Source organism: Adiantum capillus-veneris, chromosome 13 (genome assembly GCF_014529385.1).
Source record: "Adiantum capillus-veneris isolate H3 chromosome 13, ASM1452938v2, whole genome shotgun sequence".
NCBI lineage: Eukaryota > Viridiplantae > Streptophyta > Polypodiopsida > Polypodiales > Pteridaceae > Adiantum > Adiantum capillus-veneris.
In genome coordinates, this window is record NC_140943.1 from 67,038,866 (window position 1) to 67,110,954 (window position 72,089).

General features: G+C 41.7%; 1 protein-coding gene across 2 annotated transcripts; it reads left to right on the forward strand.

Moving 5' to 3' along the window:
- The first annotated feature begins 25,644 nt into the window (after positions 1-25,644).
- On the forward strand, positions 25,645-58,811 carry LOC147444189 (coatomer subunit beta-1-like). Of its 2 annotated transcripts, XM_086526895.1 has the most exons (5): positions 25,645-25,802; positions 25,878-28,040; positions 28,606-29,115; positions 58,173-58,258; positions 58,338-58,811. In XM_086526895.1, the coding sequence occupies exons 2-5, from the start codon at positions 25,962-25,964 to the stop codon at positions 58,534-58,536; spliced, it is 2,874 nt and encodes a 957-aa protein (XP_086383021.1). In that variant the 5' UTR covers positions 25,645-25,802; positions 25,878-25,961; the 3' UTR covers positions 58,537-58,811. The 2 variants fall into 2 exon arrangements, with proteins under 2 accessions (XP_086383021.1, XP_086383022.1); XM_086526896.1 differs by lacking the exon at positions 25,645-25,802 and having other exon boundaries at positions 25,809-28,040.
- The last annotated feature ends 13,278 nt before the right edge of the window (positions 58,812-72,089 follow it).

The following is a 72,089-nucleotide window of genomic DNA, read 5'->3' on the forward strand; positions in this document are numbered from 1 at the left end:
GCATGTCGATCATAGATATCTATAACATGTTCCTGACATTTTCTTTCCACAAAGCTAGCTCATTTCTCGCTTTTGTTTGGCTAGGGGGACATAGAATATAAAGGATAGACTCTTCTCTTTGCTCCCCCTCTAACAAATTGTTATGGCTTTGTCTCCACTTACACACTTTGAAGAGACCTCAAGGATCTAGTATTGCCTATTTCTTGTATTACAACAAACTCTAAATACATGAAAAGAATCTTTGACTCTCAACCTTTGATACTTGGGTATATGCATCGATAGGTGGTACACTAGCTTCCAATTTTTGGGGCTAATAGAGCAAGGGGGTGAGATGTTTGGTAACTAGGTGAGTGAACATTACTTGAACATTTGACTCTCAACCTTTGATACTTAGGTATATGCATCAGTAGGTGGTACACTAGCTTCCAATTTTTGGGGCTACTAGAGCAAGGGGGTGAGATGTTTGGTAGCTAGGTGAGTGAACATTACTTGAATATTTTAAAAGAATTTATGCAAGAGCTTCACTCTTTTAAATTTGTAGTTTCACTATGTGTGTGAAAATAGTGGGTGCCAGCACCTTACCTCGCAATCATGAAGCCCACTCGTCGACGGTTGAGGGCAGGCAACGCTGGTGGCCAGGTGACACCTCTAGTTGAAGCAAAGGAAGGCAAGTCAACACGGAGGAGGAAGAAAACCCGCTCGTCATCTCCCTCTACTCCACCCTCAGACTTCCACACCATCGACATCCCCTGCCAGGAAGAGGACAAAGAAGGTCTTTACTACTCCTTCATGCAAGGCCTCCACTCCTTCAAAGATGGAAAATGTTGTCACTCCCAACACAGAGGTACTATTGTAAGCATTTATGTGTTTTACTAAGTTTCTTGGCCTTATATATTATTGAATTCACACAAAAGTTTCCCTCTAGCTTTAGATTTGGGAGATAGCTACCACCTTGCTAGTGGTGTCTGGGACACGAGTAGTAAGTCCACCATTTCATGCATATACCCACTTAATACACAAAACTTAATACTTGATGGATGATGCACTTGGTACGTGCCTACATGATTCTTGATGAAACCTTTGATACACGGAACACAATGCCCAAAACCCTTGATTCTCAAAACACACTTAATATAAAATAGGCCGCTAGCCCTTGGTTTTGTAGCTAAAAATCCATGCCAAATTTGTTAGATACTTCCTTAATTTAGTTAAGTTAGGTTGAAATTTCTTTTATTAATTGGCAGCAAGTGGGAAACCATCATGGGATGACGTGGTAGCTTGATGTTGATAGTGCACAAAAGGCCATGTTTTTTGTACCAAAGTTGGATGCCCTAGCCTTTCTAATGCTTTTCTTCTTCACTCACAAAGTCATCAAACTCCTGTTCTTGTCGATAGGAGCTCTAAGAGAATCCCACACCTTTTACTCTTCAGTGCATGAGTTTCTTGCTTTTGACTGTCATCACCTTGTTCACATTGCTTGTCTAATAGACCCCAATGGGTGGCCATTGTTTTTCAAGTCTATAATCCCTTAGGCACGTTCCTTTTTTTGGGCAACCTTTGATGCCTAAATGGGTGCCCAAAATATAGTCATGCTCAACCCCTTCTTAAAGCCAATGCTCGAAGTTCAAGCAATGTCCACCATCTTGAAATTGGGCATTCCCATTATGCCTTAGCTCAATCTAAACCTGTCACCTACAACAACTGAGTGGATGATTCACTTATCCAACCTATCTTGTGTCCACCATTGTCCAAAAGACCAAACCACAAACTATGCCACAAAATATTGATGCCTTGAAATCAAAAAGAACCTTTACTTTGAGCGCAAACAATTCCCTCTAAGCAATCCTCAAGTGAGATTTCCTTGCAACATCCAAGCATAAGTTTCCCTTTTCCAATCTCTCTCTTAAATTTCTAACCGGCTCAAGCTAAGCTAAGACACACTTTTCGAGCACGATATATCTCAATTTACCACAATCCGTAGGTCCACAACCCACTTGTAGTGCATACCCTGTGGATAAGTTGTGTGCAAGCTGTCTTGATATTGAACACTTGAATACAATTGACAAGTAGCACAAATTTCAACAAAATGCATCACATCTTTGTACATCCCTTTCCACTAGTATCAGCCTTTCATATTTGCATAAGTACCCCAAATTCCTTTGTGTCATGCCCATAAACTCTCATGGAACTCTTTTCTAATCTTCTACTCAATTTATTTGTTACAAAAAAATATTTGTAAAGCTCCTTTTCTGTGCTTTGGATGCTTTCCTAAACTATCTCTAAGGAAGTATATGTAGGCTTAAGAAGCCACTCCCCATCATACTCATCCTCAAAAAAATTTGCAAATACATAAATTGTCGTCTTGTCTCATCTGTATGAACTAGTGAACTTAATCCCACATCATCCTCTTTAGGAACCATCTCTCTTTCATCATCTCTTGCTCTTGATAACATATCTACAACCATAATATCACCTCTTGGAATTTGGAAAAACTCTGAATAACATGTCTTGCTCTTGATAACATGTCTCTTCCTACAATCTATCAAAATTATAGGTTAAACGATTCTATGAATGCAATCCATCTAAGCATATCAATGTCAGGTGTGGAACATCTTGCAATCATATCCAATAGTGTTGGACAATCTATCTCCATAATGACTACATAAAGTACCCATTGTTTTTCTTTAATGGTATAGCAACACCCTATAATCCTATCTTGGCATGTGGACAAGCCATTTGTCTACCACTTAAAACTTTAGCCCCAAACCTTACTACAAATGTGCACCCGTCTTCATTGTCTTGTCCAATCCCTATAAGACTAGTATCCACTGTCACAATCAAAGGTCTTTCACACTACATATGTGCACCCGTCTTCATCGTCTTGTCCAATCCCTATAGGATTAGTATCCACTGTCACAATCAAAGGTCTTTCACACTTCTAGTCAATTTTCCTCGATTTAAGAGCAGCAAGTGTCATATTCTTCAATTTTCTAGTAGCTGTGTATGCTTCTCTATCCACACAAACCTTTGCCCCTTTTGTAACGATTGGTACAATGACTTTGCAGCTTGAGCAAAGTGTGGGAACCAACTCAAGTGAAGCACATGTGCTTCTAGAAACTTGCAAACTTCTCTAGATGAAGTGCATATCTATTTCATCTTTTGGAGTGCTTCAACATTTCTTGGACTTGACCTTCATCCTTCAGGAATGCACATGTGTCCCACAATTAGGACCTCTCTTGCCCCAAAAGTAGATTTTTGCCTGAAAGATTTAGGTTTATTTTCTCAAGTCTGGATAAGATGGCATCACAGTCAGCAATATGGTTGGCAATAAACTTTTTGTACCCCCTCTAATCTAATGACTCCTATTTTTCACCCTCTTCACACCTCTTTGTCAACAAGACCTCAATAAAAGGCATAATGATATGAGGAATGAAATCCCTTGACACTTTGTTCATCCCATTCAGCATATAAGCAATTGTATTAGCTACACTCTGAGGTAAGGTACACATCCTTACTAACCCTAATGGAGTTCTCATCGTAGTAAGATTCCTATTTTCCATGTTAACTAAAATTGATCATACCCAGCTCGTAAAAATTGCCCTTCTTACAAAAGTTTTAGAAATTTATCCACAATTGGTAGTGTCCCCACATTTTGAATTATTCACCAACTGTAAGTCCCAAATAACCCTCAAAGCTCCATTCTTCTTAGGAACTACAAACCTTAAATTTGAATACGGAGTAGAAGATGACTCTAGAATTCCATCCAAATCTTTTCATTTAGCAAGTTAATGAGCTTTTGTAGATTTTCGTTAGGAAGTGAGATCAGCCTTATATTCCAAAATCACCATAGGGAGCCACAATATTTGGATCGAGTGAGATTGGAAAGAAAATGCTTTCCCATGCTTGGAAATCATCTACCAAAAACATCTAACCTCTTCTTCAAACAAAATCCCTCCGCCAATTTTTGGCTCATTCTAGGTTTCCTTTGTAAACTTGTGTCCTATCTCCTTTGGATACATGAGTGTTGGTTCTTTTGATGTCTCTTTCATCTTGTCACTTCCTTCTAGAAAAGAGGTGCAACCATTGGTTTCACGTTCTTTGCAATTGTCTTGTACTTGGTTTCAACTTGTGCTATCTCCTTTTGAAATTATAAAATCAACTTGTATATATCAATGGAATTTACCTTTACAACATCATTCCCATATTGTAGGTTGGATCCCATGATTTCTTCAAGATTTGAAATTGTATCACAAAAGAGGCTTAAGATCAAATCATCTAGTTTAATAACTTCTCATCCCTGAAACTCACTTTGCATGTTGCAAAGATATTATTTCTCTCACTCGCATAAGTCAATGAACTTCCTAAAGATATTAGACCCTCTTATGCCCAAAAATCCTAAAACCCTAAATAAAAAGTCTCTTGGCCATCAAAGATGGTGGGAGTTTCTTCTTCTATGTACCATAATATTCTTGCTTTATGATGGTACCCCTGAAAAATCATATATATTCTTGGATTCTTTAAACTCCTTGTGTGGTCTCAAAAATTGACATGGAAAGAGTTATGTGTTTTCTAGTGTGAGGGAATGCCCAGGCTAAACACGTTGTCATTGATTTTTTCAAGGATTCAAACGGTCCATAAAATCTAGAGGCCCAATTTGACTTTAGGATGTTTTTCTACTCTTTTTAATCTTTGGTTTTGTATCCTAAGCCAAACATTATCATTTTCTTGAACAATTTTGGTGTCTTTTCTTGTTAGTCTATGCTATGTACTATTTTTGTGCTTTTTAGTATAGTCTGTGGCTTCTTGTGAAATGTTGGTATGGTCTCTTGCTAAAGTTTCAACTATTGGGACATCATTGGTGATGGTAGAGACAGGGATAGAGAGTTTCTTGCCATAAACAATCTTAAAACATGATTGATTTGTGATGGAATGAGGTGTAATTCTATAGGCAAACTGAAGCATAGGAAGGTGTTGATCCTGATTTGCAATGGTTTTAGTCATGTATGATCTAAGGAAGTCCATAATAGTGCTATTGGATGCTTTTTCTAAACCATGGCAAAAGTGAAGTACATAGAATTTCTTTGCTAATGCAACCCAAAGATGATTGCAAAATAAACCATATTGGTCTAAAAGAATGGCTTTGGGGAAGCCATGATATGGAAAAGTGATCTTGAGAAAAAATAATGCAGCCTATGGAGTGGAAAAGGTCTTCTTACAAGGTACAAAATATGCTTGCTTGCTAAAATGGTCAACTGCATATCGTGTCATTTGAAGTGGAAGTAGTGGGGAGTTCTATGATGAAATCCATTGAGATTTTCTCTCAAGGACCAATAGGTCTAGGAGAAGGCATTAAAAGATCAAAAGACTTACCATACTGAGACTTAACTCTCGGACATATTAAACACTCCAAACCAAATTTAGTCACATGATGGTTCATGTCAAGTCAAAAGAAGTACTTTTTAAATGCAACAAGTGTAGATTGAATTCTTTGATGGCGCATGTGACATATTAAACATTCAAAACCAAGTTCAGTCACATCATGCTTCATGTCAAGCCAAAAGAAGTAATGTTTACATGCAACAAGTGTGGACTGAATTCCTTAATGGCCCATGTGTGGTGGTGCATGTATTTCATTCATTGCCACCCCCTAAATGGTGATGCGATACAAAAGAAATTGTTGAAAATAAAGAAATCCATTTGCCAATGTGTCCTCTTCAAAAGAAAAACCATCATTTTCATGTATTGCAAACCACGTACATGCAAAATGAGGATCTTCAACATATGTGTCAAGCATGGAATCAAAATGATTGCACTTCGCTGCTAAAATATGATTCAAGTAAATATGCTTTATTTTGTCAAATACACAAGAACGAGTAACAAAAATTTCATTCACATCAGGTTTTCTATTCAAGGCATTTGTATGTTTGCTTTTCTTGGTTGGTATTGAATCATTGGGTGAAAGTTTTGAATGAGCTTGGCCCATTTTATGTGACAATCTAAAATGCTAGGCTATGTCAATAAATGTTTAATTGCTTGCTGATTGATTCTCAATGAGACTTGAGATCCCATGAGATAATGTTTTCAACTATCAAGGGCATGTACTATTGCCAATATTTCTTTGTTATGAGTGTTTTATTTGGTTTTAGAGGGTTTCAATTTTATGCTTTCAAAATCAATAGGGTGGTCATTTTGCATTGAAACGACTCCTATTCATGTTGATGAGCAACCACAAAGAATGGTTGTGAGAAGTCAGCAAGCTGAAGGATAGGGGCATGGGTCCAAAGGTATTTGAGGGTGTCAACAGGTTTTTGCTCTTCATTTCCCCATTTGAATGGTATTTTCTTGCAAAGCAAGGTGGTCATGGGAAAGGCAATGCACAATTTTTTTTTACAAACTTACGATATAAGCTTGCTAAGCCTAAGAAGGATTTGATGTCATGAACATATTTTGGGATAGGCTAGGTTTAAATGATTTCAATATTTTTAGGGTTAATAGATACTCTAGTTTCAACAATGATATGACCTAGAGTATCAAATTTTGTTCAAAAAAGGCTACTCTTTTTCAGGGTTTACAAACAATGGGTTTGCACAAAGCAATTTAAAAACAACATGTAGATTATCTTAAATTTCTTGTTGAGTATGATTGAAAACTAAGATGTTGTTTAAACAAACAATCACAATGTCTTAATAATCAAGAAAAAATTTATTCATCATTCTTGCAAATGTGGCACGTGATTAGTGAGGCCAAAAGGTAAAATAATAAATTCATAGTGACCAGATTGTGTATGAAAAGTGGGTTTGAAAATGTCATTGGGGTGTATATGCATTTGGTGATAGCTTGATTTAAGGTCAATTTTCCTGAATATTTTGGCACCTCATAGCCAATCAAGGAGGTTGTCTACACGAAGAATGGGGTATATCGGCAAGAATGAGACCACTGTCTCTCAAGAGTCATCGTTGTAGACTCTAAACTGTCACACATGTCTGCAACCATAAGTCAATGTGAAGAAACTATGGCGAGAAAACCTGGGAGAAATCTGACAGAGTCTCTCCTGTACATTGAGTAAAATTTCAAGTGCAATCGATACCATATACCATGCCAAAATGGCAACAAAGTGGGAGATAACTCAACCACTACACAATCATGAAAACCATGACCAATAGCATCAAAACCGATGCTCGCATATGCATAAAACACCTCCACAATCTGCTATCTGCAAGTATAAACTGGGACAAATAGCTCAACCGAGCGTAAAACGCATAACCATATACGCAAGTAGAGAGCAAACTAACTCAAAACACAACCTACAAAAGAAACTGTCTGCAAAACCCTATGAAACATGTGGCTGTCTATCTGTAGCCACACAAGCATACGCTAACCTCACTCCTGCGAGAGTGGGTACAAGAACACCAAACTAGGTCCAAGTGTCAAAGTGAGAGTAAACACTCGATCACTGTCAAAGTGGGAATATATCAACCACTATACAAGATGGCATAACACTGCAAACTTTTATGGCGTGAAAAAACGAACAAAGTCTCCTTTGCAAAATGAGTCAAAACTCAACGCAAACCCAAGCCAGAAAACTGCAGATAATTGCCAGAGTGGGAGTAAACTCGACCACTAAACCATCAGAGAGCAAATTGTGGATACGCATAAACCATGGTGAGATTCTAGAAAAATTTGGCAGAGTTTCCCCTAAAAACTAAGAAAAATCTCAAAAAATCTCACCAAATCGCATAAAGATAGACATTGACTGTCTCAGTAAACAGATTGCCAAAAGCCTGGCAAAGCAACTCACTCCTAAATGAGTAGCTCTATGGATGTATACCTGTCCAAAAACACATGTATACCTGCGAACTTGCTACCTGCAAGCTCTGTTGAGCTCAAACTGTATCCACAAATGTGTACATGGACATGAAATTGCACAAGATCGTGCCAAAAGCTCTCTGGAATGCTCCACACAACCGTACATGAGCACTACATGTGCCGCATCAGTTGTGCTGCAAAGACTGTGGAACCTGTGATCAAAACCGTCAGGGAAACTAGCACACATTACCTCATCGATCGATAAACACGTCGATCGAAAACAACGTCCAAGAGCTGAGCGCGCTCGAGGGATCGATGCGGTGTGTGCGGGGAAGGGGAGAAGCATGAGAGTGTGGGTGGAGCAACCTTAGGAAGTGTATGAGTGAGGAGCAGCAAAAGGTGTAACGCCTTTACCCCAACAATGACATCATTGTAGACTAACTTGCCTTAAAGCACAAAGTTACTTTACAATGGTGGAGAAAGTATCCCATGAGAAAGGTAGAGAGCATATCAAGAAGATAAGACCGAACCTCTTCATCAAAATTGAGTCCTTATGATTCAATTGATTGAAAATAACATTGAGCCCATTCAAGTGTCCAGAGATGCTACTACCTTTTTTCATACGAAGCTCAAACATCTTCCTCATTAAGTAAACTTTATAATTTGCTCTCTTGCTATATCATATTTTTTGCATAAGTTGTCCATAAATCATGAGAAGCAACCAACAATAATGAAATACATTGATTCTACAAGATGTTAGCGAATAGTGGATCTAGCTTTAGCATCAAATGATTTCCAATGGGCATCTAAGTAAACGTCCCTCTTGGCATTCAAACAATGGCTCCAATTGACCTTTTTGGATCAAACAATTATGAGCTTGCTCTTTCCACATATTAAAATATGTGCCTTCAAACTTTCAAATGTTATAAATGTCCTTCTCAAAAGTAAAATCCATAATTGCCAAGTATTAATTTTATGGGAAATTTGTGAAAAAAATTTGTCATTGTCCCTAGTATAATGAGTAAAATCTCAAACTGAAATGAATAAATATGCTACCAAAAGAATAATCAAATACATAAAGAGTGTTGACTAATTATTGGTGCATCAAACACTAATCACAATTGACCCAAAGATTGCCAACACGACATCAAAAGCACCTATTCCTCTCTATACAAGTCCTATGGTGAGGCCTTGTACAAGGGCTGCTCCAACAACCTGTATCACTCAAAGGATCTCAACATTCGAGAGTCCCCTAGCTCAATAAAACCTCACCACGACCCTCCAAAGGCTTGGAAAAGACTCAAGACTATAGGCAAGCTCAACAATGACCATCTATTGATTAAGTCTCAAGAATGATCAAGACTCTCGTAAATGCCAATATGGCTCCATAATCAATGTACAAGGCAACATTCATAGCTCAATGTACATATAGCAGAGTAATCACTACTAGATGTAGTAGGATATGCACATATATAAGTGCCAATAAAGATGCAAATCCCTATAGGGATAAACTCCTCTCAAAAGAGCCAAACGCAAACAAAACTGCTCACGCATATAAATGCATAACCATACAGCGATCAAAAGCTCATACACATCCCATAGTGAATAAATATGTTGCAAAACTATGAAATTGCCAATATAAACCTATAACAACCTATCCTTATAAACCTATATCTAGCAGTACCTATCAAACCTGTAAAAACAATCATTGAAGAGCCAATCTATGGTTGTGCACAAATTGGAGACTCAGTTTCTCATATACTACATAAGCATACATCAAGCCAAAGAGTCATATGGTTGTAAGCCAATCTCTAACAATCCAAAGAAGAGTACAAATCAGCATAGGCAATTATGTAGCATGTGTGTATGTGTCAGTATGCCTATGTGTAGCCCCCCTTGTGAACTCATTCTCCTACCATGTGGATGCCAAAATCTTGTTTACGAATTCATATGTGAGTGGATTCAATCCTTTGATTGAAATCACTTGCCTGTGTCTCTACCTACTGCTTTGTCGAATCCGTCGTTTGTGTGTGCTCTCGACCATCTCCAACTATGTACAAGAATTAGTGGCCTAGGATGTGTGTGCACTTTGAGTTCTCCAAAACTCTCCTCATGTGTTATCTCCATCTTGTGCGATGGGTGTGTGGGCAAGTCTACAGGCAACCCCTTTGTGAGCTCGTTGGGCCTAAGTGCCATGTGTAGTTGTGCACTACCCTCTATTTGCTCAAGGTTACCCTCTATTGCCCAACACTATTAACTTGATTTTAGTGTTGCCTTACTAAGGTTTGCTCAATGTTGCAAATTTTTTATGTTTTTTGTCTTTTATTCTTGCATTGTTACTCCTAGTCCTACCTTTTTGTTGCTTCAATGCAAGTCTCTTAGTGTTGCAGCATGTTAAAGTTTTTAAAGCTATCCGAGATGCAAAAAATTGCTTTGTCGAGTGCTTCAATGCTCCAAAGCTACAAACTTTGAAGTTCATAGTGTAATGTTTATCGCACAAAGCTCCAGAACTCCAGTCGATCCCGGCTATGAGCCAAGCTCTCAAGCCTTAGCTTGCGCTGAGTCTACTGCATGCGAAGACGGTGAAATTGCGACTCCCCTTAGCTTTGATACTAGTTGAAGAGTGTGCGTAGGAGTAGAGAGGAAGAAGATATAACACAAAGAGTGAGGGGTGTTCGTTACAGAAATGTGCTATGCTCTCTTATTCTATTAGATAATATGAATAGGGGTTAGATGGGTTAGCGGGTTGTCCGACCGGCCGGTTGGAGAACCCGCTAAAGTAACAATCGGTTGACCGTTACTTTAACATGGTGGTGCCCTTTCAATTTTCCCCAATTTTTTAAAGTGATTTTATACAACTTATTGTTAGGTTTAATGGCCATGTGGCCGACTGCCCATCACTAACTGCCGCTAACCCTAAGTGTACAGCTATACACTTGTGTGAGCCACTAACACTAAGTACAATGTGTATTGTGCCTTAGTGCATAAGATAAGAGAAGAAAGAAAGGGGGCATACACTACGTTGGCTCTCCCCCTTCAACCTGTGTGTGGCTATGGTGGTGTGTGCGTGAGTGCGTGCGTATTCTTCTTCCGTTGTGCTCCCAGCTCCTCCCCATCATCTGGTATCAGAGCAGTTTTGTTCCTGGAATCGTTTCCATGCGCGGGCACTTTCAAGAGTGCAAACAGGATTCCAATTTCGCCATTGGCAAGTTCAGCTGCCCGAGAGCGTTTCCAGCAGGCGTCTTGCGGTTTTACCCCCCTTTCGGAGCCATTCGAGCCATCAGAAACCCCATTCGAGCTACGGTTCACGAGTTGAATTTTTCAACCCTCTTGTGGTAGTTTGTGCTGCAGTGCTTCCATAGCCAGTTACAGGTACCTTTGTTGCAGTCTCTTCCATCTACGAGAGCCCACGGCTCATTCGGGAGTGTGTAGCCTCTTTCGGAGTGGCCTCATACACACACATAGAGTGGGAGCTTGACATCATTGTCTTCTTTGACTACAGGTACAGGTACAGTCTACAGGTTTCAGTGCTTGCAATATTATGGTTCCAGTGGGAGCAGTTGTTTATGCGTACATGCATATGTTGACACTTTTGACAGTGTTTGAGCTCTTTAGAGAGCAAATTGACTCCCCGCAGGGATGTTTAGTTGCAGGCACATGCTTTTGACGCCTGTTTGAGCGTCTTGACAGACTTGTACGTCTTTGTGGATACTGCCATTGTACGCTTTCGTGGAGCCATCTTTTGGCTAGTACGGCAGTCCCGACCATTTCTGAGACTTGGTCCGGAAGATAGCCATTTATGAAACTTGGCTATACGTTTTTTGCTGCATAACCTACGTTGTTGAGGGTCGATAGCATGAGGTTTTCATTGAGCTGGGGTATTCTCAAATGTGGAGATACCTTCGATGATACAGGTAGCTGGAGCATCCCTTACGAGGCCTCGCCATAGGATACATATAGAGTGGTATAGGTGCTTTTGACGCCGAGTTGGCAGTCTATGGTCAATTTGACTGTTTATGCGCTTTAGTTGGTCTCTATACAGTGTGCCTTTGAGATCCATTGCTCTCTTCTATGCTTTGTGAGTGACATACTTGGTCATTTTGTCTCGTATTTTGGTTGACATAGTCCCAAATACAAAGGAGACTCTGTCGAAATTTTCCCAGAATCTTTTGGTAGTTCTGTCACCATGTCTACTAGCAAAGACCATGACATTTATGACAGAAAGAAGTTTGATGGCACTAATTTTCAGCTTTGGAAGAATCAGATGCAAGATGTGCTTGTCCAAAAGAAACAGAACTTGCCTATTATTTATGCGACACGGACTGAAGAGATGAATTTGACTCAGTTTCAGTGGGAGGAGCTTGATGAGCTATGCAGATCTACTATTAGATTGCACCTTTCTGAGTCAATATACTTTTCAGTGCTAGAATGTGAATCTGCCTATGCTTTATGTTACGAGACTCCTGTTGTAGTGGTTAACTGCAATTGGGATAGCTGGGCGTAATGGTTAATTATGTGCTGTCTATTTATTTTACTAATTGAGTTGATGATGATTTTGTAGAGTGGAATGCGGGGAGTTGATGAAGAGGTGACGGCAATTACTCTTGGCCATTTTATATTTGCACAGTATCTTAGAACATCATTTCAATAAGCCACTATGGCTCTGTAAATAGTTGTAGTGGGAACTCCCCTTATGGGTCATGCAAGAACTAATGAGCTTCACTCATTTGCAAAAGTAAAGTGGTTGTAAAAGAGGGGCCTCAATTTTTGGCACCTCAAACTCAAAAATAATATATTAAATACCAACTCCACAAGAGAGGTGCTGTGGAGTTTGGGGCTAGATTTTAAGCCTTTCTCTTGCAGATTCTCTTCTCTACTCTCTTAAGCTATGGTTATTTTGCTGTGTACTCTCTAATCTAGTCTCCATCTCTTACACATCTCTTACACCTCCTTACAAGCTTGTCTATATCAATTCTCTGTTTACTGTGTGTGTGTGTGTCATAGTCTAGGTGAGTGTGTGTGCTTCGAAATTGGAAGAAGAGGTGGACAGTTTGATGGTGATGGCTTGAAAGCTTATGTTGAGTACTTTAAGCGGTCGATCTCCCCCTCCTTCTCCCAACAGTGGTATTAGAGCAACAGGTTCGAGGATTAATCGGCACCAGATTTCAGTTTTAAGAAGGAGTTTTCTCTAATCGACAAAACCCCAATTGCAATTCATCGACTTTGCAATTCAAGGATTCAAGGGTTCGTGGAAATTCGAAGTATAATTGATCGAGTTCGCAGAAGAAAAACTCGATTGTTAATTGGTGGCTAATCGGCAACTGATTTTCAATCTCGGCTTCATGATGGTCAAAAGACGGTATGTCGAGAATTCACTTTCAATTCTAATGCTTAATCCTTGTGGACTGTGAAGGCAAGAAGAAAGCACAACCTTGGAGAGTCGGGAAATTCTTGATTTCGAAAAGCTAGTGTACTCGAGCAATTACATTGTCATATGGACGACGTCAGAAAATTTAGTTAAGGAAGAAAGAGAGACGGACTGAAGGAGCGAGAAGGAAAGAAAAACTTGTCACAGGAAATCGAAGGTTGGGGTAAACAAAGAAGACGCGGGCCAAGAAGGGAGCAAGTCTAGCTCCAACAATTCATTGGTTCTCAATATCACTGTCGAGTCTCTATGGGAATCGACTCCAACAACCAAAAAAACCTTCTCTGACGAGTTGCGTGAAAACAGCCAGGACCTGGCCTCAAACTGGTCGCCCAGGGGGCGTGTACAACTGTCCCTTCTTCCTCGCGGGCCGAGAAGCTCGCCATAAGCCGTAGCAAGCCCTGCAGTCCAGCGCGCTGTCGGCAGCCTGACTGCACGCCACATGCAAGTGTTGTACACACTTTAATCAAAAAGTGTGGCATAAAAGCCTCCAAGCCAAGTGACTTTTGGCCGGCCGCCCACAACATTTTTTTTTAAAAAAAAACTTACCCTCCAAGGCTTGCTCAAAATCCTCAAAGCAATTCCCTTTCTAATTTGGCCATCCATTGTTCTACTCGGCCGGCCACCGCCAAAAGCCCCCAAGTTTTTAAGTAAAAAAAATTTTTTACAAAAAAAAATTCCCGACATTCTTGAAGGGCACCCATACATCATCATTACTCGGCCATTGCACAGTCAAAGTTGGCGATTTGACCAGAGCCAAGAGCCAAATTGAATCACTCGCATCTCAAGTTCGAGACAGGAGGCGATCAATGGCCGGGTGTAATTAAACGACCATCCGCCACGGCACAGGGCACAAATCAGGAAGTGACCATAACGAAAAATTGTCAGTGTATTATTATTTTGGGGGTAAGGGAGACCGGATGCTACAAATTCAACTGGCTCGGTGACGCACCGTCGGACTGTCTATTCTTTGGCAATTTCCTAGCGCATCGCCATTCTAGACTGGACGCCACCGCTCTTTTTCAGCTAAGTACATTACATTTCTGTTATTTATTTTATTTTATTCCGCATATTGCATCTGTGAATATCACCAAATAGCCTTTTTAAGCATTACCATTTAATTATTTATTTTTTTTTAAGAAAAAAGAAAGAAAAAAAAAGAGAAAAAAAAAATTTAAAAGAAAAAAGAAAAAGAAAAGCACGCAATCATGGCACATCTTCCTCATGCACCCACGATTGCAGAGCAACTTCAAAATTTGCAGCAATCACTCACATATGAACGCATGCGAAGGCAAGAACTTGAAGATAAATTATTACATTCTGCACGCACCGAATCTGCACCGACACCCAAGAAAAACAAAATTAGCAGAAAAGCCTTCACTTTCAAAGATTTTGATGGCACTAAAGATGCTAGCACGGTTCTAGCATGGGTTAGTCAGTTAGATGACTACTTTCATGATGAAGACTTTCCCGAGCGTGAAACGGTAAAGTGTGCATCCAATCATCTCACTAGCAGTGTTGCATTGTGGTGGAACGCCACCAAACAACATGGAAGAAGACCACGCACCTGGAATGCATTCAAAAAAGTGTTTTTACCCCAATTTTTGCCAACACAGTACAAAGCTAAAGCACGACGTCAATGGGATTTAATTCGACAGGGTAGAAATGAAGATGTACAGGGTTACACTGACCGTTTTTGGAATTGTCTAATTCAATTGCAAGCTATTGAACATGTTAGTCGCAGGAAATTGAAGCGAAAGTACATATCAGGCTTGGCACTACAAATTAGTGCTGAGGTAGATATGTTCGAACCAGATTCTCTGTCAAAGGCCATTAACTTGGCTCTCAACGCAGAAAAGAAGAAAGGTGGACATTCCTCTCACACTGATCAACCTGCTAACACTAACCGCAACAAGAGACCTCCTTTCTCTCCTAACTCTGACAGAAGCAAACACCAAAGCCGTACCTTTTTCAAAAGACGAAGATTTGACAATCCTCCTGCCACTGCTCAACCTCATACGAGCAACAACCACAATAACACTCAGCAACGAGGCGACCCACATCCTTTCAACCAGCGTTTTCCTCCAAATTCTAATGGTAACAAAAAGGTGAAGTGTTTTAAATGCTTTCAGTATGGTCACTATGCAGATAAGTGCCCAAATGGTCACGCTAAGGGCAATGGTCAATCCAATGGCCATTCAAATGGAGTCAACAGGAATTCAAGTCAAAAACCCTTCAACAACAACCGCCCCAAACAGAGCTACTCTTAACCTCATCGAAGATGCTACACCCGACGACAATGAAGTGGAAGTTAACTACGGTGAGGGATATGATCCTAATTATGATAACGATGACAACCCATCCTCAGGTACTCCTATATCTCCTCACACTTTGTTTAAAGTGCAAGGCACTGTTAAGGGTGAAAATGTCACCATTCTGCTAGATGATGGTAGTAGCCATGATTTCATTTCCACACGATTGGCACAACAACTATCACTCTCTGAAATTTCATCACCTCATAAGGTCAAAACTATTTTTAATAATCAACGTTTTAATTGTAAAACTCAAGTCACTGTTGAAGTTTGCATTGGTGAATTCACACAAGCACGTACATTTTTGGTAGCACCATTGCATGGACTCGATATGATTTTGGGAATGCCATTTCGTCATGAATTTGACCCATTGATTAATTATAAAACACGTACAATGTCTCTCACTCATAATAATAAAAAATTCTCCATCCAAGCAACACTGGCACATCAAAAATTTCCACTCCTCTCTCACACTCAAGCCAAACGAGCAATTCGAAAACAGGGGAAAACATATCTAGTAATGGTAAATCAAATTTCTGTTGAAACTGAAACTTCACATAACTCCATACACGATGAATTTCTCTCACAATTTAAAGATTGTTTCATGCATGATCTCCCACCTGGAATTCCACCATCACGCCCAGAAGACCACAAAATTGACATCATACCGGGTAGTGAACCTCCTTGTAGAGCACCTTATCGTGTAAATCCTACCGCACACAGGGAAATACAAACTCAAATCACCGATTTACTTGACCGAGGCCTAATCCGACCTAGTAGTTCACCATACGGAGCTCCAGTACTTCTTGTCAAGAAGAAAAATGGAACCTTTCGTATGTGTATCGACTACAGGGCTTTAAACAAGATCACCATTAAGAATAGGTTTCCTATTCCTAGAGTGGATGATCTACTAGACAAACTGAAAGGGGCAAACATCTTTAGCAAAATTGACCTTAAATCAGGATATCACCGAGTCAAAATGTTTGAACATGATGTCTACAAAACTGCTTTCAGAACACAAACTGGGCACTATGAATTTCTTGTCATGCCATTTGGTTTGACAAATGCACCAGCTACATTCACACGCATGATGAATCGAATTTTCATTGACCATCAAGATTTTGTGATTGTATTTTTTGATGACATTTTGGTATTCAGTAAATCTTAAGAAGACCATAAGCAACATTTAACACGTGTATTTGATCTGCTTGCACAAAATCACTTGTATTTGAATCCTGAAAAGAGTTCATTTTTCCAATCTGAAATTGAATATTTGGGACATAATGTATCGGGTAAAGGAATTCATGTCGATCCAAAGAAAATTGAAGCCATTCAATCCTGGCCTACACCCAAAAACTTGCATGAGCTACGATCTTTTCTTGGTCTTTGCAGCTGTTACAGGAAATTTGTTCGTAATTTTGCTTACAAAGCACATTATTTGACTCTCTTGTTGAAGAAAAACACGCCTTATGAATGGACTGATTTGCAAGAAAGCTCATTTAATGCACTTAAACATGCTTTGACTAATGCACCTGTATTGCAATTGCCTGATTTTGAACGACCATTCTTTGTGGTAGTCACTAATGCTAGTGGTAAAGGTATCGTTGCAGTCCTTATGCAAGATAACCATCCCATTGCTTTCGAAAGTCGTAAATTCAAACCGTCTGAAATAAAGTTCAGTACTTATGATAAAGAATTGACTGCTGTGGTACATGCATTGAAAATCTGGAAACACTATGTAATGGGTACTGACTTGATCATTAAAACTGATCAACAAAGTATCAAATATTTACTTTCTCAGCCTTTAATAGATGATAGACATATTAAGTGGGCCTCTTTTATTCAAAGTTTTCAGCCCAACATTCAATACCAACCTGGTAAAGAAAACGTTGTAGCCGATGCTTTGAGTAGACGATCCTCACTTAATCATCTATCAACCATTACGAGAACTTCATTTGACACTATGCCTGACACTTATGCACATGATGATGACTTCAAAACGACATGGTTGCACATGCTTGATAATTCTGTACACACATTTCTCGAATACACTATTCAAGAAAACTTCCTTTATTTCAAACAAAAATTGTGTGTGACTAAATCTTTTCGTACATTAATTATTGAAGAATTGCACAAACCACCTTATGCTGGACATAGAGGATTTGCTGCAACTTTTCAAAATTTATGTCGTGATTTCTATTGGCCTACTATGAGAATGGATGTTAAACAGTATGTGTCAACTTGTTTGATTTGTCAAAAAATCAAAGCAGCTACAAGTAAGAAATTGGGACTTTTACACCCTCTCCCCATTCCTGAAAGACCTTGGGAACATATTTCAATGGATTTTGTTACTGGTTTCCCACTCACAATGCACAAACATGACATGATATGGACTATTATTGATCGTTTCTCTAAACAAGCGTATTTTGTTCCGTGTAAAAAAACACTCACAGCACATCAAGCTGCACTTTTGTTTCTGAAGACAGTTTTTCCACATCATGGTTTGCCTAAAGTGATTATTTCCGATCGAGACTCAAAATTTTGTAGTGCTTTTTGGACTACTATATTTGAAAATCTTGGCACTACACTTGACTTTACTTCTGCATTTCATCCTGAATCTAATGGTCAAACCGAAGTCACCAACCGCACTATTATTGACTTGTTGAAGGCTTATGTTTCCTCTCAACCTAAGAAATGGGATGACTACCTACATATTTTGCAATTTGCATACAACAACACCACTCACACTGCCACGGGTAAATCTCCCTTTGAAATTGTATACGGTCACTCACTTCCTACTCCTGCTTCACGTCTTTCTAATGTTGTGCCTGCCGCTGATGATTTCAGTACTGACTTTCATGCTATTTATGCAAGTGTGCATTCTGCCATTAAACACTCACAAGAACTTTACACCAAGCATGCTAACAAGCACCGCAAGGCACACCAATTCAAAGAAGGTGATCATGTTTTACTTCGCATCGAAAAACGAAGGATCAAAAGTGTTGATACTAATGTCTTTGTTAAGCTTGCTCCTCGTTTTTATGGACCTTTCAAAATTTCAGCTGTCATTAATGATGTTTCTTTTCGTTTAGAATTACCTGCACATTGGCACATTCACAATGCATTTCACATTAGTCTTTTACGACCATTCAGAGGACCCCTACCTACACACCACATTTACGAAGACCCACCTTCACTTGTAGACCAAGAAGAGCAACTCATCCCTGACAAAATAGTTGACCATGAGACCACCACTACACGCACTGAAATGGTTTATAACCGTTACCTTTTGACTTTCAAGGGCCACCCTAGAGAGGATGCCAAATGGATGCCTGAAAAGTTTTTTCACAACTTTCCCAACCTTCTCCACACTTTCCATCACTCACGGTCCAGTTGATTTCTCTATTGAGCAACTGAGGACAGTTGCTATCCCTGGTGGGAGGGATGTTACGAGACTGGGCACCCTCCTGTTGTAGTGGTTAACTGCAATTGGGATAGCTGAGCATAATGGTTAATTATGTGCTATCTATTTATTTTACTAATTGAGTTGATGATGATTTTGTAGAGTGGAATGCGGGGAGTTGATGAAGAGGCGACGGCAATTACTCTTGGCCATTTTATATTTGCATAGTATCTTAGAACATCATTTCAATAAGCCACTATGGCTCTGTAAATAGTTGTAGTGGGAACTCCCCTTATGGGTCATGCAAGAACTAATGAGCTTCACTCATTTGCAAAAGTAAAGTGGTTGTAAAAGAGGGGCCTCAATTTTTGGCACCTCAAACTCAAAAATAATATATTAAATACCAACTCCACAAGAGAGGTGCCGTGGAGTTTGGGGCTAGATTTTAGGCCTTTCTCTTGCAGATTCTCTTCTCTACTCTCTTAAGCTATGGTTATTTTGCTGTGTACTCTCTAATCTAGTCTCCATCTCTTACACATCTCTTACACCTCCTTACAAGCTTGTCTATATCAATTCTCTGTTTACTGTGTGTGTGTGTCATAGTCTAGGTGAGTGTGTGTGCTTGGAAATTGGAAGAAGAGGTGGACAGTTTGATGGTGATGGCTTGAAAGCTTATGTTGAGTACTTTAAGCGGTCGATCCCCCCCTCCTTCTCCCAACAGTGGTATTAGAGCAGCAGGTTCGAGGATTAATCGGCACCAGATCTCAAAAAGTCTCACATCCGCCAGAACGGTTTGTTCCAGGCGTGGACTTTGTGTTGCTGACAGATAGTGGTGAGCCTTCTTGTTACAAAGAGGCTATGCTAGCCGATGATAAGGTTTAGTGGGAACATGCTATGAAGAAGGAGCTATCCAGTATTGCAAAGAACAAAACATGGGAACTTGTTCCATTGCCAACAGGTAGGAAAGCTTTGCCTTGTAAATGGGTTTACAAGAAGAAGATTGCATCCAATGTTGAGAATTACAAAGCTCGTTTAGTGGCTAAAGGTTTCAAGCAAGAATATGGTGTAGATTTCCAGGAAATCTTTTCTCTAGTGGTCAAGATGACGACACTAAGAATGTTGCTTGCTTTGGTTGCCACTAAAGATATGAGCTTGATCAAATGGATGTCATTACAACTTTCTTACATGGTGATCTCGAGGAAGATTTATATGCAGCAACCTGAAGGGTTTGTGCTAAAGGGCAAGGAACATTTGGTCTGTAAGCTTTTGAAAAGTCTCTATGGCTTGAAGCAATCATCCAGAAAATGGATCAAAAGTTTGATGCATTTATGCGTTCCCTAGGCTATAAGTGCAGTAATGAGGATCCATGTCTTTACGTGAAAAGACAACCCAATGGACAACTTATTATGCTTATCCTTTATGTAGATTACATGCTTATTGCTGGCCATTCTAAGAAGGACATTGCTGACTTGAAAAACAACCTGAAAAGTCAATTCGACATGAAAGATTTGGGTGAAGCCAATCACATTTTGGGTATGCGCATTACTCGTGATCGTAAGAAGAGGTTGTTGTACCTTTCTCAAAAAGAGTATGTGCACAAGGTTCTTGATCGTTTCAACATGCAGAAGGGGAAGGCCTTGAGTACTCCATTGCCTGCATATTTGAAACTTAGCAAGAACGATTGTCCCAAATCTGCTGAGGAAAAGCTGCGATGGCTAAAATTCCTTATGCTTCAGCTTGTGGTAGTCTCATGTATGCCATGGTGGCTGTAACATTTAATGGCCTATAATCTTATGTGTAGCGGAAATTAGCATGAACATAGTGGGCATTTCATTAGAATAGATTCCTAATGAGAATTACAAGAGTGCTTGGGTGGAGAGAGCAACAAAAAGCATAACACCTAGTTAGATAGCATCGACAATACTTTCAAAAGAGAGAGAAATTAAGCTATTGACAACAGTTGAGGACCGGATTTGCATGGAGCCGGTCCCCCCTCCAAAAGGCTTTGTATTATGGTTTCTCCCATCAAGAGAGACATTGTACAATACAATTCTTTGTGTTCCTTCAAGACTAGCTAGTGCTATGAAGATGGAAGCTTCATACACCAAGCAAAACACTTAATCAAACACAACTTGAATTATCCCCGTTCTCAGACCCAAGACCTCACACACCTTCGAAGATGGTGAGAGCTAGCAGGGTATGAGAGTAGATTGAGAAGAAAAAGAAGTATCTTACGAGAAAGACGTACATCTCCTCACATAATCACTCATATTAGCATAGCTTAGCTTAGTAATTAGCTTGGTAGAGAAGATGAGCATGCATTGAAGCTTGGCTCTTGGTTGGATTTGCATCCACATGCCAAGAGAGTGTTGATGTAGGCTTCTATCTCACAAGCTTGGAGTAGGTGATGAGCTCTCCATTAAAGCTTGGGAGGAGATAGAGTATTTTTCCTTCACACATGGTCAAGTGTGAGAGTGTGTGTGTCAATGCCAAGCAAAAATCAGCCCCCCCTCTCTCTTGGGCGAGCCCTAGTTGCTAATTAGGTCTGGCTTTTGCCTCATTGGACCTCCCCAGGTCAAGCCAATAGGAATTAAGCAGCATAAGTGATAGCCTTCTGACATGTGTCCCCCTTTCCCCTTTTGTGAGAGCTTTAGGTAATTAAATAATTAAACTAAACTCTCATTGGACCCCTTTGCCTCCTGGCCAATAGGAATCAGGCAAGCCATGGGGCTCCTAAATGCTCATTGGACCCCTTGGGAGACTGCCCAATAGTCTTCTAGGAGACTTATTTCTCATTGGTTTCTTTTATTAAATGTTTTTAACTTAATTAAACTACATTTACTCTAGCTTAATTCTCATTGGTCCACTTCAAGGGTCTTCCAATAGGAATTGGGCACACCTTGTGGGCATCTGGCCTAGGGAGCTGACATGTGTCCCTCATTCCCTTTGTGTAAAGGGAGCCTGTGTGTGTGTGTGTGTGGCTTTCTCTCTCATCCCCTAGCTTTGGGGCTCGCCCCCTCCCATGTAGGGATGTGCAAAGACTTTTAGGGCACACACAAAGCATCCAATTTTCCCTAGGGTTGACCTTTGGACACAACCTTTGAATTTTGGAACCTTAGCATTTTGGAAGTCTTAATGGGCTGAACCTTAGGGTCTTTTTGGCCCATTGTTTCACATGGCTCTTTTGCAGATGGCCCCCCCTTTGGATCCCTATTTTCCCTCCTTTGGATCCCTACTGTGGCCGGTCTGCTAGCTTAACCAATATTCTAGCTTTTTCTCCCTTGGCACTTCCCCACATTAAATGATCAGTTTAATATGAGAAAATCATTTAGGAGAATTAGATATTGATTATTATGACAGTGGCTACAAGACTTGACATTGCACATGCATTGGGAGTTGTCAGCAGATTTATGTCTAACCCTGGCAAAAAGCATTGGGATGTTGTCGAGTCGATTCTCAGATACTTGAGTGGCACTGCAGATAGACAGTTATGCTATGGTTGTGGAGAGTTATCCATTCGGGGATTTGTAGACAGTGATTATGCAGGCTGTGTTGACAGTCGTAAATCAACAACAGGTTGGATTTACACATTTGCTATTTCTTGGAGATCCGTTCTTCAAGATTGTACATCCATTTCTACCACAGAGGCAGAGTATGTTGCATTGAGTGAGGCATGCAAAGAAGCTATTTGGCTTGCTCGCCTAGTGAAAGATCTTGGATTGGAGCAGTGTATACCAGTTCTTCATTGTGACAGTCAGAGTGCTATTGCCTTGGCTAACAATCCAGTGTTTCATTCCAGAATGAAACACATTGATGTGCGTTATCACTTCAGTCGTGAATGCCTGGCAAACAAGAGCCTTGATTTAGTGAAGATTCCTACATCAGAGAACGCAGCGGATGCACTCACTAAGAGTCTCTCCAGCCATCAGTTTCAACACTGTCGTAAGTTGATGGGCATTGGGTGAAGAGTGGTGCTCTTCCATTTTTATAGTCTCCCACATTGGCCATCAAGTGGGAGAATGTTAGGTTTAATGGCCATGTGGCCGACCGCCCATCACTAACTGTCGCTAACCCTAAGTGTACAACTATATACTTGTGTAGCCACTAACACTAAGTACAATGTGTATTGTGCCTTAGTGCATAAGATAAGAGAAGAAAGAAAGGGGGGATACAATACGTTGGCTCTCCCCCTTCAACCTATGTGTGGCTATGGTGGTGTGTGCGTGAGTGCGTGAGTATTCTTCTTCCGTTGTGCTCCCAGCTCCTCCCCATCACTTGTATGGTATGCTATGATCGTAGTATGATATGTGCTTCAAGTTCAACTTGTTTATCATCTTTAAGTTCTAATTGAAAGGAATATCCATGCATGTCCTTCCATGTAGGCTCTCACGCTGACCTTTACTAGATGGTATAATGTGATTGATAAGAGTAATTCCTTAGTTAGGGTCTAGGTGCATTCTCATTGCATCATGACCCTATGAGTATGTTGTTTGAGTTTTCCATGGTCATATGTAAGACTACGGAAGTAGGTTTAGCTATCGTGAATTGTTTCGAGGGAAAAGATCCTGTCTAACATATTGAGATTTCCTTTTCTAACTTCAACCAAACAAAGAGTTTATATTGAAATGCATGCCATGAATAATTGAGTAGAGTGTAACATCCATAAGCATGTGGAGTAAGAAGTTTTTTGGAATCTTCTGCACCAATTAATATATGAAAGAAGGTTGAGTCAAAGAGATAAGACAATAATGGAAACACACATTTGGATAGTTCAATATTGTTTATGTGGAATTGGATTTATTGACAGATGCAATGAGGAGGAAGAGCTCTATTATGATCACATGGTATGGTGTTGTTGGTCAATAGATCAATGAGTGGCTAGGTGATGGATGCGTTAGCAATGGCTTCAAGTAGGAATGTAAAGGCGTGCAACAATTATTATACTAACAATTCTATTTTCAATGTAAATAGACTAATGACATTTTGTATATTTACCCAAATGATTGTACCTATTTTGAGCTAGAATTTTCATTTATAAAAGAATTATGTGTAGAAGGAAGAAGTTCACTTCTGCAAGGGGAGATTGTACCAATGCTTTGTGCCATTATTTTTCTCTCTCCTCTACCTCGCACATCCTTTCTCGCGTACATGCATAGCACTCTCATCTTGGAGGTGTGCATGGCTGCTCACTCTCGATTATTTCTCTCGTTCTTTGCCTCATGTTTCACCATGGATGCTATGTTGGATTCTCCATGCATGCGCAATTGGTATTTGTATATGCTTTTGTGTGTTTTTGTAGGGACGTTGCACCTTCGGTTGTTGAGGAGACACCAATGAGGATTGTAGGCCTGTCAAAATCTTGTTGCTCTTTATACCCCAACCATTACTAGTGAGGGCTAAAATTTCTCTTTGCATAGTGCAAAACAACAAGTACTCAAGTTCAATAACTTCCCTAAACAAATAATAGAGGCTTATGGACATTTGTACACATGAAAACACGCAGAGTATCCACGTTGGCCAAAAGCCAACCAAAACAAGCACAAAGTGGTATATAGAGCTTAATATTGTACTAAATCTACAAACAAATGATGGAGAGAGTAAATTTACCAAAATTTGTGCAGAAGGATTATCAAAGAAGGGGTTAAAAGGGCCCATTTAGAGGTGTCTAAAACTTAGAAGTGAAGGGCTAAAGCGAGGGTGCTACACTTGGATACTCTGCTACCACGTCATAGTGCACAATGACCTAGAGAGAGAGAGAGAGAGAGAGAGAGAGAGAGAGAGAGAGAGAGAGAGGAGAAGGAAGAAGATGTAGAGAGAGATATAACCAAAATCAATGCTAAGAATGAAAGAGAAAAAAGAGGATAGCACAAAGGCTCGATACAATGGGGAGGGTAGGAAAGCGAGATGGGTGCATAAGTCCATAGCTAACTTGGAGTACTCATAAGAGAGAGAGTAGACATGCTAAATGTCCACATGCAATCTCCATATACACGATAAAGGTGTTGCTCAAAAGACCGCGAAAAAGCATCCAAGAAACAACAAATGGCCAATGACTTATGAAAATGAAAAAAAAACTTCATAATTCAAAACTAAACAAAGTGGACAAGGTAGAGGTCAGTAAGGCAATCATAGGTGGTGAGTTGCACGCGTGCGTGCACGATAAAACAACTGATAAAGGAGCATGCATGCTATAAAAAAGAGAATGTAAACAAAAGCGAAAGCATTTGAAGGGAGCCTCTTACACATTGTAGCAATAATGTACACATACTCAATGGTAACCAACACATCGACGAACAAGCATGCTAAGGTTGGAGAAGTTGAACTCATAGTTTAAGGCTAGGCTACGATGGTCTTCAAAGAAGGGTTATGAAAATACTATATCGTTCAGAAGTAGGCCAAGCTTTCTAGATAACCCTTCTAAGTTTTGCTTAAATATAGCTGAATGAAGGGAAGGCTAAAATTCACCCAGGCCAAGCTTTCCCGATAACCCTTCTAAGTTTTGCTTAAATATAGCTTAACCAAGGGAAGGCTAAAATTCACCCTATGAGTGGGATCGTCTTTCGTGTGAAAGCTCATAGGCAACCATGACAATAGATGACACTAGAGGGTGATAGTGAATCTGAGCAAAATTGGGCTCGAGGGGGCTTGTACTCACGACCTTCCAATCCCAAGGCCCTTCATGGAGTAGGGGTGTCATTTTAGTTCCTAGGGTAAAAGAGTGTGGTTTATTTCTACCAATCCCATGCACAAAGGAGAAGTCGTGTGGAAATTGCCAGTGAATTTCATTATAATGGTTGGCGAACTTGGAGCCTGAGATGCAGAAGTAGATCTGCTTCTGCAGCAGAAGCGAGAGAGGGTAAGCCTCGATGCGCCATCTTTGCTTCTGTATGTTGTATGTAGATCTAATCCTTGTTGAGTACATTGCTGACAGCAAAACGCAGATCTTCGCACCTTAGAACCCTATTCTCGCTCGCATCCTGTTTCAAACTCTTGGTGCAGCAAATTTACCATCGCCATGGCAATGGAGAAGTCGTGTAGCCTTTTAATTCACTTTGACAAGGGTACCCCGGCTATGGCTAACGAGATCAAGGAGGCCCTTGAAGGTAATGATGTTTCCCGCAAGATCGATGCCATGAAGAAAGCCATCATGCTTTTGCTGAATGGTGAAAACGTGCCACAACTCTTTATCTCAATTGTGAGGTATGTGCTCCCGTCTGAAGATCACACCATCCAGAAGCTACTCCTTTTGTACCTAGAGATCATTGACAAGACAGATTCTTCTGGTAAAATCTTACCTGAGATGATACTCATCTGCAACAACCTCAGAAACAACTTGCAACATCCTAATGAGTACATACGCGGGGTTACTCTCCGCTTTCTGTCCCGATTGAATGAAGCTGAGCTTATTGAGCCTCTGATACCATCTGTTCTTGCGAATCTTGAGCATCGGCATGTCTTTGTGAGGCGAAACGCCATCCTTGCTATCATGTCCATATGTAAGCTTCCCCAAGGAGAGCAGTTACTGGGTGATGCACCGGAGCTTATTGAAAAAACTCTAGCCAGTGAACAGGATCTCTCAGCTCGCAGGAATGCTTTCTTGATGCTGTTCACATGTGCGCAAGAAAGAGCTGTAAACTTTTTATTGAACCACTTAGATAATGTGCCAAATTGGGGTGATTTACTCCAAATGGTGGTGCTTGATCTCATTAGGAAAGTTTGCAGAACTAAACCTGCTGAGAAGGGGAAATATATCAAGATCATTATTTCCCTTCTAAATTCTTCTTCTACTGCAGTGATGTATGAGTGTGCTGCCACTTTGGTTTCCTTGTCATCTGCACCCACAGCAATCAGGGCTGCTGCGAACACTTACTGTCAGCTTTTGCTCTCTCAGAGTGATAATAACGTGAAGTTAATAATTTTGGACAGGCTTCAAGAGCTAAAAGCTTCACACAGGGAGGTGATGGTAGAAATGATTATGGATGTTCTTAGGGCCCTGTCAAGCCCAAATCTTGACATCAAGAGAAAGACCTTGGATATTGCTCTTGAGTTGATCACACCTAGGAACATTGATGAGGTTGTCATGACCCTCAAGAAAGAGGTTGTTAAGACTCAAAACAAGGAACTGGAGAAGAATGGAGAGTATCGCCAAATGCTGGTGCAGGCAATACACTCATGTGCATTGAAATTTCCTGAGGTTGCTAGCACTGTCGCTCATTTACTGATGGATTTCCTTGGGGACACCAATGTGGCTTCTGCAATGGATGTGGTTTATTTTGTCAGAGAAATTATTGAGACAAATCCTAAACTGAGGGAATCTATTATCTCCAAGCTCCTGGACATTTTTTATCAGATTCGATCATCTAGGGTCTGTTCATGTGCTCTCTGGATCATTGGAGAATATTGCCTTTCTTTACATGAAGTTGAAAGTGGTATTTCTACCATCAAGCAGTCTCTTGGGGAGTTGCCCTTTTACACGGTAACTGAAGATGGTGAAGTGGTGGATCCAACTGCTTCTAAATCACAAGGGCAAGTTAATAGGGCATCAGTGTTTGCAGCTGCAACTGCATCATCTAAGAGACCGGCCGTGTTAGCAGATGGAACATACGCAACTCAAAGTGCCACGTCTGAGATTGCAATGACAACTCCTGCATTAGCGATGGGAGCTGCAGGCACAAATGCAAACCTCAGAGCAATTCTTTTGACTGGTGATTTTTTCCTTGGTGCAGTGGTCGCTTGTACACTCACAAAATTAGTTCTTCGATTGGAGCACATTGAGAGTTCCACTGTATCTGTTAACAAAGCAATTGCTGACGCTCTTCTAATTATGACTTCTATGCTCAGCCTTGGTCAGTCCAATGTTCTTCCACACCCTATTGATGATGATTCTTATGATCGCGTCAGTCTTTGTATCAGATTACTCTCAAGTCCAACAGATATGATGCGAACTGTCTGGCTGCGAAGCTGCCGTGAGAGCTTTGTCAAGATGATTGTAGATAAGCAACACCGGGAGACAGAGGAGACGAAGGCTAATGCACAAATTACACATGCACAGCCAGATGACCTGATCGATTTTTACCATTTGAAAAGCAGAAAGGTAATTCTTTTGCATTTATCTTCTTGTCGAAGATTTAAGATTTATAGTTTCTAGGATAGTTGGATGCTTGTAGAGTATCTTTGTTGAATAAGGCTTCACCCACCAATGATGCTAGCGGATATTATCTAGCAAGTATAATGCTTGATGATCATATTTTGTGGATGACTTTGATAAGTTAAAACTTGCACTTTCCTTTAAAGGTGGATATAGGTTTAAACTTTACCTCGATTCCTCTAGGTAAAGGCTTTCCTTGCTCACGTGAAGATCGGGATGTTGGGTTCTGCTTGTCTTTTACTATGCTTGGTTAGATCCTAGCAATGACTGTCCTTGCTATAGACACACCATAAAGTTAGAAGAAGAGAGGTTCCAACTTGAATTTTTCTATGCCATAAATAATTGTGGAAAGTCGTAAATATCTCCAATTCAGACTATAATTCATATGTTTGTTTTCGCAAAATCATGAATTGCTGGTTGAATGTAGGTGGAGCCATGTCAATCTGTAGTGTTCGGAGCTTGTCTTTTTGTATATTAGTAAAAGAATGTCTTATTTTTGATTTGCTTGCAGGGCATGAGCCAACTGGAACTGGAAGATGAAGTTCAGGATGATCTCAAGCGTGCAACTGGCGAATTTACGAAAGATGGAGATAATATTCGAAAGCTAAACAGGATATTGCAGCTTACTGGATTCAGTGATCCTGTGTATGCTGAAGCTTATGTTACGGTTCATCAGTATGACATAGTGCTTGATGTTACTGTCATCAACAGAACAAATGAAACGCTTCAGAATCTCTGCCTTGAGCTGGCCACTATGGGAGATTTGAAGCTTGTGGAACGCCCTCAAAATTACACCCTAGCTCCAGAAGCAAGCAAGCAAATTAAAGCAAATATCAAAGTGTCTTCAACTGAAACGGGAGTAATTTTTGGAAACATTGTGTATGAGACGACGAGCGTCCTTGACAGAAATGTTGTCGTTCTAAACGACATACACATTGATATCATGGACTACATTTCTCCAGCAACATGTGCAGATGTTGCTTTCCGAAACATGTGGGCTGAGTTTGAATGGGAGAATAAGGTAAATGTTTTATCTACTGTCATGTTACTCTTAATTTAAAGGATATTCTATATGCCTGCATCTGGAATTGCCCACCAGTTTCTCCTTAAGAACTTACAAAACCAGAGGTAGGCTTCTGAATCGTTCCTGCTAGGCTTAGATATGCTTGGCATTGCTTCTGGCTTGGCACTTATTTATCCTAGCTGCTAACCTTTCCTCATTTGCATTTAGTGGGAGGCTGTAAAGTAAGCCCACAAGTTGGCATCTTATATTCCTACCTCAAATTTGGTGGGACAAGTTTTACAAAATTGATTGTTATCTAGGCAAAGAATGCCTTAGGAAGTCTAAATAGATACTAGGATTATAAGCTCCATTGTATCTTGGGTTTGTATTTGAAGTTAACAAGCAGTTATTAGTTTGGTGGCTTGTGACTGACTAGGTGCTAACATATGGTTTCCTAGATCTTGTTTAAGTGCTGTGGGTTGCAGGTGTCCACTATTTTGGCTTGGGCTTCATTAGAGGAACCCTAAAGTGGCACTGTATCAACAGATAGTTCAAATGAAATTGTTACAACTGACGTCTCGACTCTCAACAATGGATATCTGTTGGGTTGTGATTAGCATCTCCAAAGGGAAAGAGTCGTCCTATCAAGGCTATTTTTCTGTGCCCTCCATCGTGTACGTAGGACATGGCATAAACCATGATCACACATAGAACACACAAAAAGAATGAACATGAATCTGAACTCTCGGTAGCCATGTAGCCAATAATGGTGCACCTCCCACGGATCCACTGTCAAACCTGGGAGCTAGTAGCACACAGGAAAGCTACTGCCAGAAGGGTTGATGTCCCAGCGCATTCCTCTATGGATGTCCTCTCTACCTGCATTGGAGGGTATCCCTGCCTGTGCAGTGTGTGGTTATGCTTTCCCCTAGCCGGTTGTGCACAGAGTTCATCCCCTCTGCTTGCTATGGGAAAATCTTTTGACAACGCAGCTGTTGAAGTGCGAAAGCAGTCAGTGACGCTCGAGGTTGGTATGCTGTGGAGTGGATTGCTTGGAATCTTTTAAGTGCTTGGCTCAACTTAGAAAATTAAGCATATGAGTCTTATCAGGAAGCTAGATAAATTATAATTGCTCTCATGGGCTCAATGCAAGTCTTTAACTGGGTCGAACACCTGTGTGGTAATGCAGCCAGAACGCCTTGAAAAAAGAAACATCTTGTAAAAAAAACCGTACCCAATAGCCTATCTAGCTTCTTGGCTGGAATGTGGCTAGGGTAAAGGCCCCAAATTATGGGACAGCCTCTAAAACAAGGCCAAATCTGAGGCCATTATAACAATCTGCAGCTGCTTTGAAAGTCGGATAGTACGTGCTTACCTGTGTGACAGCGGTTCGTGTCAAAAGCTGCCAGCGCAAAAGCAGGAATCCGTACAGCTCTGCCACGTCAGCAGCCAGCGTGAAACGCGGAAATCCGTACAATCTCACGTCAGCAGGCCAGCGCAGAATGCAGAATTCGGTACAATCTGCCATGTCAGCAGGCCAGCGCAGAATACAGAAATTCGTACAACAGCTGCCTCGTCATCAAGCTACTCGCAAATTAGCCTCTGTGTGTGTGCGCGCGCGCTGGGTCCAGCTTTATTTTAATGCCTTTGTCACTTGGGCCCCATCGGACGGGGTCCCATAAGTTGGTGGGAACCTCTTCCACTTCTTCTTCTTCTACTGCTTCTGCTTCTTAGGGTTTAGGCCCCTCGGCCGGGATTTGAAGGTTGGCTCTGTTCTTCAGTGACTTGACACGTCAGCAGTTTGTGACATCCTCACTCTGCGGAGCATCTGTCACAAACTACTTACGTGTCAAAGCCTAAAGAATGAGCCAACTTACAGATGTTGGCAGAGGGGCCTAAACCCTAAGAAGAACAAGTAAGAGAAGAAGTCCTCCCAACTAATGGGGACCCCGTCCAATGGGGCCCCAAGTGACGTAAAGAATTAAAATAAAGCAGGCCCCGTACACACACACAAAAACTGATGACGTGGCAGATTTTCGAAAATTGCGCTTGCATGATGACGTGGTAGGTTGTACAGATTTTCGCGTTTTGCACTGGCTGATGACGTGGCAGTTGTACGGATTTCCGTGATTTACGTTGGCAGCTTTTTGGCTTTGCTTTTGGACTAGATGCTTTTGAGTTTGAAGGCTTTTCACTAAAAACTGCTTTTGGGGCCTAGGGCCTCTAAATATGAGGTTAGGGCTCATTCTCTGGCATGCTTCCTGAAGAAGGTGCAAAGTCTGGAGTGTCCGGCTTGTACTGTGTTGATGCAATATAAAGAAATACCGAAAGGGGCGCCAAGGTTTGGGGCCAATGCTCTCTGGGGTGGAATTCCGTCACTCCGTGTCGCGCGTGGTCTCTTTCTTTTTCAATTCAATTGTTATTGAAGTGTTAAAAGTTTGCCAAGTCTGTTCTTTTCTATTGGCACGTGGTGCCCGTCTTGTGACAGTGGTATCAAAGCATCAGGCATGTGCTTTTTTGAAAGCATACCAGTCCTATAAAAGAGCAGACAAAGCTTTATTTGAGGTATCTTCGCCCTCCAACCCGGACTTATTAGCCACTTCCACCCTTACTTCATGGCGCATCGGCCGCTCCCGTCTTCACAGTTGTGTCTTACAGGGCATAAGCCATTAAGATCACTTGCAAGAGAAGGATCCAAGATTTGTTTCGAGCTGTTGTTTTTCTCAGAGACAGTACCATGCAAATGTCTATAGCTACCAAGCCGCACACTTCCAAGGACTTGGCAAGCTTTCAAGAAAAAAAAAAAAGATTTGCCCGAAGTTATATGGTTTCTGACATCTTCTCGGAGTGCAACTTCTGGCAGAGGGGGGTATCCTGAAATGCTTGCCATGGAAACCCTAGCAGATTATAACTTGAAGTTTCTTGACATCTTCCAGTAGATGTCTCTTCACGATCAGATGACCTTGGAGGTCCAGTGCAATTGCTATCTTGGGACTACCATTGCCGCCAAAGAAACACTGTTTGTCCAAGAGCTGATGGACCATGTTGTGCTCGGCTACGACCTTACGGAATGAACCTAACCCTAATTTTTGATGTAGGTTCTAGGATGGAAAGTCGGTCGACTTTTCGAGCTCCATTGATATCGAGATTGTTTTTTTAGTTTGAAATCTGTTTGAGAACTTGTTTGGTGATCCTGTTTGGAATTTGTTTGAAATGGATGGTATCTGTTTTGAACCTGTCTTGGTGCCAATTTGAAATGTTTGACTCTGGTTTTAGTACTGGTTTCAATAATTGGTGATTTTACTTCCGGGTGGAGTAGTGAGAAATGATGTTTGAGAATGCTTGCTCATACTCATGGCCCGAACCCTTGTGGTTATTTGCGGGGGAGTATTGAATGATTGAAAAGTGCTGTCTTTACTCATGGCCCGGATCCTTGTGGTTATTTACGAGGGGAGTATTGTTGTTGTTACTCATGGCCTGGACCCGTGTGGTTATTTACGGGGGGAGTATTAAGAAGTCTGAGTAGTGGTTACTCTCAGCATCTCCAAATGACGCAGGCTGCGGTCTAGGGAGCGTTTGGTTGTAAAAGGCCTCTATATCTCATGGCCTGGACCTTTTTAGGTTATTTGCAGGAGGAGTGATGAGGGAGTCGTTGAACAGCTCATGGCCCGGACCTGGATGGTTATTTGCGGGGGGAGTGTTCATCGGCGGCTTTATGTTTCTATGTCTTGTAACATGCATATGTGAGCATTTGTGTTGCATTGTGATGTGTTAATTACTGAATATTCCTAATTGGATGAGATTGCCTGGGTATGTAATTTTAGTGCATCAAGACACCTGTGGAAGATTAGTACGGTCTGTGTGTGATGGCTAATTTCTCTACGCCGGAATATCAAGAGTTTCGATCTGGACGAAAGGAGAAGCTAACTCCTTGATCAAAAGAGCAGAAAGGAGAAGCTAACTCCTTGATCAAAAGAGCAGAAAGGAGAAGCTAACTCCTTAATAAAAAGAGCAAACTGATTGTCCCTCCGAAATTATGAGCTAACTTGAGTTATTTTGCAGATATGCTGTAATCGCGGACGATTACTCTCTTTCACGAAGGGGAGATGTCACAAACTGCTGACGTGTCAAAGCCTAAAGAATGGAGCCAACTTACAAATGCTGGCCGAGGGGCCTAAACCCGAAGAAGAACAAGTAATAGAAGAAGTCCTCCCAACTTATGGGGACCCCGTTTGATGGGGCCCCAAGTGACAAAGAATTAAAATAAAGCAGGTGCTGGCATGATGACGTGGCAAGTTGTATGGGTTTTCGTGTTTTGCACTGGTTGATGACATAGCAGCTGTACGGATTTCTATGATTTACGTTGGCAGCTTTTTGGCTTTGCTTTTGGACCAGATGCTTTTGGGTTTGAAGGCTTTTCATTGTAAACTGCTTTTGGGGCCTAGGGCCTTTAAATACGAGGTTAGGGTTCATTCTCTGGCATGCTTTTTGGAGAAGGTGTAGAGTCTGGAGTATCGGCTTGTACTGTGTTGATGCAATATAAAGAAATATCGAAAGGGGCGCCAAGGTTTGGGGCCAATACTCTCTGGGGCGGAGTTCCTCCACTCCGTGTCGCGTGTCGTCTCTTTCTTTCACTTCAGTTGTTATTGAAGTGTTAAAAGTCTGCCAAGTCTGTTCTTTTCTATTGGCACGTGGTGCCCGCCTTGTGATAGCATTTGGACGCAGAGTCTAAGAGGAGAGGTACTTTGCTCAAGCATTAATGTAAAAATAAATACCGAAAGGGGCGCTAGCTTTTGGGGCGAGTACCTCTAGGCACGAAACTACGCCCGGCCGTGTGGACTCAAATTTTAAAGTTGTGAAGTATTAAGTGATTCTCTCGTGTGTCGTGTCAGATACTCGACTTGGGGTGTCCAAGTCTGTAATAGTGGTATTAGAGCACGATCGATTTCTCTTCTACTGGGAAATCCGATCCTCTTACCGCGACACACATGAATTCAAGCGACGAATCCTGCAAGAATCAGATGACCCTCCTGACACTTCTGGAACGATAAGCAGCACGGGAAATTCGAATGGATCAACATATCAAAGAGTATGGGCCACCTCGGCCTACGGAGTATCAATTGATGGAGATGCAGCGTCAACAACAGGTTGATGATTGTGCAAAGCAGATGCTTCAGTTCCCCAATATACTAAATTTTGACCCGGCACCCGATCGATGAGGTGCATTCTATTCGCAGAAAGCCATCGATTCCCCAATAAAGTCAGCCCTCAAGAAACCTCTTGCCCCATGGATGTTTACTGAAGATGAACTTGAGGACGTTGATGAGTCAGCCAAGTTTTGGGGGCAAAGAAGAAGCAAGTGAAGAAACGCAACAAGGAAACTGACTACCTTGGTTATTTGGGCCGAAAATCCTCTTTCGCGAATGCAAGAAAACAGAAGAAGCATGTATGCTTCGAAGGATTGTCCAGTTCGTCCTCTTCTTCTGACAGCTCGGACAACTCATCCTCTTCTGACTCGAGTTGTTAGAAATTGCTCACGTGTGAAGCCACTGAAGAATGGAGCCAACCCGCAGATCTCGGCCGAGGGGCCTAAACCCCAAGATGAAGCAAAAGAAGAAGAAGTCCTACCAACTTATGGGACCCCGTTTGATGGGGCCGAGGGGACTGGCACTAAAATTAAAGCGGGGCCAACACACACAAAGCGTAGAAGGCGATGACGTGGCTGTTGTACGAAACTCTTGCAAAACGCGTTGACATGCTCACATGGCAGATTGTACGGACAGTCCCGCAATTCACGTTGACAGTGCAACGTGGCAGATGTACGGATTTTCGCAAAACGCGCTAACAGCTAATGGCCACCCGCTTTTGGACGAGATGTTTTTGAGTATATAGCTTTTCATAGGTCGAGGGCCGAGGGCCTTTAAATATGAGCGAAGGGCTCATTCTCTGGCATGCTCCGCGTGAGGTGCAAAGGATGGAGTACCGACGATGTATTGAGTTCAAGCAATATAAATAATGAAGAAATATCGAAAGGGGCGCCAAGGTTTGGGGCTGGTGCTCTCTGGGGTGGAATTCGGCCACTCTCCGTCTTGTTTGTCGTCTATCTCTTTCAGTTCAGTTGTTATTGAAGTGTTAAAAGTTGTTCAATTTGTTCTTTTCTGTTGGCACGTGGTGCCCGTGGTATCAAAGCTTCAAGCGTGTGCTTTTTTGAAAGCATACCGGTCCTACCAAAGAGTAGACAGAGCAAACCGGCGCTTCCAAGGTCTATTGGAAATTGTATTGAAGAATCTTAATGTCGCGACCTCGGACTTATCAACCACTCCCACCCTTACTTTATTGCGCATCGGACGTGCTCTTGTCTTCATCGCTCTGTCTTAAAGCATAAGCCATAAAGATCACTTGCAAAGAAGGATCAAGGATTCTTTGCAAGCCACTGTTTTTCTTAGAGGCAGTGCCATGTAGTGGTGGATGTTTATAGCTACTAGGCCGTACACTCCAAGGACTTGGCAAGCTTTCAAGAAAATTTTTGCCCAAAGTTATATGCCTTTAGACATCTTCCTTCGGATTGTAGCTTTTGACAGAGTGGTATATCTTGAAATGCTTGCGACAGAAACCCTAGCAGATTAAAACTTGAAATTTCTTGACATCTCTCAATAGGTCTCTTCTCGAGCTGATAACCTTGGAGGTCCAGTGTGATTGCTATGTCTTGAGACTACCATCACTGCCACAGGAACACTGTCTGTCCAAGAGCTTATGGACCATGGTGCGGTCGGCTACAACCTTATGGAAGAAATCTAACCCTAATCTAGGATGGAAAGCCAATCGTCTATTTGATCTCGACTGCTGTGAAGATTGCTTTTGAGATTTGAGTTCTGTTTGAGAACTTGTTTGGTGATTTTGTTTGGAATTTGTTTGAAATGGATGGTATTTGTTTTGAACTTGTCTTGGTGCCGATTTGAATTGTTTGACTCTGGTTTTAATACCGGTTTCAATGATTGGTGATTTTACTCCCGACTGGAGTAGTGAGAAATGATGTTTGAGAATCCTTGTTCAAACTTCACACTCATGGCCCGGACCCTTGTGGTTATTTACCCGGGGGGGGGGGGGGGGGGAGGGGGAGTTATTGAAGTGCTAAAATTTGTTCAATCTGTTCTTTTCCGTTGGCACGTGGTGCCCGTCTCGTGACACGAGTGATGAGGACGGAAAGGGCAAGAAGCGACGAAAGAACCAGAGATTGAGAAAGAACAAGAAGAAGGCCAAGAAAAGCGCATCCTGACACTTTTCTGGCAGTTCTAATGAGGATTCATCCTCTTCTGAGAGTTCAGACTCCGATGACCATATGTTTCACTCAAAAAGGAAGCACTTTTACAGAGCCAACCGATATGATTTTCTTGAAGACAAGGGTAAAAAGACCAAGGAATTCAAAGAGGGTGGACAAGCAGTAAAGTTTGAAACCTTTTCATTGTTTCGAGATGCTCCTAAGGCTTTAGCTTTATGCAACAGTTTGACATAGCATTTTCTTGAGGTCTCTATATAGAGCACTCCAAGATTAGACGGGCAACATCCTTTTTGAAAGGCAATACACGGACATGGTGGTCCACTGTTCTGTTAAGAAAAGAAGCACCGACAAAGTGGCTGAAGTTTAAGAGACTTAATTTCTTCGTGGCTCACTCAAGAATACGAACGAGACGTTGATTACTAACTGGAATCATCTTCGGATGGTGAATGCAGAAACTTTGGATACTTACTTTGGGAGATTTTCTACCTGCTTCATCCTTTAAGAAGATCAGTTTTAAGCAGCAAATCGAGCGATTCTTCTGTGGATTGTCCAAAGAGATACGAGACTACTCCTTGTTACAGAAATCTGAGTCCATCCAACAGTTGATGGGACATGCTAAGCAAGACTTTGCTATGCATTCGGGTAACTTGACTTATCCATCAGATGAACCTTCATGTTTTCAACAAGTCATAACAGAAGCAGACGATTGAAAGTTACACACCGAGTTACACGACCTCGGCTAACAAATGAACAGAAAGACGAATATTTCAAAACGGGAAAGTGTTTTGAATGCGGGACAAGACAATATATGTGCACGGATGCCCCAAAAAGGCACAAGAGTGAGGATGACTGACAGATTGAAAATAGAATTGAGCGAGGAGATACTCGTTCCAGAATAGATACTAGATAGAAAATTACGGATTATGAATTTATGAATGAATAACTTTGAAGCAGGACTTTTTGAAGATGACTTTGACTTACATATGAAACTAATGTTTTATGGAAGATCTTGCTATTTGTGAACAGATAAATCGAGAATGAGATGATGATGAATTTGGAGCAATGATAGCTCCAGATTGAACCTGATAACGATAAGAATCATGAATTTGAATCATGATGAATGATTGAATGGAACCATCGTGAGCGCATCAAGAGTTCCCGAGGGATAGAGCTGAATGATCGAAACATTTTGTGTAGCATGAACTCAGTGTCTGATTGATGGATTGGAATTTCTAGAAATGATTACTCACACATGATTGTGTTTGAGTGCAGAAGGAATGATTGACGAAATGATTGCAATATTTCGGTCTCGAGAAATCTATGGACATGATCGCAATATAGGATTAGCTAATTCGACATCACTAAGGTCCAGTGCGGATCTAGTTGCCAAGAATCATGGTCCTAGATCAATATGAATTCTATGTGATGATTTAAAATTTAAATGTGATGTGAATGTGATGTGACTATGGTCTGTGTACCAGTGTTGGATTTGTGTTGTCTGGTGCATTGGTACTTAGAGTCAGTGTCTATTGAATTGGTTTATGGCTTATGTTTGATTCTGCAGGTGTAATCAAGGGTGATTACAATTCTTTCAAGAGGGGGGTGTCACAAAGTGTTGACGTGGCATGACCACCCGCTCGTGATGTTGACATAACAGTATGGATTTTCTCGGAATTTGTGTTGGTATGCGGACGTGGCAGGTTGTACGATACACCCGCGATTTGCGTTGACAGGTGCCACATGGCCAACAGTACGCAAATTGTGCTGATTACTTTTGGGGACAAATTTTAGACTAGATGCCTTTTGGGATTGACTGCTTTTGAGTTTAATTGCTTTTGGGGCTCTGCTTTTGGGCATCCCTTGTAAGAATAAATAGACCCTTAGGGGCCTCACTTTGCAGAGCATCTGGACGTAGAGTCTGAGAGCAGAGGTCCCGCTGGTGTTGTACTTTGCTTAAGCATTAATATTAAAACAAATACATAAAGGGACGCTAGCTTTTGGGGTCATTACCTCTGGGCATGGAACTACGTCGGGCCCTATCGACTCAAATTTTAAAGTTGTGAAGTATTTTAAGTGATTCTCTGGTGTGTCGTGTCAGCTTTTCGACTTGGGGTGTCCAAGTCTGTAACATTATCTTTTTAGGGTTTTAGGCCACTCGGACAGTGCACCATAAGTTGGTCCGGTTAGGTTTTTAAAACCTTTAACCCCTTTAGGCCTCTCGGCCATATTTTCAAGTTCTTTGTGGGTTAGAGTTAAAAGTTAAAACCCTAACCCTTTGTCCTCTCGGTCATTTCGTAAGGTTGGGCATGGCACGTCACCAACTTGTGACATTCCTCTTCTTGAAAGAATTGTACTTGTCCTCGATTACACGTGCAAACCATAGTTGCCAAGAAACGCGTTTCTTCAATCAAGGCGTTTCTTGATTGAAGAAGCGTTTCTTGATTGAAGAAACGTACAAAACGTTTCTGAAACGTTTCTGACTAATTTTGAACGTTTCAAAGGTAAGAGTAAGGCCCGTAAGTTTTCGTAAGGCTGTAGCGCTGATTTTTTATCATTTAAAAAAGTACTGTGTACATGGCTGCTCCTAACGTTTCTCATTTGGTCAGGTTTTTAAATATTTTCACACTTGGTAATTTAAGTCATAAAGCGTAGGTATTTTATGTTGCTGGGTTCTCTTGCGCACACAGAAAACTCTCTTACACATACAACGTAAGTTACTTCTCTCTCTCTCTCTCTCTATAACACACACAGCCACGTCAACCAATTCGTGTTTTAAAACGATGCTCTCTCTCTCTCTCTCTCTCTCTCTCTCTCTCTCTCACAGACACGCACGTGTTACTTTTCACTTTTCTTTCTATTCTTTCACAATCGACTTCTTTTTTACCCTTCTTAATACTCAATCTTACTTTGCAGCTATATGATATTATATATTAAAAAATACCTGGCACCTGCACGAAAGAAAACAGAAAAACAGAAAACACTTTTAACTTAAAAAGAACAAACTTCATATAATCATGATTGATTCATTACTTCGTAAAATATTGTTAAAATGTGCCTGCACAAAGGAAAACATAAAACGTGAACATAACAGGCTAACAACAAATAGTATAACCGAAAAACAATCTATAAAATACATTATAGCTTCATACACATGACAATTAGCAACGTTCAAATACCACAAATGAAAGTCTCTATAAAAACCAATAGATTGGAATACAAAGCAAGTACACAAATGCACTACAATCTATCCAGTATCATGTGATGACTCTCTAGAGTCTCCATTCTCATCTATACATTCCTCTCTTTTGTCCCGTTAGCATTCTTTGTCTCTACTCACAGTATGCCTCATGCGAATGTTTTATGGCTGCATACCACCAAAAATTCAGCCTATGGTGGGTTAGGTGCAAACAAATGGACCTGTAAATTTTGCCACGAGGACTATGCAAGTGTGCTCAGTCGAGTGAGAGCGCACTTTTCACATACATCTGGGTATGGTATTGGTGCATGCAAAGACGTACCAAAGCTGATTTTTGATGAGCTGAAGACATGTAAGTCGAGGGTGACAGGTATCCCTCTTGTTGAACTTCCTGATTGGGAAAGTATTCATGATGCTTGTATGCATTCAAGCAGCAAGAGATCCTGCAATCAAGTTGATAGTGTCATTGATGATCCTATCCCAAATGTCGTTGAGGCTTCTAGCGTCCCCCCGGAGAAGAAAACCAATGTGGATCTTTTCAAGAAGGGGCATGTACAAGCAAGGATGCAGAAAGCTGCCATGAAGACAGCAACAAGTGAGATCACGAAGTTGTTTATTCAATGTGGCCTCTCCTTCAACATTTTACGAACACCTCAATGGAAGAAGACTATGCGTGCCATTTCTCGCATCGGTTGCGAGTGGGAGGGCCCCGCATATGAGACCATGCGCACGAAGGGTCTTCGAAAGGAGAAGGAAAATATGGAAAGGCAGCTAGTCACCTTAACACCTACTTGGGAGAAGTATGGCTGCACTATCTTATGTGATGGCTGTTTGGATGTGCGAAAGAGGCAAGTTTACAACATCTTAGTATCCTCATGCAAAGGAACTAAGTTTCTTCGTATGAAGGTATATAAGTTTCTTCGTGCCATTGATGCATCTACGCCTGGTCTTGTCATTTTCCCATAGTCTTGATCTTTTGATTGAAGATATTGGGAAGCTTGATTGGATCAACCAAACCTTTTCAGTTGCCAATAGCATGGTGAATTTTGTCACGAAGCAGCCGAAGATACTCAGCATATTCAGGGCACAAAGCGACTATGAGCTCATGTTAGATGTAAACCTTGAAGCCTCTTGTTCTTTGTGTCTGTCATGAAATCGTCAATGTCATGAATGTAGCTTCTGTCTTGGTTCTAATGATGAAAGTTAGTCCTATTCTCCCTCTTTCTCATGTCTAATTACACGAAACTTCTGTTTTGGCGTTTCTTTCTTGGACGAAACCGTTTTGAAACTCGTTTCGAACGAAACGTTTCGAAACTCCGTGGCAACTATGGTGCAAACAATGAAAGAACATGAACTTTCTTCTGACTCTGTGTACCCATGCAATAGACTCCACAATTCTTGCTAGTCTCCCCTGTCCACTAGCACCTCAATTTTAATGGTTGGAATTCTCTGATGAATTATGAGATGATTCCCTTGCTTCTTTGGAACTCTGATGAATTTTCAGCGGATTCCCTTGCTTCTTTGAAATTCTCTGATAAACTATTACCTGATTCCCTTGGTTCTTTCTTTTCCTTGGAGGACTCTTACCCCGTTGAGGTGGACATTGGCTTGTCCGTAGGATTGGTCAATGAGCCGGTATGCATACCACAACCTTCCTTGGCATGTCCCATAAGTGTGTGAATGGTGTCAGACTTCTTTTGCAGACAATATTTGTAAGGTGCAGCGGAAGTGAATCTTGAACTTTGCTCAAGATGAGTGCTCCGAACTGTGCTCAAGGTTCCTTTTACTTACGAAAGGGAGAGCCTTCCGTTCCTTTAGTGAGAGAGTGCAAGTGATCACAAACAAAGTGGATAAACACCGTGAATGAAGGTGCTCAGACTGAGAGATAGAGAGAGAAGAATACGACACCAGACAAGTTGTCAAACCCTCCTCCAAGGGCCCCTCTCTCGATGGCGAGAGAAGTCTATGCTATTGATTGCACAAATCTGGTACAAGATGCTGATGCAAGTTCGTGAGGCTATGATGCAACGGGTATCTAGGTTGGAGATGACGGCGACGACGACGACGACGATGGCTAGCTGAATTTGCTATCTTCGGGCTTTGCTTTATCTGCTGAAAACGCTGGATCTACTACTGAATATGCTGCTGAAAAACGCTGAATCTGGCTGTCCAAAAACGCCAGGGCAAGGCTGTCAAATGCTGATCTGCTGGTTGTCAAAAGCTCTGGTTTGCTGGCTGTCAGAAACGCTGGGTTGCTGGTGATTGTCAAGGCTGAAAAACGCCAGCAAGCAGGGCTGAGAAACGCTGTCCACGGCTGAAAAACGTTGTCAAGCCAGGGCTGATCTGTTGCGGAAATGGCTGCTGAAAACGCTGGCTTTACTTGATGGAAAACGCAAGGGCTTTGCAAGGGTTCTTGCTTGAGAAGTCTCCTAGAGGTGCCTGTTGCAAGTGATTGCCTGTGCACTTCCTTCTTCTTTTGCCAGAATGCACTAGCGCTAGGTTTCTTATATACAAGCTTCGTTGAATTGCCCTACCCAGTTTCCCAACAAAAGCAGATGTTTGGAAATGATGTTTGAGAATCCTTGTTCAAACTTCACACTCATGGCCCGGACCCTTGTGGTTATTTAACGGGGGGGGGGGGAGTATTGTTGTTGTGTTATTGAAGTGCTAAAATTTGTTCAATCTATTCTTTTCCGTTGGCATGTTGTGCCCGTATCGTGACACGAGTGATGACGAAAGAACCAGAGATTGGGAAAGAACAAGAAGAAGGCCAAGAAAAGCGCATCCTGACACTTTTCTGGCAGTTCTAATGAGGATTCATCCTCTTCTGAGAGTTCGGACTCCAATGACCATATGTTACACTGAAAAAGGAAGTACTTTTACAGAGCCAACCGATATGATTTTCTTGAAGACAAGGGTAAAAAGACCAAGGAATTGAAAGAGGGTGGACAAGCAGTAAAGTTTGAAACCTTTTCATTGTTTCGAGATGCTCCTAAGGCTTTAGCTTTATTCAACAGTTTGACATAGCATTTTCTGGAGGTCGCTATACAGAGCACTCCAAGATTAGACGGGGAACATCCTTTTTGAAAGGCAATACACGGATGTGGTGGTCCACTGTTCTGTTAAGAAAAGAAGCACCGACAAAGTGGCTGAAGTTTAAGAGACTTATTTCTTCGTGGCTCACTCAAGAATACGAACGAGACGTTGATTACTAACTGGAATCATCTTCGGATGGTGAAGGCAAAAACTTTGGATACTTATTGTGGGAGATTTTGGGATGTTTTTCTACTTGCTTCATCCTTTAAGAAGAGCAGTTTCAAGCAGCAAATCGAGCGATTGTACTGTGGACTGTCCAAAGAGATACGAGACTACTCCTTGTTACAGAAATCTGAGTCCATCCAGCAGTTGATGGGGCTTGCTAAGCAAGGCTTTGCTATGCATTCGGGTAACTTGACTTATCCAGCAGATGAACCTTCAACAAGTCAGTGTCTGATTGATGGATTTGAATTTCCGGAAATGATTACTCACACATGATTGTGTTTGAGTGTAGATGGAATGATTGACGAAATGATTGCAGCATTTTGGTCTCGAGAAATCTATGGACATGATCGCAATATAGGATTAGCTAATTCGACATCACTAAGGTCCGGTGAGGATCTAGATGCGATTGCTAAATACGTTGCCAAGAATCATGGTCCTAGATCAGCATGAATTCTATGTGATATGATTTAAATGTGATGTGACTACCGTCTGTGTACCAGTGCTAGATTTGTGTTGTCTTGTGCATTTGGTACTTAGAATCAGTGTCTATTGAATTGGTTTATGGCTTATGTTTGATTCTGCAGGTGTAATGTAACCGGCCTGTACTTTCAAAAAGGGCGGTAGACTCTAGACTTAAACCTTATTTGCTTTCACCCATTTAATTTGTCGCCCACTTTACCTGTACTTTCAAGACACAACAAAGGGGAGAGGGATACAGGTTGCTAGATTGCACCTGTATGAGTAGACCGACACCAGATTGGCCCCTAACTTAGGCGCCCCTTTCGGTATTTCTTTATTGTTTAAAAGAGGGAATAAACGCTGTGGTTCCCTACAAGCTGCCCCGCACAAACTTGGCTGAATTCCAACTGTTTCGGCCCGATTTCGGCAGCATAACTGTACTAGGACCCTTCACAGTCAGTATTCCCACGCATTGAATGACTTTCCCGACGCATACGGGCACTTTGCAAAACCTGGTGAAAATCTGCAGCACGCTGAATTCTCTGTTTTCAGCCCCGAAAATGCGCTAGATCACTTGTACAGCGGTCCCCTCGCATCCCCGAACCTCGTGGGGGTATTAGGGACCATTTAGGGCCAAAACCCTAATCCTGCAAAAATACACAGCAAGCTTTCGGGCTCTGTTTCGCGTGCCGGTCGCATCTGTAGCAAGTCCTCGAGCTCTCGCACCTGTAGGGCTACTTGCCCTCCGAATTCACCTGTACTTGCGGGGGATTAGCCGCTAGCTAATCCAGTACCTGTGCAAGAGGCTCTTGCCTCGGCAATCGCGCATGAACCCACACAAGTGTACATTGGTCAATTGAAAAGCCGACTAGTGGGGCATAACATACTGCCATAGGGGAGAGAGAGAGCAGTGTGTAGCGTGCAGGGCATCACTCCTGGCACCGCACTGTACATAGGAGGGAAAGCAAGCACTCCATAGCTCTTAACCTGTGACAAAATCCGCAAATGAGCCCTTCTCCTCTCTAAAATCAGCGCCCCCTTCTCTTGCATGAGGAAAGTGCACAAAATTGTGCCACTTGGTACATTTCCAAGCCATTTCCCGTTTCGGGGTTGTCGCCTAAAAATCTCCTGACCGGTTGCCCAGTTGACTTCGCGGCAGAGTTATAAAATGTTCCCCTAGTCATACCGGAGGTAATGACGCAAATACATTTTTAGGTCCCAAAATAGCAGTTCCCTAAATTTTAGGAGATGCTGCCATTGTATCTTTCTAGGTCATCCGACCCCCTTTGTACACTGCAGCCACACCCAAAACTGAAATGTAGCCTCTGTAGCAAAGGATTCCACTTTGGCTAGTCAATGACCCCACTTTGGCTAACCATAGTCCTTGTCCAACCTTAGTGCTCTCTTGCCCTCAAGCCTGGACTCCCTCTGGACAGTTCCACACTAGCTATGCAATGCAGGGCAGTTAGATTTCCCGAGGGGTGTTTCCAAAAAGTGAAAGTAAATAGATAATAAGAAAGAAATCAACAGAAAGGATAGATAGTAGTCACACGCTGGTGACATACCCCCCTCTTGAAATCTCATACGTCCTCGTTTGTATCTATGTCGTACATGCTCACAGTCAACACTGATGTATTCAACACCTGACGACACATGTACGACACATACATGCTCATTGTCAACCCTGGTGTATTCAACACCTCGTCGATCCATGTATTTCTTGCGTGTGAACCCTGTCCCAATGACATAGTGGTAGCTTAGCACTCTGCCATTGCTTTGAGTCACTAACTTTCCAATGACAAAATGGTAGCCATACATTTTGCCACTGTCTTATAGTACACGTTGGGCCCTGTAACACTTTCGAGCATACCCAAACCGACAGTTTAAGAATGCAGTTACACATGTAGCCTTTAATAGAAGCAATTACTGTATCCTTGACAAACTGACAAGAAATACTCACTTCTATAGCACTAACCAAACTTTTGGACATTCCATAAGAGCAATTGCCAAACTGACAATCTGTATAGCTCTAACATTCATGTAACATGTATTTGATTTGAGCTCACTTTAAATACCATGTACATCATTTGTTTCAGAAGCCATTGTCACATTGACAATCCATGTAGCTTTGAAACTCAAGGGGTCAAGGTAGGTTGCAAATCGAAGGCTTCAAGGTAAAGTGATAACACAGTTGGTGACTCTGCAAGTTCACCTTCTTCCATCCACTTAGCATCCATTGGCGGATAGTTTCTGAACTTTACCAAGTAGCGCCTAGCAACCTTGCCTTTCACTTTTCTTTCCGTATGTGCCAAAATCTGTTCGGGGACCAAGATCTCGTCAAGTTCCTCGACTTCCGGCTGATCTTCAACTGGCATATCTTTTGGCACATCACCCACATAGGGTCTGAGAAGACTCACATGAAATGCATTGTGAATCTTCCACCCACATAGGGTCTGAGAAGACTCACTTGAAATGCATTGTGAATCTTCCAACTGTCAGGCAATTTCAGCCTATATGCAACATCACTGATTATGTCGCACACTTGAAAAGGCCCATAGTAACGCATGTTGAGCTTTGGAAACAGTGTTTCCTTGCCCTTCATCTTCTTTAACCTTGCCTTTTCAAAGCGTAAAAGCACCCAATCACCAAGTGAATATACCACTTCACGACGGTGACGATCAACTGCTTTCTTTTGCTTTGCCTGAGTCTTTTCTAAGGCCACTTTGACCTTCTTGTACATTTCATCCATGTCTTGAACATACTTATTTGCTTCAAATATCTTGTCCTTTGTATGCAGTATGGGAGGAACTTTCTTGCCACCTTCAACTATCTCAAAAGGTGCCTTGCCAGTTGATGAATGCACTGTATTATTGTATGCATACTCCACCAATGGCAAATACTGCTCCCACTTTCCTTTATGCTCTGACACATAGCACTTCAGCAGATCTAGGACAATAGAATTTGGCTCTTCTGACTGCCCATTTGTTTGAGGATGAAATGACGAAGAGAATTTGAGCGTTGTGCCCATATTCTCAAACAAGCCTCTCCAGAACAAACTTGTCATTCGTGGATCGCGGTCGCTAACAATCGACTGTGGCATGCCATGATACTTGAAAATATTGCTCATAAACAAGCGTGCCATCTGATTTGGCTTTATCTTTTTCCTGACAGGAATAAAATGAGCCTGCTTGCTGAATCTGCAAATGATGGTCCAAATACCATCGTTTTGTCACAAAACGGGAGCGTACACGAGCACTTAGAAATCTGAAAAAATAAAATACTTTGCAAAAGGGAGAGAAGGGAGAAGATCGACACAGTATTGGGGACCAGAAGATGGGCTGGTCCCCCCCCCCCCCCCCGTTAAGAGTATTCTTTATTCATGGAGAATTCTTATACAAGCACGAGAACCCGAGGAAACCCCTCCGTTCTGTAATCTTAGACCCGAAGGTCGTGCTTTCCCGTGAAGGGCTTGGGCGCAAGGCCGTTCCTTTCCGTAAGGGACTTAGGCGCGAAGCCGTACTTTCCCGTAAGGGACTTTGGCGTAAAGCCGTACTTCCTGTGAAGGGCTTTCCCGTAAGAGGGGAGATTCCTGCAAAACAAACCACACAAAGCAATAATTCTCAATGTGTATCAACACTGTATACCTGTCGCTCCTTACTCGGAAAAGCGACCTCCATACTTAGTCGTCACACGAACACTTACAGTTTCCGTCGCCAGTCTGTACTCCAGAATCCCAGCGCTAGTAGTTTCTGCTGCTCCCGGCCTGTTGTAGAAACTGAACGTTGGCTGCTACTTTATAGGGTCTGGCACCCGACGGGAATAGAGCCGAAAAAGCAGAACTTGGTGCCCCCTAGAGAGAGGAGAGAGAGAGATTGCAAATTCAGCCCCCTTGCGTAGCTTTCTAGCGTTGGCTTATTTTTAAGAAGAGAGCCTTGATTTATTTTATTAATAAAAGGGCTGGTCACTTAAAAGTGACCGGCCACTTTATAAAATAAAGTGTGAACCTGTTCAAACTTTAAAAACTTACTTCAGTTAGTGAAAACAATGCTACACGAACACATTCCAGGTGTCCCCGGGTGCAGGACACGGCACAGATGCAATGCAGACACAGACTCCTCGCGGGAAAACATCTGTCCTCCCGCGAATGTTCCTGCTTTTCGTAAAAAGCTTCATTGAACCCATCTTTATTCTTGTGCTTGCGTTCTTACGCGTATTTTCTTACCCAGTTCGGATTTCCTCCTTAGCCTACGGGATGCCCCCTTACTGATGCACCCGTTACCCATCATGTGACGCATCAGGGGCACTCATAACCCGGCCCTTTCCACCGAACTTACGGAAACTCCTTCGCGATGTTTACCGTCATCCATCAAATGACACATCAGAGTTGTCCGTTCTTGATGGCAATTCTTGTAGCTACAATCTTTTAAGAGTTCTTAGTGCACACAATAAAATATCCTTAAAAAAAGAGATTAATCATTAAAAATAAGAAAATAGTCCAATTAGCAACAATTTCTTGTCTGCGTTCTCGGAAGATCAAAGATAAAATCCATAGCAATACTTTTCCATGGTTTATCTGGAATAGGTAGTGGTTGCAATAACCCTGGTGCCTTTTGCCTGTCAAACTTGACCTTCTGGCAAATTAGGCATTCTCGCACAAAGGCATCCACATCTCTTCTCAATGTAGGCCAATAGAAGAATGTCTCAACCGCTTTAACTGTAGCATCGATACCACGATGCCCTGCATACGGTGGGACATGACTCTCTTCCATAACTTTGCGTCGCAATGGCTTTGTGACACACAATCTGCCATGCATCATCATGAACCCATCTTTGAGAAGATAGTGTTCATGACGTTGTCCATCCATTAGCTGCTCGAAGACCCTTGCAAAATCTTCATCATTTGCATACTGTTCTCTCATATCAAGTTCATGATGATAAGGAATTGACACAGCTGAAATTTGTGGCTTCCTTGACAAGGCATCAACCACAACGTTCTCCTTGCCTTCCACATGCACAATCTGAAAATGGAACATGGACAAGATATTTGCCTAATCACATATGCTTCTCAGATAACTTTGTCTGTGTCAAGAAGTATCGCAAGGTCTGATGGTCCGTTTGAACAACCAAATCTGCACCTAGCAGGTAGTGTTTCCAACTTAAGAGCGCATGAATCACAGCCAATAACTCTTTCTCATAGACCTGCATGGTCATCTCTGGCCCTTGCAAAATTCTGCTCTCATAGGCTACTACCCTGCCATCTTGCATTAGCACTGCACCAATGCTACTACCACAGGCGTCACACTGGACCACAAATGACTTTCTTAGATCTGGCAACACAATGACTGGATCTGAAGTCATCTTTTCCTTTAAGAGATTAAAAGCTGAAATCTCTTTCTGTGTCCATCTAAAGGTGACTGCCTTCTTTTGAAGAGCATGTAAAGGTGAAGCAATCTCAGCGAAATTTCGGATAAACCTTCTGTAATAGGAGCATAGTCCCAAGAAACTTCGGACATCGTGCACCGTCTTCAAATCTGGCCATGACTTGATCGCTTCAACTTTTGCAGGATCCATTCTGACACCATCCTTTGAGACAATGTGTCCCAGAAAGTGAATCTCTTCCAAAAAAAACTCACTTTTCTTTGCATTGATGAGCAACCTATGACTGCGTAGCTCTTTGAACACAATGGCCAAGTGATGCCTATGCTCCTCTTCATTCTTTGAGTAGACTATCATGTCATCATAGAATGTACCAACAAACTGCTGGTGTGGACGGAAAATTCTGTCCATCATCCTATTGAACGTAGCAGGAGCATTTGTGAGACCAAAGGGCATCACTAAAAATTCGTAAAGGCCAAACGTCGTTCTAAAAGCAGTCTTGTGCACATCCTCTGATCTAATGCGGATCTGATGGTACCCACTCTTTAGATCTATCCTGCTAAACATAGCTGCTCCTGCTAATTTGTCTAGAATATCATCAATTCTAGGTATAGGGAACCTATTCTTGATGGTATTCTTGTTCAGTGCACGGTAGTTGATGCACATACGCCATGAGCCATCCTTTTTCTACACCAACAACACTGGAGAACAGAATGGGGATGAATTGGGCTGAATCAGCCCCTTTTCTAACAACTCCTGTACTTGGCCCATTATCTCTTTCTGCTGAGCCGCACTAACCCTGTACGGAGGCTTATTTGGTGGGCTATTGCCTGGCACCAAATCTATCGCATGGTCCTCGGGTCTCTCTGGCGGTAATTGAGACGGTAATGAATCAAAAAAACAGTCACTATACTGTTGTAAAAACATTGACCTTTCTTTATCTAGCACAGATAAATTTGATTCATCACAATCTGACACTTCACGTGCAAAAACCAAGTACGCAGAAAGATGCTTTTTCATTACAGAAGTAATAGCAGAAGCTGATACAGTGGGAATAGACTCCCCTTTAAGCTTTACATCCAGGATGTGAGTCTTTCCCCTGCTCTGTACAGTATCTTTTTGTTGTAGGCATCCATGATTCCCTGTACACGAAATAACCAAGGAATACCTAACAACTAATCACATCCGTCCAGTGGCATGATGTAAAATTCTTCAGCATCTACATAGGATTGGATATGTAGGCGCAACTTTCCGATGATGGGTGTCACAGCCTCTGTATGGCCAGGACATGCCAAACTTGCCTGTGCTGTATACTTCATCTCTTCAGGTCTGATTTCCAACTTTGAAGCCAATTATGGGGAAATGAAGTTGGCTTTGGCACCTGGATCAAAGAAGATAAGCACTGTTTGATCCCTGACCTTTCCCCATGCTCTGCAAAGCTCACTTGTATCTGAATTTGGCTTGTCGCCCACCATATCTGGCACTAGACCAGCCATGGGCTTCTTTCCTTTCTTGTCTTCCTTGTCTTCAGAACAGCTGGCCTTTTCTTTGTAGGACAATTGTAAGCAATGTGGCCAGGCTGCTCAGGCTGCTCACAGATGAAGCATTTGTTCTCTGACCTCAGGACCTTCTTTTGCTCTTCTGACTTGCGAGGAAAACGTCTTTTACATTTCTTTGCTGGTCCCTTTTCTGATTCAGCGGTAGCTTTGGCTTTCCCTGCGTTGGCTGGCTCCTGAGTCACTTTCGGAGCCTCCTTGGGAACATACTTCTTCGCTGAATTTTTCTTGGCTGATCCTTCCTTGACGCCAGTATTGAATTCACAATCTTCTCCCTTGAGCAAACCATTGCCAGTGTTTGCCACCTCGATGAGCTGCGTCAAAGTAGTGACTTTGGTCTTCGTGCAGTACTTTCTCAATCCTTTGGGTAGGCCACAACAATATTTTTCAATATGTTCTGTCAATGGCACAAACCTATAGGAAGTTACTGGAAGTAGAGCTTTCCAAAACTTCCGATTGTAGTCATCCAGATTCTTGCAAGTAGCAGCATTAAGCTGGTGCCATTCTGTCATGACATTTGCTTCAAAGTCATCAAATAACCATGTTGCTGCAAAAATTTGCTTGAAGTAAATCCATGTGGACGGAGCTTGCCCTTGAAGCAATAAAGTTGTCCACCATTGTCCCGCATTCCCTGTCAAGAAAGTGGCTGCCTTGCGGACCTTTGAAGCCTCTGTAAAGTTTCCCCCTGTATAGGCCTTGTCAAACTGTTGGAGAAATGAGAGAGCCTTCTTCCTGTCATCAACCCTGTAAAGGTCGTGAATGTCACACCTTTGCCACCTTCTTTGTATGGAGTTGGCCTCTCCAGCGGCGTTAAGTTGTCATATGGAAGTGACTAAAACATGGGAACACTGTTAGGGTTCATTTGTGTTCCCTGACCGCAATTAAGTTGACCTGGAAATGCCATATTTGGCTGCTGATTTGTAATTTCAGCCATACCAAAATTTACCTGTGGTATCCCAAATTGGCCCTGAGTGCTTTGAAACCATGGTAGCATGCCCGTAACACCATACATGGGGTTAGGCATCATCGTTTGAGCACCCCCGAATACTGTTCTTGGCGTGTAAAACTGATTTCCAGGTGCATGACCATCCATGCTCTGGAATACCGATCCACCTCCAAAATAGCCAAGGTGTACTGAAGGTGGTGGGAAGACCTGTTGCATAGCCTGTAGGTTGCTTCCCTGCCCATTAGAGCCAGCTATAGGCTGCTGAAAGGTGGCAGGCTGAATTGGTACAGCTTCTCAGCCACCTGTTCTTGCACCTTAGGCACGGGTTGTGGAGACTGCATGTTCTCTGTCAAGTGTACAGGTGTTTCCATTGACTGTGTAGTATGAATCACGTGTGCTTGAGCCTTAACAGGCTTCTGAATACGATCCAGTGACCCAACTTGCTGAGACGGAAGAGGAGGTTGCAGAAAGGCTAAAAACCTCGGGTTCTGCATTACTTGTGTGAACATAGCCACAGCAGTAGCCATTTGGGTCCTGAATATATCATCATCTGTCTGTGGTGGTCTTGAAGACTCACCCACTTCATATGTCTGTTGACCCTGTGAAGAGGAAACCTCTTCAGTCACATCATCTGGTCTGTCAGCCTTAATTGCAATTCCCTGTGTCTGGTCTATGATCCCCTGTGTCTTCAAGCCCAAACTGACCAAGGCTCACTTCTATGGGAAAAAGTGATTTGATCTCGGGGATGGAACCATGTAACCGGCTTGTACTTTCAAAAACTCTAGACTTAAACCTTATTTGCTTTCACCCATTTAATTTGTCTCCCACTTTACCTGTACTTTCAAGACACAACGATGGGGAGAGGGATACAGGCTGCTAGATTGCACCTGTATGAGTAGACTGACACCATATTGGCCCCTAACTTAGGCGCCCGTTTCGGTATTTCTTTATTGTTTAAAAGAGGGAATAAACACTGTGGTTCCCTACAAGCTGCCCCGCACAAACTTGGCTGAATTCCAACTGTTCGGGCCCGATTTCGGCAGCATAACTGTACTAGGACCCTTCACAGTCAGTATTCCCACGCATTGAATGACTTTCCCGATGCATACGGGCACTTTGCAAAACCTGGCGAGAATCTGCAGCACGCTGAATTCTCTGTTTTCAGCTCCGAAAATGCGCCAGATCACCTGTACAGCGGTCCCCTCGGGTCCCCGAACCTCCTGGGGGTATTAGGGACCGTTTAGGGCCAAAACCCTAAACCTGCAAAAATACACAGGCTTTCGGGCTCCGTTTCGTGTGCCGGTTGCATCCGTAGCAAGTCCTCGAGCTCCCACACCTGTAGGGCTACTTGCCCTTTGAATCAGACGAGATTTTTGGCGTGAAACCTCTCCGAATTCACCTGTACCTGCGGGGGATTAGCCGCTAGCTAATCCAGTACCTGTGCAAGAGGCTCTTGCCTCGGCAATCGCGCATGAACCCACACAAGTGTACATTGGTCAATTGAAAAGCCGACTGGTGGGGCATAACATACTGCCATAGGGGAGAGAGAGAGCAGTGCGTAGCGTGCAGGGCATCGCTCTTTGCACCGCACTGTACATAGGAGGGAAAGCAAGCACTCCATAGCTCTTAACCTGTGACAAAATCTACAAATGAGCCCTTCTCCTCTCTAAAATCAGCGCCCCTTCTCTTGCATGAGGAAAGTGCACAGAATTGTGCCACTTGGCACATTTACAAGCCATTTCCCGTTTCGGGGTTGCTGCCTAAAAATCTCCTGACCGGTTACCCAGTTGACTTCGCGGTAGAGTTATAAAATGTTTCCCCAGTCATACCGGAGGTAATGACGCAAACACATTTTTAGGTCCCAAAATAGCAGTTCCCTAAATTTTAGGAGATGTTGCCATTGTATCTTTCTAGGTCATCCGACCCCCTTTGTACACTGCAGCCACACCCAGAACTGAAATGTAGCCTCTGTAGCAAAGGATTCCACTTTGGCTAGTCAATGACCCCACTTTGGCTAACCATAGTCCTTGTCCAACCTTAGTGCTCTCTTGTCCTCAGGCCTGGACTCCCTCTGGACAGTTCCACACTAGCTATGCAATGCAGGGCAGTTAGATTTCTCGAGGGGTGTTTCCAAAAAGTGAAAGTAAATAGATAATAAGAAAGAAATCAACAAAAAGGATAGATAGTAGTCACACGTTGGTGACATGTAATCAAGGGTGATTACAATTCTTTCAAATGGGGGGTGTCACAAAGTGTTGACGTCGCATGACCACCAGCTCGTGATGTGCACATCAACAGTATGGATTTTCTTGAAATTTGTGTTGGTATGTTGACGTGGCAGGTTGTAGGACAGACCCGCGATTTGCGTTGACAGGTGCCACATGGCGAGCAATACGCAAATTGTGCTGATTACTTTTGGGGACAAATTTTAGACTAGATGCCTTTTGGGATTGACTGATTTTGAGTTTAATTGCTTTTGGGGCTCTGCTTTTGGGCATCCCTTGTAAGAATAAATAGACCCTTAGGGGCCTCACTTTGTAGAGCATCTGGACGAAGAGTATGAGAGCAGAGGTCCCGTTGCTGTTGTACTTTGCTCAAGCATTAATATTAAAATAAATACAGAAAGGGGTGCTAGCTTTTGGGGCCAGTACCTCTGGGCATGGAACTACGTCGGGCCCTGTCGACTCAAATTTTAAAGTTGTGAAGTATTTTAAGTGATTCTCTGGTGTGTCATGTCGGCTTTTCGACTTGGGGTGTCCCAAGTCTGTAACATTATCTTTTTAGGGTTTTAGGCCACTCGGACAGTGCACCATAAGTTGGTCTGGTTAGGTTTTTAAAACCGTTAACCCCTTTAGGCCTCTCGGCCATATTTGCAAGTTCTTTGTGGGTTAGAGTTAAAGTTAAAACCCTAACCCTTTGTCGTCTCGGCCATTTCGTAAGGTTGGGCATGGCACGTCACCAACTTGTGACATTCCTCTTCTTGAAAGAATTGTAATTGTCCTCGATTACACGTGCAAACAGCGAAGGAACAGGAACTTTCTTCTGACTCTGTGTACCCATGCACTAGACTCCACAATTCTTGCTAGTCTCCCCTTTCCACTAGCACCTCAATTTTAATGGTTGGAATTCTCTGATGAATCATGAGCTGATTCCCTTGCTTCTTTGGAACTCTGATGAATTTTCAGCTGATTCCCTTGCTTCTTTGAAATTCTCTGATAAACTATTACCCAGTTCCCTTGGTTCTTTCTTTTCCTTGGAGACTCTTACCCCGTTGAGGTGGACACTCGCTTGTCCGTAGGATTGGTCAATGAGCCGGTATGCATATCACAACCTTCCTTGGCATGTCCCATAAGTGTGTGAATGGTGTCAGACTTCTTTTGCAGACAATATTTGTAAGGTGCAGCGGAAGCGAATCTTGAACTTTGCTCAAGATGAGTGCTCCGAACTGTGCTCAAGGTTCCTTTTACTTACGAAAGGGAGAGCCTTCCGTTCCTTTAGTGAGAGAGTGCAAGTGATCACAAACAAAGTGGATAAACACCGTGAATGAAGGTGCTCAGACTGAGAGATAGAGAGAGAAGAATACGACACCAGACAAGTTGTCAAACCCTCCTCCAAGGGCCCCTCTCTCGATGGCGAGAGAAGTCTATGCTATTGATTGCACAAATCTGGTACAAGATGCTGATGCAAGTTCGTGAGGCTATGATGCAACGGGTATCTAGGTTGGAGATGACGGCGACGACGACGACGGCTTGCTGAATTTGCTATCTTCGGGCTTTTCTTTATTTGTTGAAACCGCTGGATCTACTGCTGAATATGCTGCTGAAAAACGCTGAATCGGGCTGTCCAAAAACGCCAGGGCAAGGCTGTCAAACGCTGATCTGCTGGTAGTCAAAAGCGCTGGTTTACTGGCTGTCAGAAACGCTGGGTTGCTGGTGATTGTCAAGGCTGAAAAATGCCAGCAAGCAGGGCTATAAAACGCTGTCCAACGGCTGAAAAACGTTGGCAAGCCAGGGCTGATCTGTTGCGGAAATGGCTGCTGAAAACGCTGGCTTTACCTGATGGAAAATGCAAGGGCTTTGCAAGGGTTCTTGCTTGAGAAGTCTCCTAGAGGTGCTTGTTGCAAGTGATTGCCTGTGCACTTCCTTCTTCTTCTGCCAGAATGCACTAGCGCTAGGTGTCTTATATACAAGCTTCGCTGAATTGCCCTACCCAGTTTCTCAACAAAAGTCACTCAAAAATAATAAGTGAAAAATTGCTAAAATAGGGAAAATTGGTTTTCTGCACTGTAAAATGCTCCTGATGGAATCTGATGGTAATGTTGATGATCATGCTGTGTGCAACCAGAGGATATGCATCTACTCTAAGTGCCTGGTCATGCACGGTCTGCGAACAGACTCACAAAAGTGCCAAAACACTTCCTAAGCTAGGCTAACTGAACCCTTGTCATGAAGTAGCTTGTTCACATGCACATAGGGTTAGATGTGCACATGACAATATCCCAAAATCTCTGGCAATATTTATTCAAAGTGTCTTCCTTATTCATTCTCAAATAATGGCAAGCTATGATGACTGCTTGACTGCTTGACCCCCATCCTTGAACTCCTTGGTCTTCTTGTTTTTGGTCTCACTATTTGAATTGTCATCCTCGAAACGACACGCTGCTTGGATCTGCTTACCAGCTCGAAAGGTGATTTCCGACCCAAATAACTAGGGAAATCCGTCGATTCTTCTTCTGAGAGTGCTTTAAGCTTTTCATCAACTGCTTTGTCTTCTTTTCAAGAGCTTTATCAAACGCTTTCTGCGAATACTGTTTTTACTCTTTTGCCCTTGGCTTTTCTTTCTGCTTCATTACCGACTTGAGTAGAATTGATAGCCTCTCGCCATCTATAGTGAATCTAATTTTTCAAGCGATTCACATATTTTGGGGCTTTGGAGTCCTTGATCAACCTTTTCATACACGTATCTACCTGCAGTTGACGTTTGTACTCCTTGCATTTATAGGTCTTTTAGCCATTTGCCCTACCTACTTTTAATAAATGTCATGTCACTCATTAATAAATTACTTGACTCTTCATATGCCTATATGCTTAAGTGATTTAATTGTGCAAGTGAGGGTATGCAACTATGTCGGGGAAAACGCGGGCTGATAGCTGCCCAAGCGCCGGTACTGCTGAGAGGCTCTTTTACTGCTCCTCTGCCTTCTACTGGCGCTCACAGGACTGCATTTATAGATTTTTTAGCCATTTGCCCTACCTACTTTTAATAAATGTAATGTCAAAGTCACTCATTAATAAATGACTTAAGTGACTGTTCATGTGCCTATATGCTCAAGTGACTTAACTGTGCAAGTGAGGGTATGCAACTATGACATGCTTGGGCATGCACGTCTTGCTAGAGGCTCACAAGGGTGCCAGGCTAGGTCCTAAGCTATGACTGATGCTAGACTGTAGCGAAGGCTTGTCGACGTGGCGCAAGTGTAGTGCGCATGTGACACTTGTTTCCCAGTTACTTTCTCCTTTCCATCTCTTTCGGTACACCTTTGAGGCTGTCTTACTTTGCGTAGCTTCTCGGTGGGGCCTGGTTACCAGGCTCATTGGCTGCGAAGTTTGGTTCGCTACAAGTGTAAGTGTATTCTTTTGGTTATACCCATTTTCTAGGCATAGCTCGACTCAGAGTTAGGAAGGAGTGGTGTGTATCTATGGACCTCATGAGACAGCTGAGGTTTGGCAGCAGATTGTGGATGCTTTGCCTATTGTGGATTCATGGATTGTTGGGGGCGATTTCAACAATATAGAGATCTCTGAGGATTGGCAGACAGTCATACTGCCTTCTTTGCCATCTATTGCGCTACGTGAGAGGGATACTTGGCACAGATTTCTTTTTGCAGTTTCTGGTACAGACGCCTGGCATTTTCCATCCTTGATGCTTGCTAGAATGTATACGTAGATTCTACATTGGCTCCTCGTCAGCATCTCAAGGTGGGATAGTTACAATTTGGCCCGCTACAGTGCTATCTAATCAGGTCCCAGCTTCTTTGCATTTGAGATTTCAGACTAGCTCTATGCCTAGACGATGTTTGATCGCTTGCTAGTTGTACAGATCCAGGGACTCATTTGGCTGCATGCATTACTGCATGTTCTGAGGCTTGCAAACAAGCGATTGGGATGGCGGTGAGCTGTATTCCACAAGGAGAGAGCTCTATGGCATTCGGGCCTCGGCACTGTTAGCATGTAGCATAGCATTAGTATGATGCGCGGTTACAGTCCCGTGTTAGCCGGAATTGCAGAGCATGTACACAGCTAACCGAGTCTAATATTGCAGGTACTTGACACGAGGGTAACTGATGGTGACTTAGCACAATTGTTAGACCTCACTTTAGGACCGTTGGGGTAGCACTTTTGAACCATCAGAAGTAGCAGAAACAGTAGCCAAGTGACCTCTTACCAGCCACCAAGTAGACCCTTTACCTTGCGTTTTCTTACATGCAGGCATCTTCTCTCTTGGGCAATTATAGCAGCTTCTGCGCTGGCAGTATTCAGCCCTTTTGTCTCCAGACCACCAGCACATCTGAGTGATCTAGCTGCCGAGGGCGAGGGAACAAGCGATTATTCAGCCTCAAGCAATAACATCAAGAATAGTTTCTAGTGAGAGGAGGAGAGCAGCTTGGCCTGTAAACAAGTAAGCTATTGTGATAGAAGTAACTCAAAAGAGGCACTTCTTTGCAATGAAACTGAGCTATATGTAAATTGTGATGGCATGAGGGGTTCCAGCTGGCCTCCCGAAGCCTCAAAGCAATGAGGCTGAGGATGTGAGTAGCGTAGGCACCTTGCACAGAGGTGCCTCTTCGAAGGGGGAAGAGAGCTCTCTTATATAGTCACACAGGGGAGGTAGCCAGAATAGGGGGGGCGCCTACAAAGGGGGAGAGAGAGAGAGGATTGATTTGCTAAGAAGTTGTTCTTTGCGTTTGTCGTAAATATCACATCTCACTTTTTGTTTATATAGGTTGCCGTCAACACCAACATACAGGATGAAAAGGAGTTCCTCAACCACATTGTCACATCGACAAACATGAAGTGTCTGACACCTCCGTAAGTATTTCTGACTTCATGGTGTGCTGATATGGTAATCTTCTTCTTCTTATATTTGGTTGCCTTTTTGATACTGTAGTTCTGCTCTCGATGGAGATTGTGGATATCTGGCGGCCAATCTTTATGCTAAAAGCGTTTTTGGTGAAGATGCGCTGGTTAATATTAGCTTGGAGAAGCAATCTGATGGAAAGTTGACAGGTTTCATCAGAATTCGTAGTAAAACACAAGGCATTGCCTTGAGCCTGGGTGACAAGATTACACTAAAACAGAAGAAGTGAATGCTGCGACCGCCTGATTAGAAACCAGGTCTTAATTTTGCATTTATTGTATGTCCCACGTTTGAGCCTAGGGCAGCTACCTTCACTTTCCAGAAAGACCTGCCTGTGGTGTCTCACAGGCCTAATTGAGGATCTCCTTTTTCTTATCTTTTGTTCTTATTAGCGATGTTGATAGGGCGAGCAAGGTTTGGCGTCATTTCCAGATCCTTCCCCTTCTGTAAGAGGACGTGGCAGCCAATGTTCTTTAATTTTATTTTTCCTCTTGTTTGATTGCATGGAGGTTTTAAATCCAGTTTTATGGACTCTCTACTGCCTTTTGGCATTTGGGTAGAAGTGCCTAATTTTGTAGGGAATTATGCCATGCAGAGAGAGTGTATGTATGTGTTTGAGAGAGAGAGAGAGAGAGAGAGAGAGAGAGAGAGAGAGATCTTTTTCGTCACGATCACGGAATTGTGCACCCCCAGTGGTTGATTTTGCATTTATCATACAGACCACCTTGATGTTTTACATAGCCTACACATTGTCACTCCTCCTTTGTACTTCCTCTGGGGTGATAGGCCATCGAGTATCTCCGGAGGTTTCTTTTGTACTGCCCCATTTCTCGAAAACACAGAGAGAGAGAGAGAGAGAGAGAGAGAGAGAGAGAGAGAGAGAGAGAGAGAGAGAGAGAGAGATTTTTGGTGTCTATGAAAGATAAAATGGCTCAAAACACAATCAATAATACGAGATGCCTATGGCTTATGATTATGTTGAGAGATGTGATGGTGAGATGGGTGGTGATTGATGTTACCACCTTTGCCTAACCCATTGACTCAACAAAGCTGTGATATGTGGTGATCTGTTTCAAGTCATCAGGTTTGGCCATGCTTTGATCTCAAGGTTGATGCCCTCCTCCAAAGGCCTTACATTTGCATTGCCAGTCATGCAAGGGTGGTCCATTTGATACCGCTAGTGCAACAAATATTTATAGCTATATAATATTGTGGCAGCAACACCTACACATCAAGGTCCAAAAATGTTCGCATATACTAGACTCTATCGAGTCACGGCACTCACTTTCACACAAGCATTAGCAAAGTGTTGGGAAACATTGTCCAATTATTGTATTGCTTGCATATACTACTCTTAGCGGGTGAGACATTGGCCTAGTGTATCTCCTCTTAGTGTACTGCAAAGCAATAGGAACTAGTGTACAATAATACGAGGTCCACCATTACCTCAGGCTATATTAACAGGGATCCACAACACAAGGACATTCAGACATACCTCAAAAACATGCACGAGAGGGCACACCAGTTTCAATCACCATTTTTTTGGGCAATGAATGTTGTCACATTATGATACTCATTGAATTCGAGACTTCTATGCTTTTTCATACCCATTGCAGGAAAGAGAAATATTTTTAAAGACGAAAATAAACAACAAACAGGAAAATGATTATTTTGATTAACCTGATTAAACTTGAGTTCGCTTGTCCAGCTAACTTGTAGGGTTAGTCCAAAAATTTCACTATAAGAGTGACATTTAACTCCACAATTGTATGAGGTTGACATAGTTTGTAGTGCTAGGGTAACGTAAGTAGGAGATGTTTGGATGCACAAAAGCACATTGGGTTGGAGCTATGTATGATCGTGATTAGACAATCTATGTGTTTGCTTTGAATGGCAAATTGTAGTAAGATAAACACCTATCTTTTGGTTTACAAAGGTGTTCTGAAATTCAATATTCAAACCGTTTTACTATATTGGCATTTTTTTAGGCCGGTCTAAGCACACTGAGGAACATAATTATGTCATAAAAAAGAAGGTCTTAGTAGGCAACCTTAACCACATGCATGTGAGGATGGTTAAAGTAGGTTTCAAGCATCTTGAAAAGGACTTTGGAGCAAGGAAGCTAGGGAGATTTCAAAAGAGGAAGTAAGTAGTAGTTCTAGAAGCAAAAGAAGAGCATGATTGAAGTTTTTGCTTACAAACTCATCTTTTCATTTAGGGTAGAAAAGAAGAAGAAGAAGGCAAAGAGAAGAAGAAGACAAAGAAGATCGAACCTCTATCTCTGTTGTCCTCCCTACTTTTATATGTGTTACAAGAGCTTGGATTCCATCCTTTGCACTAGATGTTTCATCTATGATGTTAACTCATATGATTCCTGATGTGGGCTATACATATGATTCTTGTTGCCATGATGTATAGTAGTGTGATGAGTGATGTGTGTGAACACACTTAAGACCATAGGGGCACTTTTTTCCCTCACTAGGAGATTTTCTTCCTCGTGCTTTGTATATATGTCCATCACTCTAGGGCTAGCTTATTTTGTATTCACACACTTGGTGATACACTGGTTTTGTGTGCCTTCAGCTACTTCTCCATCTGCAAGTTGCGTGTACATTTTTGCAACCCAACTCCAACAATTGGTATTAGAGCATGTCACGGCCCCTTAAGCATAGTCATGAGCATTGCCAACATGCCCCACTCACTTTCTTCGGTTTGGATGAACTTTGGTGAGTATCAACAAGTTGATGAATACTTTGGGCAAGCTCGTAGAGCTTGGCATGCTCATAACTTTGATTCAAATCATTTTGGCCTTTGTTTCCATCTCTACAAGTAATGCACTTGCAATTTCATCAATTTCTTCCACTGTAAATTTTTACATAACAGGTTTTTGATAGTTTACTGCGGTTTTTTATTTATAGCACGCATAGTTTTCCTTCAATTTCTACTTAGTTTGGGCATTTTCTACATCAGGTTCAGTCTTTGACTATGGATGAGAGCGATGATGGTTTCAAGATGTTGTCTGTTGATGACAAACTGGATGGAGATAACTATCTATTGTGGGATTACACAATGCAACATGTACTTGTTTCCAAGGGTGTATGGAACATTTTTAAAAATGTTCCATACACCCAAGCTCTGTGGATTCAGGTTTTGATGTACACTGAAGTTATGGGGATTCAAGTTTTGTGGAGAATGTTGCAGGTTCTAACTGTTTTGTCTTTACCGCTCTTGTCATTTTACCTCCAACTAAACAAACACATGCATTGATTGTGTTGTTTGTCAAGAGTACCATTACTCCTCACATTTGTTTTGCAAAAACAACAAAACAGGCTTGGGACATTATGGGTGGAATGTATGCAAGTCGCAATGAGGCAAGAGTAACATATTCGCCTAGATAGTTAGAATCAAAGATCTCCTATGAGGAAGATGAAATGGAAATTTTTCTTGTTGAAATCAAAGATAACAATTAGCAACTTATTGTTGCACGTGAAGTCATTCCCGACCAATCACTTCTACAGACCGCCTCGAATGCATTCCGAGATTTGTATCAAACTTTTGCTTCAACTTTGAGGTATGTTGCAAATGGCAATAATAATGGTGTTAAGTTTGATGAGTTGGTTAGTTGCTGTTACAAGGGACTATGTCAAGAAAAAATAGGCCTAGGCAACATGTTGTCGATCAGGGTTTTTTGTTGTTGCACAAAGAAGAGGTAGAAAAAACTTGGATCTTGCATGGGCCTTGTAAGGAACTGGTTAACTTGTTAATCTATTGGGGATTAAGGAGACATTGGAAACCACTCTAGGGGAAGCTAAAAAACCACTATTGCCAATAAGCTTCTTGAATGCTCACACTTCACAAAAAGATTTTCAAGGAAAGGGAGGTTTTTTTAATTATAGATCTAGGTCTTTTTGAAATTGCTTAGAAATAAGGGCAAGTAGACTTTTTGAATTTGTAAAGTCTTTTTTATAACGAGTACAACCGCCTCTCTCTCTCTCTCTCTCTCTCTCTCTCTCTCTCTCTCTCTCTCTCTCTCTCTCTCTCTCTCTCTCTCTCTCTTTCACTCCCCCTCTTTCTCGCGTGCTTCTCTCACTTTTGGCATTTAGCCTTCATCTCGCAGATAGAGACATGTGTAAAGGTTACTACCTCCGCCATATTATGTTAGTAGATGGGCCAATGACGTATCTTCAAAAGGGCAATGAAGCATATTTGAATATTCAGCTTTAATATGGTTAATAAGCAAAAAGGCTACAAGTGCGTGCCTTTGGATACACCAATAGTACGAACAACACCAACAACACGCATTAGTCTTGCCTCTCACCAATATCAGTGCGCCAAGTGTTTTGGGCATGTAGGTGATGACGTGAGCAGGGGCACAAGCTGAAATCCTTGCAGGTGGGTGCATGAATGAACTGAATACAAAACAAGAACCAACAAGAGACCCAAGCCTTCTACTTCCAAAACTAGGAATGTCTATAGCCCCTTGCTTGAGAATTTCTTTGACCCATTGAATTATGATTTGGTTGATTCCCCCAAGGGTAGCAAAGAAAAAGAACCAAAAGATCTTCAAGTCCCCAATCAAGAAGAGAAACTCGCTTCTTAAGAGGAACAACTTCCTACCAAGAAGAAAGAAGACATGATCCAACCCAGTCTCAGCATTCCACAACCTCCTCACACAGTCCTATGGAAAGAGCAAGGGGGATATCTTCAACCTCTTCCTCTGACTCAAAGAGAGAATCCATTCCTAACTCCCACATTCCCAAAGGAAAGCAGAATGAGGACGCTCATCAATTGAAAGCACATGACAATAACTTCAAAGTACTTGACTGTTATAATTAGAACCCCTCTGTGGACATCCTCATGACACAAGCATAAGAGGAAAGACTTCCCATGGTAGCAACAGCTAGTCTAAGAGGAAGAAAGCATTTTCCAAAGATCCTACAAGGTTGTATGTCTCATTAGTAAAAAAATTTAAAAGCACGAAAAAATGAAGAGCCCACCTTTGAGAGGATTTTGCAAAGGCATCATTGATCCTATCAGGCCTTATATCATGTAAAAATGGCTTTGAGACATCAACTATAAACCTAATTTTATTTGTATTCAGGAGTTAAAAGTCTCTGGCCAGTCTCTATTCTTCAATCAGTTAAGAATTGGTGCTTGTTACAAATTGTACATCATTGATCCTCATAATGGAAAAGGGGGTGTTGTAATTGCAATTGATGACTGAGAAGTACAATCATTTAGTGATTGATGTAAATAAGGCTCCTAATGAAAGTTGGGTTGCCATAACCTTGTCCTCCCAATTTCACTTGGTCTGTTTATGCTTCAAACTCCTTGACAAACAGAGCTATTACTTGGGATGAATTTTCAGATGTCCCTAACTCTTGTATTGTTGCAGACAATTACAATATGGTTGAGGACCTAGAGGATATGTGGAATAAGGTTGGTCAAGTTGTCAATGGCAGGGGGAAACAGAGTTGGGATAACATGATTAACAAGCTTAAGTTGATGGATGTGTCTTTAAATACAGGTTTTACTTGGTCCAACAAGAAGCAAGGGAACTGTTTCAGAGCTGCAAGATTAGATGGATTCTACATAAGTTCTGAGCAACTGCAAGAATACTCGTAGGTAAGTTGTCCAGAGCACAATACTCTTCTACTCTCTGAGCATGTTCGTGTTATGATTAAAATGGGCTTATCATAGATTGAATGGGACTTCATCTTTCAATCTTTATATGACATTGGATTTGGAAAAATCTTGTTCAAATTCATTCAGATCCTATTTGGTAATGGTTTTGCTAAAATTTCTATAATTGGTGAGCTTACATATGTTATTCCCTTGAGGAGATCCATTAGACAAGGTTTCCCTATATCACCTCTCTTGTTTTCTATATGCTCTAATGCTCTAGGTTGGATTGTACATGATGCTGGGCATAAAAATCCAGGAGCTAACAAGGACTTGTGTCTACAATAGTTTGCTGATGATACTAATGCCCTTATGATTAATGATGTACAGTATGAGGATTTTTTTTGGAAATGCCTGGACATTTTTTGCCTAGCTAGTGTATCAATAATTAATCATGCTAAATTTGGGTTTCATGTTGCAGATGGGGTAATCCCTTAGGTAATAGAGACAATTAGATGTAAACAGATAGGTGATGGATAGTTATACAAACTGCTTGGTATCCCTATGGGTTTCAACTTTTAACCAGATATGGGATTGGGTTCTTAATAAGCCCATGCAAAAAGTGCACAAATGGTAGAACCACCAAACTTCTATTTCCTCAAGAGCTTTTTCTCTTAACCACTATTTGATGCCCTCTCCCATCAATTTTTTATCTTGTTGGCAACCTGCTATAGGTACCGGATGCAGAAAGCTTATGCAATGTTTATATATTTCAAGTGGGATGGGGACCTAGACCACCCCAAAATACCGTAAGTAGCATGGAATATCTTCTATTAGACCAAAGAGAAAGGAGTTTTGGGTTTGCTAAACTTGGAAAGGATAGCTACAAAAATGGCTAGAAGTTTAAGAGGGCAATAAACTCTGATGACTATTGGGCTTTACTCTTGAAGAGGAATATCATCACATTCAAACTGAAATAGTGTAAAGCGTGGTCTAATTTGTACTTAAGAGATATAACTCTCTCTCGCCAGTTCCCTACGTTCCAGTGGGCTCCAAATTGGTATGCACATATAAGGTAGCTTGGAGAGAACTGAAGTCCTTTTGGAAACCTTCCAAGGAGTTTATGACTAATCACTTTTGTTTTCTAGCTGAGTGTCCACCATGGTTTGGTCTTTTTTGCAGACAAGTGTGAATCAACCTTTAAGAGGAGAGCCCATAAATTCTTTAAAGTAATGCTTCAAACTTGGGGGGATTTTTTTCAGGGTCACACCACAAAAGATGCTCAAGATATACAATAGTTCAAAATCAGCTACGTTGATGCACAATGGAATCTAGACGGACTCCATACTGTCCTAGTTCCATAAACCCCCTAGAGGATCTAGGCTAGAAAGTGCCACAAGCAATGTGGCTAAGGACATCTACACTCAGTTTAAAGACAAGGGTGGATTGAGTGAAGCATTGAAGAAGAAGCTAGAAAAATGGAGTTTTAACTGGAGCTCTAAACAATGGACATACAAGTTTAAGTGTGTGTGGGATTTTCCTATAACCATCAAGCACAATTCTCTCATGTGAACGTAATACATCAAGGGAGTTGGACTTGTTTCAAGGCATTAAGGTTTGGAATCAGTGATGGGAAGTGTTCAAGGTGTAAAGTTACAGTAGGAGACATATGCCATCTACTATTCTCAAGATTTAAGAAAACTTCTGGCAAAAAGCACTAGGAAGCAGTGAAGCACATCTTGAGATATCTGAAAGGTACAACAGAGAAGTGCTTACTCTTTAAGAACAACGATGCATCCATTGTGGGTTACATTGATGTAGATTATGAGGGTTGTGTGGATAGTCAAAGATCCACATCTGGCTATGTTTGCCTATTTTTTGGCACAACATGTCATGGAGATCATGTCTCCAAGAATGTACGTCAGCTTCCACCACAAAGGCAAAGCATGTGATAGTTTCTGGTGCTAGCAAGGAAGCTGTGTGGTTAGCTTGCCTAGTGGGAGATCTTGGCATTAGTCAGACTAAAGTGATGCATTGTGATAGTCAGAGTGCGATTTCATTAGAAAAGAACATATAAGTCCATTATCATGTGATATGTAACATATTGCCTAGCAAGCGCATTGAGCTAATCAAGGTTCACACATATAACCCTACAGATGCTCTCATGAAGAGACTACCCTCCAAGAGTTTGCACATTGCATGGAGATTAAATGTGAAGGGTGAAGCCACTTGAATGCTTTACAATTCTACATATGTACATACATAGGCAAATTGCACCATGTTGGCCTTCAAGTGGGTGATTGGTAGGGTTCACGCCAACTGGCCGGACACCCATCTTACTGACCGTAGTAACCTTATCTCTATTCATTGGGTAATATAGATCAATAAGGAGTAGTAAGGGATTCCAATCCTCATGCTAAGATCCACCAACACTTTGTGTCTACCCTTCTTCTCCCTCACACTCTACATGCACCGTGCACTCTACATATATAACGCAAACAAGACAAATGACATAATATTGCATGAAGCGGGTTGAACCAAGAGTTCCTTAAGCCTACACCCAAAAGGATATATAAAACGATATGTATCCATAAAATCTCCTACAGATATAATGATTCCACAAAGGGCAATACCACCTTGTTAGTGAAATACAAAGGCCATACATTGTTGGCTATTTTAAACATAGGCGTATAGTGAGTATAACAACCAAAACCACATGGGACAATGTTGAAGGTTGGCTCTCCTCCAACTACAAGATGGAAGGCTAGAAACACCCATGGGACTACTATAAAGCGTCCAAATCAATAGTTGGAGGGTGCAATACATGTATACCTTCACCATAATGGAAGACACTCTAACTACCATGTTATACTCAGAAGACCATTCATGTGACAGCTCATGGAGGTGCAAGACTGGGGTTATGCATCTATTTACTTGATACATAGGGGGGTAACAATGATGGTCAATCTTACAATCCATGACTAGAGGGATATAGTGACATACTGATGGCGTATTTGGAATCAACTACCACATTACCCTTAAGTGGAGAAAGTGATGGATACAAGGGAGAGAACAATCCGATATAGCAAACCTACCACTATGATTTAGCCCAAAAGGAAACCAATCCATCCACAAGACTAAAACCAAAAACAACCCAAAACAAAAATGGGTGATGCATCGTCTAAGAAATTGGGAACCTTGAAGAAGGGAAAGTATAAACCTACCAAGGTCGAATGAAGAAAATACATCAAGCACAAAAAGGAAATTTTGAAAGAACTATGAGAAGAGTTGGTTGAGAGAAGTGCTAGTGAAGGAGAACCAAATCCCAATCTACTTGCTCATTTCAAACAATACACCGTACAAGAAAGGAACTTCTTTGATCCAACCTTCTCCCTTGGCCAATCCTCAACATCTACCTTTGTCCCCTCTTGCATGACCTACATCTCTTGTGGCACCACTTTCTACATCATCTTCAATATGAGTCCCTACCATGTAACTATGTAATCAAATGGCATCTACTTCCTCTAGCATTTCTCAATTCTTATAGATGCATAGCGCATTGAAAGTATCCTACAAAAGTTCTCTTTTTGAGATTTTTAATATGGTAGACTCTTTTTTTTTTCAAATGTGTAAGCCATTTTTTGAAAGCTCAAGCCTATTTCTAAAATTTTCAATGCACTTTATATTACAAGTGTCGGGCCGGATGGTGAAAACGTGGGGCATGTCAATAGTCATGGTGTTGAAAGCCCATGCATAAGCAACCAAGTTGCTTAGCAACTTGGCACCATCTTTTTTAAAACAAGAGTGAAAATTAAATTAATGAAGAAGGAAAATAAGGTATAAAGAACCCACAAGAAGGGGGTGGGTCTACCCCAACATGAGGAAAAGTTACAACTCCATAATGGCTAGTTTCATCCTAAGCCTTGAGCTAGAATAAAACAAAGGCAACTTAGAGTTCCATTGTTGCCATCTAAATAATCTTTGAATTTTGGATTGAGAGCTTTGAGGGGCTTGGGCATCCTTAATCTTCATAAAAACTTTCTTTGGTGCTTGCTTTAGGTCAAACTTCAAATGAGCCAAGCGAAGGAAGCTTTTATCAAAGATACTATTCTTGTTGTTCCAGATGAACCATACAATGATGCCCCTCCATGTGTTCCAAAGAGGGATGTCCATATTCTTGCATTTACCCAGTAAAAGATCCTGTACACCTAGGAATTGGATATTCTATTGAAGCCCCCCCTTCTAATGTGATGGGTTGCTTGTTCTCCTGACATGTCCTTAATGGCTGCTAATCCAAGCACAAGATGCAATGTAGTCATCTTGACTACTGGAGAGAAAATCTCATCAAAGTCCATGCCTTTCTTCTGCTTGAATCCCTTATCAAACAATCTAGCCTTATAATTAGTCTCCAGGTCTTTTGCTACGTACTTCTTCTTATACACCCATTTGCAAGGCAAGGCTTGTTTGCCCTTTGCAACTTTGTTAGTTTCCAAGTCTCATTTTCCATAATCGAGTCTTACTAAGACTGCATTGCCTGCTGCCACTTCACACTATCTTCCATCTCAATAGCCTCTTGGTAGCAGGTAGGCTCTTTGCAATCAATGACCAATAGATAGTCTAATCATGGCTGCTCAGGGGCACAAGAGACACGTGTAGTTTGCCTCACTACTTGACTGCTAGACTCTCGTCTCTTTGGAGCATCACTAGAAGCAATGCTAGTGGTAGGTACATCACTAGTAGAATGATTTTCTTATGTAATTCGACTTGAGGCTACGTCCTTAAATCTCACTTTGTAATACTCAACCTCTTTCATGAGATGTTTATGCATATACGACTCATTAAATATCACTTATGAGCTGCAAATAACTCTACAATATTTTGGGTTTGAGAGACGATAACCCATCTCTCCATCTGCACCATAGCGAATAAAGATGCATTTGCGTGACTTAGGGTCCAACTTCTTTCTAAGCTCTTTAGGCATATGTGAGAATGCCTTACACCCAAACACACGTATTCTATCATAATTAGGAATTTTGCATGTCCACATCTCATGAAAAATCTTGTAGTTCAATGGTGTACTAGGCGACCTATCGATTATATGCACCACTGTCATAACAACCTCTCCCCTAAAAATATTGAGGTAAATCTGCCATAGATAGCATGGAAGTGACCCTCTCTTAAACAATCCTATTCATATGCTTAACAAATCCATTCTAAGCAGGTGTGTACAATGTAGTACACTATTGACAAATTCCTCTTTTTCTACAAAAATTCTTGAGCTCAGTGGATATGTACTCTCCCCCGTCATTAGTGTGCAAAGCCTTCAACTTCTTGCCTGACTAGTCCTTGGCCATTGGAAGGAATTTCTAGAAGACACTAAAGACTTCATCTTTCGTCTTCAAGAGGTAGACCCAGAGTCATCTATTAAAGTCAAGAAATATAATGCGCCCTCTACAGACTTATGCAACATAGGCCACATAGATCACTATGAACCAAATCTAGAGGATTTCCTAACTTTCTATTCGATGGTGATGAGGTAAGCCTAGTTTGTTCTCCATACATGTAATGATCACATAAACTAAAATCACAATAGTTTGACACATAGATATAGCCAAGATACTGTAACAATCTCATTGCCTTTTGACTCAGACATACAAAGAATATAATGAGCCAGACATTTGGGCCTCAATACCATTGTACATACACAACTTCAAATCTCTAATGCCACGTGTCTCAAGCTGATGAGAGTCACTCAACTTAACTGAACTTGACGATTGCATCACGTCAAGAACACCATCAACATGTGGAGTCTCAACGTCATTAAGCTCCTCTATCTTCACACTACTCTTAGGAGGTGGTTGACTTACGACAATGAATTTACCCTTCTCTCTTTGCAAAAAACGGCAACCTTTTTTCATGTGTCCTTTCTTGTGACAATGTTAGCATTCAATGTTCCTCTTGTCACACCCATGGCTCTTACTACATTCTTTCTTGAACTCTTGAGAATGACCGCGACTATGACTATGATCTCTTTGCCTTTGATTGTTCCTTTGACTACTTCCACTAGCCATGTATGTATCATCATGCCCACTAGTGTCAAGAGGCTGACGTCAAATCTCTTTTGTGAGCAAAGGACTAGTAACATCACTAAAAAAAAGCTTGCACTTTGGGAGGGAGTTACTAATGGTAGTGTTAAATGTATCCCATGATGCAAGAAAATGGTTTTCATTTCATCATTGAAATTAAGCCCCTTTGATGTCAACTGAGTAAACACACTGTTGAACTCGTTTAGGTGTGAATTGGCATTGTTGTTTCATGTTAAGGCACATACGATTCTTCATAAAAAATACTTTGTTTAATGCACTCTTACCATCCCATGTTGAGAATAAAGACTCCCATAGTTCTTTAGCATTGGTCTTGTACATAATCGTGAAGAGTATTAACTCACCAAGATGCAACCTAATAGTTGCCATGGCACGAGCATCAAGCACCTCCCATTGATCATCAATGTATAAACCCTCTTTGTGCTCTTTCAATGGTGTTTCAAGTCCTTTATTGATTAGGAAATCAAGCATTCTCTACTTCCATATGGTGAAATTTGTGCCATCAAATTTCTTAATGTAGTAGTCTTCTTTCTTAGAAGATCCAGCCATAATGACAAGAATTAATGCAAGGAAGGATCGCTAAGAACTTAAGGGAGATTTTTTGCGAAAATTTTAGCAGAGATCAAAATCTCAACAAGAAACTCAAAAAAATTACTACAATGTCAATGCAAAAGAGTGGCAAGCAAACTAGAGGACTCATGAAAAAATTTTGGTAGAGTCTCCTTTGTACAAAGATAAAATTCTCAAGCAAAATTGAGCAAAAAATAACACATAAACCAACAAAGAGTGCTTATTGAGAATATATTGGCATATACTACTCAAAGGAAGTGTCGAATGACTGTCAACTTGGAATCAAAGCACCTAAACCCATCTATACATGTCCTATGGAAAGGCCACAAATGGGGATCTATAGCAATCTAACCCACCTCACATTGGGTAACCCGACCCCCATTTCTCAACTTCAAAAACCTCATGCAATGACCCTCACAAGAGGCTATGTAGACACGACTAGCCACATTCTCAAAAAAGGCTCTTCTGGATTAAGCCTCAAAAATGTCCAAGACTGCCAAAACAAGCCAAAATGAGCTCCATAGTGAGGTACAATGGTAATATCCGCAACACAACATACATCCAAAACGTGAAAATGTCACTAGAAAATTGCTAGACATGCACTCAAACAAGAACTACTAAGATGCAAGCAAAATCAAGACTCAAGTGAGCTCCTTGCAGGAAGTAAAATGCTCTCAACAGAGCACAAGAACTCTCAAGCGCTAGTCATGCATAAATCGTATGCATCCAACTCCCAGTAGAACTATAATGGCTATCACTAACAAAGATGCTCATAGATGTGTTGTGTCAAGAGAACGTGTGACTATCCCTATGCATGTAAATCCGTATCTGAGAGCTATCTCTAAGAATCCATCAACGACTATGCATCACATAACCAAACCATAGTATGCATACATCAAGATTTGTGCAAAACAAAGCGCTAAGAAGCCAAGCAGTAATTGTTGATACTGCTCTCTTGAATGATGCCGTGTTGATGTCGATGTCAAAGTTGAGACGATGTGTTGATGCCGAGAAAAACTGGGTGGTGTTGACGCTGACTTTCACTGTCGAACGAAAGTGTCTCACCTGCTTGAAGAGTGATAGTTGCCAAAGTTTAAAATCAGAGTGTGTGTGTGTCCAATACTAAGAGGAGAACTCATGGATGCCAAGGAGAGAACTCCTCGATGCTAAGAGTATGTGTGTGTTTCCTTGAGGCCTTCAATGTTGAAGTTGAGATGAAGCTACACTCTCTCTCCTCTATTACTAGACTCAAATACACAATCTTTCTTGAGAAAAAAAGCTACACCTTTCTCTTTCTACACTCTCTCTCCTCTATTACTAGACTCAAATACACAATCTTTCTTGAGAAAAAAAGTCTCCGTGATTTTGATTTTAGACATACATGCACTCCAAATTAGCTAACAAACTCTTCTACAAAGTCGTAGAGCTCAAATAGAATTTAAAAACAAGATATTAAACTCTTCTACAAAGTCATAGAGCTCAAATA

Excerpts from the sequence above, each read along its gene's own strand:
- LOC147444189 (XM_086526895.1), top strand. The coding sequence starts at position 25,962 with ATGGCAATGGAGAAGTCGTGTAGCCTTTTAATTCACTTTGACAAGGGT. Across the intron at positions 28,041-28,605 it reads ACCATTTGAAAAGCAGAAAG|GGCATGAGCCAACTGGAACT; the intron begins GTAATTCTTTTG and ends ATTTGCTTGCAG. Across the intron at positions 29,116-58,172 it reads AGTTTGAATGGGAGAATAAG|GTTGCCGTCAACACCAACAT; the intron begins GTAAATGTTTTA and ends TTGTTTATATAG.